The sequence below is a fragment of the Dendropsophus ebraccatus genome, chromosome 1, assembly GCF_027789765.1.
Source record: "Dendropsophus ebraccatus isolate aDenEbr1 chromosome 1, aDenEbr1.pat, whole genome shotgun sequence".
NCBI classification, from domain to species: Eukaryota; Metazoa; Chordata; class Amphibia; order Anura; family Hylidae; genus Dendropsophus; species Dendropsophus ebraccatus.
In genome coordinates this window covers 69239287-69311375 of record NC_091454.1, presented here as the reverse complement: position 1 = coordinate 69311375, position 72089 = coordinate 69239287, and the positions used below count along the sequence as shown (strand labels likewise).

The 72089-nt window shown below is 43.8% G+C and overlaps 1 protein-coding gene across 4 annotated transcripts; it reads left to right on the top strand.

Annotated features, from left to right (window-relative positions):
• The first annotated feature begins 26924 nt into the window (after positions 1 to 26924).
• On the top strand, positions 26925 to 67246 carry CSNK1A1 (casein kinase 1 alpha 1). 4 transcript variants are annotated; one of them, XM_069972361.1, is made up of 11 exons: positions 26929 to 27844; positions 32113 to 32219; positions 35195 to 35321; positions 36199 to 36297; positions 41682 to 41765; positions 44242 to 44381; positions 45735 to 45813; positions 46622 to 46696; positions 47472 to 47578; positions 47891 to 48039; positions 66148 to 67246. In XM_069972361.1, the coding sequence occupies exons 1-11, from the start codon at positions 27722 to 27724 to the stop codon at positions 66153 to 66155; spliced, it is 1098 nt and encodes a 365-aa protein (XP_069828462.1). In that variant the 5' UTR covers positions 26929 to 27721; the 3' UTR covers positions 66156 to 67246. The 4 variants fall into 4 exon arrangements, with proteins under 4 accessions (XP_069828469.1, XP_069828462.1, XP_069828475.1 ...); XM_069972374.1 differs by having other exon boundaries at positions 26936 to 27844; positions 47891 to 48003; XM_069972368.1 differs by lacking the exon at positions 66148 to 67246 and having other exon boundaries at positions 26925 to 27844; positions 47891 to 48044.
• The last annotated feature ends 4843 nt before the right edge of the window (positions 67247 to 72089 follow it).

Genomic DNA, 72089 nt, shown 5'->3' with positions numbered 1-72089 from the left:
ACTTGATCACATTCTGTCAGCAGAGGACAGGTAGTCGTACAGTTAAAAAAGGAAACTGCAAATTCACAACGAGAAATCCGCTGTGGATCCGGCCAGTGTGTTTGTACCCTAAAAAGAGAAATCTTGGAGTTTACTGGCATGAACAAATTCTTTTGCCTATGGAACTTTCAAGACTGTGGCAAGTGTTTTCTTATTGTTAGCTTCATCAGCCATGAGAGCCACAGGTTGGAATTCATTATTTAAAACTTAAACATTTCCATTCCATTTTTATTTTATTTAAGATGGACTGGATGGAGGCGTCCATACTTAAGGGACATAGGGTAGAAAAATGTTTTATTGTTTGGGAAATTTTATTGTAACAGTAGGACTCCCCCAAACACACACACACTCCGGGCCGCTTTAAAATCCCTTACCTATTCTGTAGTGTGAACATACCAAAGGGAACAAAAGGAATGCATAAAAAAACGCTTTTCAGCATTTATTCTTTAATTTGTTTATGGTATTTACAGCTAAAATGAATTGTGGTTATAACTTTATTGTATGGGAAAAGATGAGTTAGGGGACTTATCATGTGTGTTTAAAATAAGATTGACAAAAACAAACAAACAGACCCATGTTCTCTGGCTGTGAGGTCTCTGAATATCATGGCCTAGCCTTGATTTTATTACAGTATATAGAACCAGCACATTCTGTAGGTAACCTAAAGTAAATAAATCTGTGTAAAAACACTCCAGTGATGACATTATAGGATATGTAAAACTGTTAGTTTCTAGAAAATACTTCTAAGTAATCTTTTTGTGATCTTATATTTGCACTTCCTAAACTTCTAAAATCAATGAACAAAGGAATCTACAGTGTGGTGTTTTAACACTTTACCACAAGATGTCAGTGTTGCTTATAGTTTTATAAAGGAGACTGTAATGGTGAGTGTGTTGAAAGGCTCTGTGCCCATATATGGTCAGGTCAGGAGCTTTGTCCAGGCGTGGCCTGTCAGACCTTCCACAAAAGGACAAAAACACTGGAAAACAATAAGCAGCAACTCTGTCAAGTCTGTATAAATAATAATGATGCCCGCTACCGTCAGCTTATATACACCATTCTATCGCTGGTATCACATGCTAGCTAGCTTTATGCTCTCTAAGAACTGCACCAGATGTCTCCTGGAGATCTTACCTGGCGGCGGTTGTGGTGTTTTAAACGGGCGGGCGGCAGACATACTCACTCCATCCTGCTGCAAGTTTGTCTGCCCATAGAGTGTACAGGGCAGGGATCCGCAGCGGATCTTGCTGCAAATTTGCAGCGAGAAATCCGCTGCGGATCCGTTACGTGTGAACGCACCTTTACGGTGCATTTACATGTTTTGCAGTGTTTCTGTTATTTTTCTTTTTGTGGCACAGATATGTTTCTTGGACGTTTTACAAAAACATCCTTTGCTAATATATACCATATGTATGATAGATCCGCAACTAGAAAAAGGTTGTCAATAGAATGCAACAGTTCACCGCTAATGGCAAGACGCAGACCCAATACAGATATGAAAATCGCTAAAAGCAGCCCCCCAACTCCTAAAAAAGATCTTTTGGTTACCATTTGCAAATAGTCTAAACCATCCCACCACGATAAGGTGGCCTCATACAATTTTGTGCAATCCCTGCAACTGGTGCAGGGCTCAGTAGTGGATTATAACAGGTCCTTTTCGGGCGGTAGCCCGGGGTCCTGAGCCCATGGGGGGCCCATGGCCACCCATAAAGACTTCAGCTGTACTTTCAGCTGTTTTCTTACTCCTGGCTACAGTTCAGCCATGATTTGCAAAACATTGCTGCTTTTCTACCGCAATTTAGCACAAATCAGGGCATCATGACATTATCTATCCAGTACTATGAACACCCCGCTAGTGCTGCCATGGTTAGATTGGGGTGGGGGAGAGCTTGGTGAACAGCCCGGGGCCTATGGTAAAGTTAATCTGCCCCTGGCAGGGCTGGCCAGCTTCACTAAGAGGTGTGTGGTAAATGGGTGCAGGGCTTATCTAAGACTGGCGTACTTGCACTTGTTGATAAATGTCCCCCTCTGTGTGCATGCCCAGCATATGTAACATATAATGTTTCACTTTTTGACTGTCCTCATAGAAAACTTCTCTGGCATTTTGAGGGAAAAAAACTTTAAAGTCATAAGACATATGTGAACACCCACTACAAATACAGGGGTGGTCTTGGCATTTCTGGGGCCCCAAGCGAAGTTATGTCTGCCCCCCCCCCCCCCCCCTTCAACACGCACTCCACAACAATAGACCGCTGTGTGCTGCCCCCAGTAGTATATATCCCTTTTGCGCAGCCGCCAGTAGTATATACCCCTTGTGTGCTTCCCCTCAGTAGTATATACCCCTTGTGTGCTTCCCCCAGTAGTGTATAGACGCCTGTGTGTTCCCCTAGTTATATATAGCCCCCCTCGTGTGCTCCCCCAAAAGTATATAGACCCCCTGTGTGCTGTCCCAGTTGTATATAAACCCCCTGTGTGCTGCCCCCAGTCGTATATACCCTGTATGCTGCCCCCAGTTGCATATACCCCCTGTGTGCTCCCCCACTAGTATATAGACCCCCTGTTTGCTCCCCCACTTGTATATAGCTGCCCTGTGTGCTCCGTCAGTGGTATATAGCCCCCTTGTGTGCTCCCCCACTTGGATATAGACCTCCTGTGTGCTCCCCCACTTGGATATAAACCCCTTTATGCTCCTCCAGTAGTATATAAACCCCCTGTGTGGATCCCCTAGTAGTATATAGACCGCCTGTGTGCTCCACCAGTATTATATAGATCCCTGTGTGCTCCCCCAGTAGTATATCGACCACTATGTGCTCCTCCAGCAGTATAAAGACCCCTTGTGTGCTGCCCCCAGTTATATATAGACCCCCTGTGTGCTGCCCCCAGTAGTATATAGACCCCCTGTGTGCTCCCCATTATATATAGACCCCCTGTGTGCTGCCCCCAGTAGTATATAGACCCCCTGTGTGCCCCACCAGTAGTATATAGACTCTTGTGTGTTCCCCCAGTAGTATATAGACCCCCTGTGTGCCCCACCAGTAGTATATAGACCCCTGTGTGTTTTCCCAGCAGTATATAGACCCCCTGTTTCCCCCACCAGTAGTATATAGACCCATGTGTGCTACCCCAGTAGTATATAGACCCCCCTGTGTGCTACCCCAGTAGTATATAGACCCCCTGTGTGCTCCCCCAGTAGTATATAGCCCCCCTGGGTGCTCCCCCACTTGGATATAGACCTCCTGTGTGCTCCCCCAGTTGTATATAGACCTCATTCTGCTGCCCCCCTGTGTGGAATATAGACCCCCTGTGTGCTGACCCAAGTAGTATATAGACCCCTCTGTGAAGCCCCAGTAGTCTATAGCCCCCCCTGTGTGCTAGCCCCCCTGTGTCTTCCCCGTTATATAGCCCCACTGTGTGCTCCCCCCATTTATATAGACCCCCGCTGTGCGCTCCCCCAGTTACACAGGCCCCTGTGTGCTCCCCGTCCCATATAGTATGTAATACAATAAAACAAACACTTATACTCACCTGGATCCGGGCGTCTACTCTTCTCTCCACTCTTGTGGCCGCAAGGGTTTTCCCTGCGGTCACAAGAGGCCACGCTCCCCTTCTCCTGGCGCAGATGCTCCAGTGATGTCCCTGCAGCACCGACACCACAAGGACAGAGCGGCCACTTGTGACCGCAGGGAAAACACTTGTTACGGCCCCAAGAGTGACTGACAGGAAGGGAGCCAATGGCTCCCGCCCTGTCAGTGCTGCTGCTGCATGTAACTGTGAGCGTTCATTACAAGTGCTCATAGTTACAGTTCAGATCACAGCAGCGAGCGGGGCAGCAGCCCTGTCTTAGCGGTCTTGAGCTGGATGTTGGGGGCCCCAAGCGATTGCTTGGTATGCTTGGTGCCAAAGACCGCTACTGTACAAATATACCCTGCTAATCATACATCACCCTTATTCAGTGTAAAATTTAACCATGAAAAGTACTACAGATTTAAGCTGACTACAAGTTGTTCTGGTGCTAATGCCATGGCCTGGGGCGCTGGATGCAGGTGTTGTGGCAGCTGGTGGGCTGTAGTGTTTTGGGGTAGCTGTGTCACGGTGGCCAGGAGTGGCAATACCCAACCCGGACACACGGGCACTGCGCTTAAAGGGTTAGCACTAGGTGTGGGTGCAGGTGCGGCGCAAGTAAAGTGACAGAGTTTTGCACTTAATTAAACAAGAGTTGTAACTTTACAGTGGATAACTTCAGTGCAATACAAAAAATACTAAACAGGACTGCTCACTAGGTGCAGTGCAAAGTAAGGTAACACTTGAGGTAGACGTGAGGTAGAAGTAAAGTAGATAGAAGCTTGTGTTGAGAGGGAAGTGTAGGGGCCGTGTAGGGGTCCTTTTCTAATTAGTACAGTACTCTGCCGGGATTGCCTAGTTTACATACTTAAGACTTGAAAAAAGAAATCCTCGTACTCGTATAAATATATATATATATCCGTAGATGTAGAATATATGACTGTCTTCTGTCTGACCAGCTTGGAGACCGCCAGGGTAGGTAGCACAAGTCCCAGGTTTCTGTCTCTGGGCGTAGCTAACTCCTCAAGATTCCCCAAGGTAGTGGAGTGTTGTCAGTAGGATACTTCAGCAACTTTCTGGGGATCAGTCCCTTTTCCTCTGGGTGTTTGGAGTAGCCTGCAGTGTCACAGAAGGGCCATCTTGTAATTTTCCCTGAGCAACATCATTGCTGGGCCAGATTACAGAGGATTTTTCGCACAAGCCAAGACTACTCCGCTGAGGACCACCCCAATCTCTATATAAGGTTAATTTAAGACATTTTTTGAAAGTTTGTTTTCAGGGGCCATGAGGAAAGCTCATAGCCCTTAGTTATATGTCTGGAAAACATTCTGGCGGCTTTTTAATGCGTATAGGGGTATTCCACTTAAAATCATTTTTGTATTAACTAATGGCCCACCCGAAGCTTTCTTTCTTTGTAAAGTCAATTGTAACGCCTGGAGTAGTGGATCCACTGGACCGTCACCAGCGATGGCACTAACCTCACCAGGGAGCGGAGTCTAAGGAGCAGCTGGTTTTTACCAGAGCCCGCCGCAAGGTGGGATGGACTTGCTGCGGCAGGCGACCCCCAGGTCGCTACCCCTGGCTTGGTTGCTAGTGACGGCAGGCGAGGCGTGGCAGGAGCAGTAGGCAGGAGATGGTGCTGGCAGAGGCCTGTAGGCGTAACCGCAGGAGTCAGGCTGAACACAGGAGCAATGGTGTGACAGGGGAGCAGGAACCAGGATAAAAGGACTAGGGAACAGGTAGCGGATAGGAAACAGGAACAACAGGGAGCTGGGCCAAACGCTATGGGAAGCATGTAGAGGCTCCAACACCTGGAAGGGGGCAGGGCTGGAACTTATAGGGGAGTGATAGACAACCAGACCAATTAGGAGCGCACTGCCCCTTTAAATCTGAGACAGGCGGCGCGCGCGCGCCCTAGAAGGCGGGGACGCGCGCGCCGGCCGGCACAGCGACGGACAGGAGCGTGGTGAGGTGAGGCGCCCCCCGGGGCCGAAGCAACAGCAGCGCCGGGTCCCTGCCTGCGGACACCGGCTGCTGCAGATGTAGGAGAGAGGGTGCGCCGGCGGTCCGGAGCACGGGACGCTGCCGTGACCCTAACATCAATTTACTATGGCTTCTGCACCATTTTGCTGAGGACTCACCCTCTGTGGATGCATAAAATCATCTAAACTGAGTCCTCTCCAACTCCCTCCTTCCTCCTGGCCCCCTCCCTTCCGTGATGGGATCACGTTTTCGTTCTCTTCAATGGGCTGGGTTAGAGCTTCTAACCCTGCCCACTGAAGGGATGGAGGACATGTGATACTCTGATATCACCTTCTTCCTCCAGTAAGAGCTCTCTGCCAGAGCGCTGTGGCCCTAGCTCATGTATTGTACATATGATGATTCACTGTGTGGTGTGTCCAAACACTGCCACAGCAGAGCTGAGCAGGTGCACTATGAGTCAGGTAATAGGCATTGGTAGTGTCTGAGTGCATATAAAGCACCACTCACTACCAATGTTTATTAGAGTGGGCTTGGTCAATAGTAATTACAAGCTAACTCAAAAAAAATATTAATACATTTATTTATTGTCTACAAGTTTCTTGGGTGTTGCATGAGTATTGCCGGAGGTGTTGCAGGAGTAATGCCAGGAGGTTTTGAATGAGCAATACCAGGTGGTGTTGCAGGAGTAATGCCAGGAGGTTTTGCATTAGCAATTTCAGGTGGTGTTGCAGGAGTAATGCCAGGAGGTGTTGCAGGAGTAATGCCAGGTGGTGTTGCAGGAGTAATGCCAGGAGGTGTTGCAGGAGTAATGCCAGGTGGTGTTGCAGGAGTAATGCCAGGTGGTGTTGCATGAGCAATGCCAGGTGGTGTTGCAGGAGTATTGCTAGGAGGTGTTGCAGGAGTATGTGTTCACTAATAACTGTTGGCAGGTATTGGTCTGCTCTGTCAGGGCTGCTTTCTTTCAGTAACATTTCTTTTCATAACACACAGTCCTGTAGTTCCCCGGATGGAACTATCTTGGATATAGACCAGCTTTTACAAAAACTTGTAACTCAGGAACGGTGGCATCTAGGAAGATGGGAGATGGCTCAAAATACTCAAAGGGACTTGGTAAGACCAGCTAGGTTTAGGAGAATTAAATTTTTTAGCTCTTGGGCAATACCCCTTTATGTATAGCTGCATAATCACTTAATGGGAATCTGACACTAGAGTTTTGCGTCCTTTAATGAGAGTAGCATAAACTAGTGACGGAAATGCTGAACAGCACATTGTATTACTTACATCATTCTATTCAGTGTTCTCCTGATATGCAGGAGAATGGGCTTCCTGCTGTGCTACTCCCTTCACCCTTCGGCTGTTGATTGACAGCTGTCTGCCAATACACAGTGTGTAAATAAATATATATATATATATATATATATATATATATATATATATATATATATATACAGTGCCTACAAGTAGTATTCAACCCCCTGCAGATTTAGCAGGTTTACACATTCGGAATTAACTTCGGCATTGTGACATTTGGACTGTAGATCAGCCTGGAAGTGTGAAATGCACTGCAGCATAAAAGAATGTTATTTCTTTGTTTATTGTTTTTTAAAATTGAGAAAAGTTTATTCAGAGGGTCAATTATTATTCAACCCCTCAAACCACCAGAATTCTGCTTGGTTCCCCTTAAGTATTAAGAAGTAGTTCAGGCACAAAGAACAATGAGCTTCACATGTTTGGATTAATTATCTGTTTTTCCCGCCTTTTCTGACTATTTAAGACCCTCCCCAAACTTGTGAACAGCGCTCATACATGGTCAACATGGCAAAGACAAAGGAGCATTCCAAGGCCATCAGAGACAAGATCGAGGGCGGTCACAAGGCTGGCAAGGGGTACAAAACCCTTTCCAAGGAGTTGGGCCTACCTGTCTCCACTGTTGGGAGCATCTTCCGGAAGTGGAAGGCTTATGGAACTACTGTTAGCCTTCCACGGCCTGGACAGCCTTTAAAAGTTTCCTCCCGTGCAGAGGCCAGGCTTGTCCGAAGAGTCATGGCTGACCCAAGGACAACAAGGAAGGAGCTCCGGGAAGATCTCATGGCAGTGGGGACATTGGTTTCAGTCAATACCATAAGTAACGTACTCCACCGCAATGGTCTCCGTTCCAGACGAGCCCGTAAGGTACCTTTTACTTTCAAAGCGTCATGTCAAGGCTCGTCTACAGTTTGCTCATGATCACTTGGAGGACTTTGAGACAGACTGGTTCAAGGTTCTCTGGTCTGATGAGACCAAGATCGAGATCTTTGGTGCCAATCACACACGTGACGTTTGGCGACTGGATGGCACTGCATACGACCGCAAGAATACCATCCCTACAGTCAAGCATGGTGGTGGCAGCATCATGCTGTGGGGCTGCTTCTCAGCCAAAGGGCCTGGCCATCTGGTCTGCATCCATGGGAAGATGGATAGCAGGGCCTACCTGGAGATTTTGGCCAAGAATCTCTGCTCCTCTATCAAGGATCTTAAGATGGGTCGTCATTTCATCTTCCAACAAGACAACGACCCAAAGCACACAGCCAAGAAAACCAAGGCTTGGTTCAAGAGGGAAAAAATCAAGGTGTTGCAGTGGCCTAGTCAGTTTTCTGATCTTAACCCAATTGAAAACTTGTGGAAGGAGCTCAAAATTAAAGTCCACATGAGACACCCAAAGAACCTAGATAACTTGGAGAAGATCTGCATGGAGTAGTGGGCCAAGATAACTCCAGAGACATGTGCCGGCCTGATCAGGTCTTATAAAAGACGATTATTAACTGTAATTGCAAACAAGGGTTTTTCCACAAAATATTAAACCTAGGGGTTGAATAATAATTGACCCACACTTTTAGGTTTAAAATGTATTATAATTTAACTGAGCAACGTAAATTTTTGGTTTGTAATATTTATGCATCTGTTAATAAATCCTGCTCTTGTTTGAAGTTTGAAGGCTCTAACTTATTTGCAACTTATCAAATCTGCTAAATTTGCAGGGGGTTGAATACTACTTGTAGGCACTGTATATATATATATATATATATATATATATATATATATATATATATAGTACAAATACCAATCAGCTGCAGGAGGACTACTGAGTGCACGCACATAATGGATAGGACTAGCATGCAGTGCTTAGTTCTTCAGTCCTTTAGTCCTCGTTCTTCAGCAGGATATCTCCAAATCATCTGCACAGTACAATGTTATTGATACATCATTCTGTTCAGCCTCTCTGTCACTAGTTAGATAGGGCAGCATAAACCTACTGACATAGTCACGCCAGTCTTCCTGTATGCTTTTATCACTGTTGGACAGTGACACTAAGGCAAAGCTTAGCATTCGTTGAACCACTTCTCCCTGCCTGATCACATGAGGAACATGGCTAACAGCACTGGAATGAGACGGGGAGAAGGGGCTTTAACCCCTTCGTGCTGCAGCTAGTTTGGACCTTAATGACCAGGCTAATTTTTCAAAATCTGACCTGTCTCACTTTATGCGCTTATAGCTCAGTGATGCTTTAATGTATGCTAGCGATTCTGAGACTGTTTTTTCGTCACATATGGCACTTTATGTTAGTGGCAAAATTTGGTCACTACTTCGTGTGTTTTTTTGTGAAAAACATCAAAATATCATGAAAAATTAACAAAATAAGCATTTTAAGAATTTTAAAATTCTCTGCTTCTAAAAAAAGAAAGCCGTAGCACATAAATTAGTTACTAAGTCACAATACCAATATGTCTTCTTTATTCTGGCATAATTTGGTAAACATATTTTACTTTTTTAGGGTGTTATGGGGGTTAGAAATTTATCAGCAAATTATCACATTTTCGTGAAAGTTTCCAAAACTGAATTTTTTTAGGGTCAAGTTCTTTTTTTAAATGGATTTAGAAGTCTGGTATCCTGAAAACCCCCATAAGTGACCCCATTTTGGAAACTAAACACCTTAAAGAATTAATCTAGGGGTATAATGAACATTTTGACCCTACAGGGGCTTGAGGAAAGTATTCACAATTAGGCCGTAAAAAATGGAAAAATTAAATTTTCCAATAATATATATGTTTAGATTAAAGTTTCTCATTTTCAAAAGGAACATGAGAGAAAAAGCGCCCCAAAACGTGTAACGCAGGTTCTCTTGAGTAGAACGGTACCCCATATGCGGGCGTAAATGCAGTGTCCCAGAACACGCAAGGACTACTACTCCTATTATGGCCATTTCTATTGCTGTGTCCATGCCTGTTCTGGTGAGTGTTTGCACTGCAACTGCTGCTGGTTTTCCCCTAGTATTCTCTGGTAATGTGCATTCTCATGTGTATTCTCATGTATTCCTGTGTATTATTACATTGTACAGTGGTATGCAAGGCTGTTGATCACGTGACCGTGCCAGTGCCCTGTAACCATGGTTCCTCCAATGGCCGACTAGCTCTGGCCAGGAGCAACCATGCGACCTCCCACTTCCTCCTAACAAGTTAGTCTTCCCCCTGCTTCCAAGCAAGGAGGGTGTGTGTCGTCTCTCTCCTACCTCAGAGGAGTTGGACTTCTTCTTTGCAGCTCCCACTTCACCACTAGAAGTGTGGATCGAGTGCTCTGCTGTGTTCAAGTCTTCGGCTGTATATGCCTGCTCAAGTGTCCGGAGTCTTCTCTCTCATCTGGGTGTCATTCTGTTATCTCTCATCATCGCTACAAGGATTCACAGCAAGTATTATTCTCAAGCTAATCCACCCAGCAAAGCTATTTCTCTCATACTCCTACTCCCATCATCCGGCATGTATTCTCACAGCCTATGCAGCACCACTCCTGCTTTATTTGTCAAAGCCTGCTATATACCCGGTTGCATCCTGACAGAACTGTTGCTACTAGTTACCTCATCTATAATAAAACCGCTGTTACTGAACCCTGGCATTGGTGTCCACTAACTGGTGCCCTGACTAAGTGCAGCGAAGAATCGCATGCCCATCATCACCCGCAGATTCCACAGACCGGCCCTACAGCTGTGCCGCCCTCAGGCCTATACAGTGACAATTATAACCCCTGCAGCTGCCCCGGTCATTGCCCGCTCATAACATCAGCACTGCGGAAGTGGCTCCCAGGGGCCAGGGCATCCCATAAACCACTGTACGGGCACACAGTCGGGCTCAGAAGGAAGGGAGCGCCAATTAGCTTTTCCAATGCAGATTTTGCTGAAGAAGTTTCTGAGCGCCAGGTGCATTTGCAGTGTCTCTGTAGTGTCAGCAGAGAGAAAACCCCCCATAAGTCACCCCATTTTGAAAAGTACACCCCTCAAAGAATTCATCTTGGGGCGTGGTGACCATTTTGACCCCACAGGTGTTAGAGGAAAGTATTCAAAATTAGACAGTAAAAATGAAAAACTCAAATTCTTCCAATAATATGTTTGTTCTGAGTAGAACGGTACCCCATATGTGGGCGTAAACCACTGTATGGGCACACAGCGTGGTTTAGAATGGAAGGAGCGCCAATTAGCATTTTCAATGCAGATTTTGCTGAAGACGTTTCTGAGCGCCAGGTGCGTTTGCAGAGCCCCTGTAGTGCCAGTGGAGTAAAATCTGCCAAAAAGTCACCCCATTTTGGAAAGTGCACCCCTCAGAGAATTCATCTTGGGGTGTGGTGAGCATTTTGACCCCACAGGTATTAGAGGAAAGTATTCAAAAGTATACAGTAAAAATGAAAAACTCGAATTCTTCCAATAATATGTTTGTTTAGTTTGAAATTTCTCAATTTCACAAGGAACAAGAGAAAAAAAGTACCCCAAAATCTGTAACGCAGGTTCTCCTGAGTAGAACGGTACCCCATATGTGGGCGTAAACCACTGTATGGGCACACAGCGTGGCTCAGAATGGAAGGAGCGCCAATTAGCATTTTCAATGCAGATTTTGCTGAAGACGTTTCTGAGCGCCAGGTGCGTTTGCAGAGCCCCTGTAGTGCCAGTGGAGTAAAATCTCCCAATAAGTCACCCCATTTTGGAAAGTGCACCCCTCAGAGAATTCATCTTGGGGTGTGGTGAGCATTTTGACCCCACAGGTATTAGAGGAAAGTATTCAAAAGTATACAGTAAAAATGGAAAAACTCGAATTTTTCCAATAATATGTTGGTTTAGTTTGAAATTTCTCAATTTCACGTGGAGTCTGAGAGAAAACATACCCCAAAATCTGTAACACAGGTTCTCCTGAGTAAAACGGTACCCCATATGGGGGCATAAACCACTGTATGGGCACACAGCAGGGCTCAGAAGGGAAGGAGCGCCAATTTACTGGAGCAAAACCGCAGCTAGTAATAGTTATTAGAATAGCGCAGTTACTAAAATAAAATAAAAAAAATGAGATTACAGGTAATGTGGGGTGGTTACGGACAATCTGGGGTGGTTACGGACAGTCTGGAGGTGGTTACGGGCAACCTGAGGTGGTTACAGGTAATCTGGGGTGGATATGGACAACATGGGGTGGTCATGGGCAACGTGGGGTGGTTACGGGCAACGTGGGGTTGTTACGGGCAATCTGGGGTGGTTACGGACAATCTGGGGTGGTTACGAGCAATGTGGGGTGGTTACGGATACACTGAAGTGCTTATAGGTAATCTGGGGTGGGTACCTGTAATCTGGCGTGGTTACCGCAATCTGGAAGGGGTCATTGGCAATTTGGGGTGGTCAGAGGCAACGTGGCATGGCCAGAGGCAATGTGCGGTGGTCAGAGGCAACGTGCGGTGGTCAGATGCAAGGTGCGGTGGTCAGAGGCAAGGCGCGGTGGTCAGTGGCAACGTGCGGTGGTCAGAGGCGATGTGCGGTGGTCAGTGGCGACGTGCGGTGGTCAGAGGCGACGTGCGGTGGTCAGAGGCGACCTGCGGTGGTCAGAGGCAACGTGGCGTGGTCAGAGGCAACGTGCGGTGGTTACGGGCAACCTAGGGGGGATACAGACAATCTGAGATTGTTACGGATAAAGTGAAGTGCTTATAGGTAATCTGGGGTGGGTGCATGTAATTTGGGGTGGTTACGGGCAATCTGGGGTGATTATGGACAATCTGGAGGGGGTCACTGGCAATTTGGGGTGGTTACGTTCAACGTGCGGTGGTTACGGGCAATGTGCGGTTGTTATGGGCAACGTGCGGTTGTTATGGGCAACGTGCGGTGGTTACGGGCAACGTGCGGTGGTTACGGGCAACGTACGGTGGTTATGGGCAACATGCGGTGGTTATGGGCAACGTGCAGTTGTTGCGGGCAACGTGCGGTTGTTAAGGGCAACGTGCGGTTGTAAAGTGCTGCGGAATCTGTTGGCGCTATATAAATAAAAATTATTATTATTATAATTATTATTTGGGAGTAAACTGCAATCATTACTATAATAAAAAGTGTGTGTTTTTCACTTTTTGTACTTTTACACATTTTTTTCACTATATTACTATGATTACTGTGATATTTTCTATCACAGTAATCATAGTTTAGTGACAGAGACCAAATTGGTCTCTGTCACTTTAAATTTTCAGAGTTGGCTGGTTCTGGCGCGCATGCGCACTTCAGAACCAGCCTGGATGTAGAGGAGGAAGTAGCTCCAGGATCAGGTGAGTATATGGGGAAGGGGGAGTGACTGGGGGACAGGGTGTGACGGGGGGGTGGGGGGCAACTTGGGGGACAGATCACATCATTTATGGTGACAGGGGATAAAAAGTGCTGATCAGCACATGGCACAAGCGATCAGCGGTATATAGTATATACCGCTGATCGCTTGTACCGGGACCCCACAGGGGGGTCCCCGATCACTGCCCCATGCTCTCCGCTACCTCCGGTGGCGGAGAGCATGGGGCTTTTCATTTTTTATTTACAATCACTGTGAACAGACTATGTCTGTTCACAGTGATTGCGGCGGCTATCTTAGATCTGATGGCCGCCGGGAGGAGGGTTAGTTATCGGGGCACTAGGGGGGTCTGATCTGGGGTCTGATGGACACTTATTTCATCTCCACGGCGGGGGAGATGAAAGGCGGCGGTAATCCCCGTTACCGACAGCCACCGCTATAACATTAATAGCGGCGATCATCGGTAAGGGAGGGGGGGGGCGGGACCCCCCCCCCCCCCCGCTAGCTGGGGGGATGGGGTGGGGGCTGTCCCGGCAGCGCTATCTTATTCTCTGATGGCAGCAGAATAAGGACCCTTAGTGACCGCCGTAAAAAGCCGTATCGGCGGTCACTAAGGGGTTAACAAACGCTAAGCCACGCCTAGATTACACTGTCCAACAATGAAATAAAGAAATTTTAGAATATAAAGAAGACACAGACAAGTTTTATATATGTGTATATATGAATTGTGCAGTATGCGGATGGTGTGGAGAACTGCACAAGAGGGGTGAAATATCACATTAACTGTCTTATTAAGTGTATTACAGACAGGATTCTGCTGTTCATATGCAGGGCCATATTTACCATTAGGCACCCGTAGTCCGGAGCCTAGGGCAGCACCTTGCAGGGGGGCAGCACCAGGGAGAAGGGGGACAGAAAAAACAAATATTTTTTTGTTTTTATTTTTTTAGTTTCCCTCCTCCCGTTCAAACTTGCCAGTAAATCTGGTGTCTTTTCCAGGGGGGTGGGGGTATAGTGGTATTGGTCAGGTCTGGTATCGCCAATAGGTGCGTGAAGATGGGGCGTCTTCAGGTTTAGTGCCTAGGGCAGCAGCAGCTGTTAATACAGCCCTGTTCATATGGGACACGGTTAAAGATTTTCCACGATAAGCATGAGCTGTGCTCGGTCACAACTGTAAGAGGGTTAGACAGGGATAAATATTGCAAATGCAGTAGAGTATTTTTTTCAATTCTCATTTTTATTGTTTTAACAAACAATAGAACAGTAAAAAGCATACGTATATGCATGTAATCATATGAATATGTGGTCAGGTGCGCAGGCCTACATAAAGAGATTAAACTTTACAACATGTAAAGTAGGTCATAATTATTACTAGCACTAAAAGACAGGTTATATACTGGTCTCCAGCCAAACTATATACACACTGGGCACATACATAGTATGGAGTTAACCTAAAATACTACTAATTATAATGGTAATTACAAAGAATCATGAGCCACAACAGAAAAAATGCTGAAATGTGGAAGAGTGAGTTGGTAGCAAATGAATGGGTAGAATGGGCAGTGGATGTGGACATGATGTGCTACTGAACTTTGTGCCACAACACGGAGCATAGTCTAAGTGCCCTCTAGGTCGTCACCTTTTATCCTGCTCCAGGATGCGGAGGCTGGACTTCTGCGGCTAGAGGACACCAGGTCACTCCACAAACATAGTCCCAGTGTGGGTATCGGCTGGGTCCAAGAACCAGACAGTGTAAGTGGGAAGAAGCGGAGAATAGGCCAGATAAGTGTAGCCAGCAATCTGAATTGTTGATGAAAGAAACACTACAGTACCAGGGATGAGACAGCAACATAGACAATCAGGCCCATAATCAGCTCAGATGGGCAAACATTACCAAAAGGGTCAGGCAAGCACAATGCGAATGGGAATAGGCACAGGTCAGGATTTGTGGAATAGTAACGGAATAGAAATCACATGAACACACCTTCGCTAGGAACATGAGGAGTCAACAACACTCAAGGAGGGACAGATGGAGTGACTTCAAACAGGTACAGGAGTGGTGTAGACAGAAATAAGTGAAGATATGTTGCCCTTTAAATCTTTGGCAAGCAGGTGTGCATGCACCCTAGTGATCAGAGGTAGCATTGCAGCGGGTGCTACAAGGGACCACCTTCGGCCGCCCTCACTTCAAAAACTTTTCCCGAATCTGCCCTTTTCTCAACCTTGACTTTACAAAACTGCTGGTACATGCCTTTATTATCTCCTGCTTGGACTATGGCAACATCCTCCTCTCTGGTCTTTAATCTAAGGGCCCTATTACACGGGACGATTATTGTGCAAAAAATCGTTAAATCGCTCGAATTTAAATGATAATCGTTCTGTATAATTGCAGGCAATGATCGAAAAATCGTTCGAATGTCGTTGATCGTTGATATAGATCTGAACCTAAAATTATTGTTAATCGTTCGCTAATCGTTCGCTGTAATTCCACATTTGTTCGCTTAAGTTCCGCATTGACAACAGCAGATCCAGGACCAGTGATGAGTGAGGTAGAGGAGTGGAGCGAAAAGAGGCATTACAATACAGCATTATTGTATCAGCAAGTTTAGGAAATTAACTGAACATGTGAAATATTGAAGTTCTGAAGGTTTTCCTGAGGCCTCAGATCTTGCTAAATTTGCTATATGATATTAGTCCCCAGTTAACAAGCTATTCCATTCTGCAGAGCATGTCTATATTATCTACCCATGCTTGAAAGATTTGAGGGTCGCCATTGTTTCACATTGCGGGGACTGGTAACCTTGCTACAGTGTGTAACTAAACTGGCTACTTTAGGGAAGAAGTTCAATGTAGGTATCCACAAAGATATCACAGAGGGGTGCAGAGGCACTTAATGTTCTATGACTTTCTGTATAGTAGTCAAAACTGCTTTGAAGAAGTATGCCTGAGTGGGCAGTACATTAGGGTACCTGAAGCACCATTACATCTCTAGCAACGGTTCTTCTACACCCAGACAAATCTTAAGAAACTCAGAGTTCTTAAAAATAACCTTCTCTACCATGGAGAAAACAACCCCTATTTTTTTCTCCCAGACATAGGCCTCATTCCCAAGTATTCTTCCAGCGTCATGTATTATTGGGATACCAGCAGCAACGAAAAGTTTACATCTTTGGGGTACTGTACTGGCCGTGCGGCTGTGTCAGTACTTTGCCGCAAAAATTTTAACTGTTTCGAAGCTCCTGGTATCATATATCATTATGATGCCAGGAGATCCAAAAACAGTTTAACCTTTTGACGGTGTGTGTGCAGCCTTTGCTGCACAATAATTCAGCAATGTATGGGCTCAGTAAGCGAGTGCTGACCTAGCAGATCGGCACTCGTTTACAGTGAAATGTCAGGCCTTGTAATAAGGCCCTAAGTCTTATCAACTTACTAAAGTCTTAAAGTGTTACTGGCGTTTCTTTTTTTTTTTTTTTTTTTGCAGAAATCAATAGTCCAGGCGATTTTAAGAAACTTTGTAATTGGGTTTATTAAGCAAATATGCCATTATCTGCATTCAAAAAGCCTTTTCCCAGGTCCCCCCCCCCCCCCCTCCACTCTCTCATCCACTGATCATTATTAGGATATCTTGACTCTTTTACATCAGACATGCCCTGTCTGTTCTATGGAGAGGGGAGGGGGAGGAGTGAGATTAGTCGCCAGCAGAGAGCAGAGAACAAAGGATTACACAGTGGGAGCCGTGTGAAAGATGCTAATCAGAGGTCAGTGCTGACTTGAGAGGAGATAGCCCAGTGATGTAGCTGTAAATTAACTCTTTGTTGTCCTGTTTTGGTGCCTCATCTCCCTCCTCCCCTCTCCATAGAGAACAATGAAGACAGGGGGGAGAGCTTCAAACTGCTTTTTCATGATAAAAATGCATTTTTCAGCTAATAAACCCAATTACGAAGTTTCTTAAAATTGCCTGTATTATTGATTTCTGCAAAAAACATTTAAACAACAGTGACACTTTAAAGGTGTTTTGCCACTCAGGTCTACTGAAGTGAATGGAGCTTAATTGCAAACCACACCTGAACTGGAGACAAAAGTGGTGCTGTCTCTGGAAGGAAGTGGCCATGTTTTTATAATGCTGGATAACCCCTTTAAGTAAGAAGGTAAGCCTCCTAGAGAATCAAGTGGGTGATGAACTTGGGTGGGTATTGTGTCATCATGTAATATAATGGGTATTGTCTGTAGAATGTATAACAGTTGGGAGAGGAGATCGGCTTTGAGATAGTGTTTTCTTTCCAGACCATCACTGGCAGAGCAGGAGACACCCATAGCAGAACAGCCCATATGTGTAGGCCCGTTGGGCTTCAGCCTCAGTCCACAATTTGACCCTCAAGATAGAGAGATACTGACAACACTCATGCAATTACAGGGTATTGCTCCAGATGGACACACTCAGGATGAGATTTTTAGAGGCTCAGTACAGTCCACATTTAATCCTCCCTTGTCCCCCGGCTCACTTTTAGATCAATTTGAACGTAATGTACTGCGTGAGGTCAAGTCTTTGATCTATCCGCAGGCAGAGACAAATCTGTCGGAAGCCGAACTATCGGCGCTCAAGTGGTTAAAATCTAGGAAAGATATTATCGTGAAGCCGGCGGACAAGGGAGGAAATGTGGTTCTGTTAACTGAGAAATATTATGTGGAAGAAGCCATGCGGTTGCTAGGGGATGGGACCACTTATGAAAAATTGAATAATGACCCAACAATGGGATATCTTACCAAACTAAGGTCTCTACTCAGACAGGGGGTGGAGAGGGGGTTTATGCGTAAAAAGTTTGCTGAGAAACTTCTTGTGGAATTCCCCAGCAAGCCATATTGGTATTGGATCCCCAAGGTCCATAAATCGATGGAGCGCCCTCCGGGACGCAGGGGGTCGGTTACAGAACCGGTTTCAAAATACCTTGATTGGCTTTTACGTCCACTGCTAAAAGGGGTCCCTTCCTTTTTACGGGATACTAAGGATCTGTTAGCCATACTGGACCAGTTTGAGTGGTCGGAGGGTCTATCTTTGGCAAGCGTCGACGTCGAGAGCCTGTACACCCGCATCCCGCAGGATGCCGGTGTACAGGCTGTGCGACGTCGACTCCTGCATAGTGGGCAATGTGAACCTGAATTTGCGGGGTATGTTTGTGAACTACTGGGGTTTGTCCTCCGTCATAATGCGTTCCAGTTCGCTGGCCAATGGTTTGGCCAGCGGGCTGGTACGGCGATGGGGACGCCAGTGGCACCCACTTTCGCAAATTTATACCTAGCTGAACTGGAAGATGATGTCATTTTCAATGTACAGAACCCCTTTATATCTAAGATCGCTTTGTATCTTAGATATATTGACGACGTCCTGCTGGTGTGGGCGGGGTCAGAAAACGAGTTTAACCAATTTGTGCAATACATTAATGTTAACACATATAATATGTCATTCACAGCAATTTACGGTGATAAAAAACTTGATTTTTTAGATGTACACTTGGAACTGCAGCAGGGAGAACTAAAAGTAACTGGTTACCGTAAAAGCACAGCTACAAATATGTTGTTGAATTATAAGAGCTATCACCCCCATCATGTGAAACAGTCAGTACCATATGGTCAGTTTATACGTCTCCGTAGGATCAACAATTGCGATGAGCAGTATGAACAACAAGCAAATGACCTGAGCAAGAGACTTCTAGACCGTGGGTATCCCAAAGAAGTCATTGACAAGGCTAGATTAAGAGCAGGGACATTGGACCGTACTCAGCTGATCTACCGAAGGAAGGATAGAGGTAACAGAATGGATAGATTTGTCTTCTCTTTTAGACATAGTCCAATGGACAAAACAGTGAGATCTGTTATATATAGATACTGGAATTTACTGGAAGGAGAGGAAGCACTACAGGAATATGTTAAAAGTAAACCCCTACTAGCATTTAAAAGATGCAGAAATATACGTGATGAGGTAGTTCAAGGGCGTTTTAATAAATCATCGGAGGCGAGAAATACAAATACATGGTTGGGTCGCAAAAAGTTAGAAGGTAACCACAAATGTGGCCATTGTAATTATTGTGGGCATCTCAATGCGAGTTATACAGTGCGGCTAGGTGGTCTTACATGGCAAGTACGTGATTTTATCACCTGCCGCACTGCATTTGTGGTCTATGCACTTTTATGCAGTTGCGGTTTCTATTATATTGGTAAGACCACCCGCCCACTGTATCAACGATTTGCTGAACACGTACGCTCTCTGAAAACAGGTAGAGGTTGCCCGAGAGTAATCTCTCATATGTGCACAGTTCATGGGGGTAACCCGTCTGAACTGCGCTTTATGGGCTTACTGCAGGTTAAGAACTCCCCAGCAGGGGGTGGTAGGGATAATAGGTTGATTAAAAAGGAAACTGAGTTGATTTTAAAGACGGAAGCACTCGGACCACTAGGTCTGAATGATCGCTCCGATCTACATGGTTACTATTAAGGGGTATCATTGCTGTAAATTATGTAACGTTCTATGTTCTTTTAAATAAGTTGTGTATATTTTTTAGAGGTGTGTATTGTGTTGCAATTAGTACGTCTTTAAAAGGACTGTGTAACGTAGTGACGTCAGGGCCGAGAGGAAGCGTGCGAGTTAAGCACGTGAAACAGGCTGTCACCCGTTCACCTGTCTGCATCTATGTATCCGTGATATATGTGAATAAAGCAAGCGTATTGGAAAAAGAAGCTGTGGTGAGTGCCTTGACATTCATGTTTCTGCGGACTATATATTTGGATGATTGTTGGGTCAATTGAGCACCACCAGCTGAACCGGGTCTGAGTACGTGGCCACACAGTGCGGTTGTCCCCTCCAATTGGTAGTGCCGTATGCTTATCTTGCATTAATCTCATGTTTTTATAATGCTGGATAACCCCTTTAAGTAAGAAGGTAAGCCTCCTAGAGAATCAAGTGGGTGATGAACTTGGGTGGGTATTGTGTCATCATGTAATATAATGGGTATTGTCTGTAGAATGTATAACAGTTGGGAGAGGAGATCGGCTTTGAGATAGTGTTTTCTTTCCATCTATGAGTATAATGTTTGACACCATAGATGTCAGAAGTAGTACTGAATATGTAAGACAGCAATAAGATTGCATATGAGGAGAATGCCGTCAAAAACAACAGCAGTTTCACAGGGTGCCTGTCCTGCATTACATAGCCCATTGAATGGGAACTATGGTTATGGTGTTACTAGCATACAAAATGTGTGTACCTTATTGCTGCTAAGCTGTTCTTCTGGGCTCCTTCCTTCCCCAATAGAGTCCCTTCTTCCTCTGTATAAGGAATTACCTCAACTATACTGCTATGCTACTGGATATGCTATGCTGCTTCTCTCACAAGAAAGACAAAATGCTACTTATCTTGACTGTTCTGCAGAGGATTATAATGCAGAAATGTGGTTGTGATGAGGGTGACTGAGCATGAGAGTCCACCAGTACTCAGCTCAATAGGAGGACATGCATATTGCAATACATTTTGAATGCCAGGTGGTGTTCCTCCTCAATCATAACTTTTTATATGTTGCTGCCCATGGTGAGACTAACAATTAATTCCATACTTGTTATTATCTATTCAGTCTCCTTCTTCCTGTTCTGAGCTGCTGCTCTGCTGAAGACACAAAAATCTGTGTGTAAGCCTTTCTCTCTGTCTCCCCCCCTCACCACCACCACCCCCCTCTGAGACAGCTGATGTACAAAAGTCTCTGACTGGCTATATCTTCAACATTGTAGCTTCTTTGTAATGCTGGGAGGGTTCATCACATCGAGTTTATTAGCAACTTCAGAATAACTCTCCCAACATTACAAAGAAGTTACAAAGTTGCAGATAAAGCCAGTCAGGGACTTGTTTACATCAGCTGTGTCAAAAGGGAGAGGTGAGGGGGGGAGACAGAGGGAAAGGCTCACACATTTTTGTGTCTTCAGCAGAAAGCAGCAGCTGAGAACTGGGGGAAGGTAAATCAAAAGATAATAATATATGTGGAATAAATTGAGAGTCTCACTATAGGCAGTAACATATCAAAAGTTATGTTTGAGTGGAGTACCCCTTTGTAAATGTGCCATGCCATACAGTATGTAGGCATCAGGGCTGGCGGAAAATATTTTAGGTAATCATGCCTCCATGAGAGCGTCGGCACTCAGACATGTCCCCTCTGTGACGCTGATGGCTCTCATGCATGGGCGCTCCCAGGGACACGTGATTACTGAAGATGTTTTAAATTCCGCCTGTTTTTTTTCTCTGTTTTTCCCCCTGTGGCTGTGAGTATATGTTTATCTATTGAATACAAATGTACATGAGGATCTAACTGTAGGAAAGTACACTGTGTACTCTTGGTAATTTTCAGGGGTAAAGGAGCTCAAATTTGGCACATTCAATAGTGTCAACACAACACGAAATTTGAATCTCTTGTCCGAACTTTGCTCACATTTTGTGTGAGAACATAGCAGCAATATGGCTGCTCATTCCCAAGCTAATACCATGAGTATATCCATTTATTCCATTTCCATCCAAGAAACCCGACTCCTTCTATGACAAGTAAAGTGCGTGGCCACAAGCTTCCCCTGGCTATAACTCACAAATGCAGCAAGTCTCAGGACTGAGTGACCTTAAGGGTGCGTTCACACCTACAGGATCTGCAGCAGATCTGCCGCAGATTTGATGCTGTGTTCAGTTATTTAAATGAAATCTGCTGCAGGTCCTGTAGGTGTGAGCGCACCATAAAGGGGTTATCCAGCGCTACAAAAACATGGCCACTTTTCCCCCTACTGTTGTCTCCGGTTCAGGTGCAGTTTGCAATTAAAGGAGAAGTCCGGCCAAAATTATTTTTTTTATATGTTATTACTTATCTGCAGATAATGGGGGAGTAGTACCTTTTGCTATCCCTATCATCGCCCGCGCCGCCGCCACCGCCGCTCACACAGGGACTGCTTTTCATGCCCCCCGCCGCTCCCCCTCCCGGCTTTAAACTTACTATCGGGTCGCTGATTCCCCGCCGCCCACGCCGCTCCTCACTATCTGGCCGGCCGCTGACTCCTGCCCGCTCGTTCCTCACACTATCTGGCCGCCGCTCTCTGCTCTTGCATGCCGGCCGCGTCAGCCCGCCCCCACCCCGGCCGGGAGCACAGCGCTTCCTGGTGTCCCCGGCTGGGGTGGCGGCGGGCTGACGCGGCGGGCATGCAAGAGCAGAGAGCGGCGGCCAGATAGTGTGAGGAACGGGGCGTGCAAACGGGCGGGCGGGAGTCAGCGGCCGGCCGGGTAGTTAGGAGCAGCGCGGGCAGCGGGGAATCAGCGGCGCAATAGTAAGTTTGATGCCGGGAGGACGAGAGGGGGCAGCGGGGGGCATAAAAAGCAGCCCCTGTGTGAGCGGCGGTGGCGATAAGATAGCACAGGTACTACTCCCCCATTATCTGCAGATAATAGGGGAGTAGTACTTTGTATATGTTCCCAGCACCGAGCAGGGAGGGGGGAGGTAGATGGCACTTCTCTCCCTCCCTGCTCGGTGCCCAGCAAATGTATTCATTGAATACATTTATGGGATACTTTGGGGAGCAAGGACACTTGCTCCCCAAAGTATTCCATAAATGTATTCATGAAGTCAAAAAAGTACAGTGCATAACATTACATTACATACACTGTAACTCCTATGGAGTGTCCAGCAGGGGCGCATTATATATAGAAGTCAATGGTACTCATTGACTTCTATATAGAGAGCGCCCCCTGCTGGACACTCCATAGGAATTACACCTTTCATCGTGACGTCACTGCTTCAGAGATAATTCTAACACTTCCTGATACACTAAATTAAGGGAAATAGCAGTATATGAGCATTTCCCATAATTAATCTACATTAGAAAATTGTATAACTTTCCATAAGTAATAAAATATAAAAAAATAATTTTGGCCGGACTTCTCCTTTAAGCTCCATTTCAATGGAACTGAGTTTCAAAACCACACCTGAACTGGAGACAACAGTAGGGGGAAAGTGGCCATGTTTTTGTGGCGCTGGATAACCCCTTTAACCTTTTCTATGTTTGAGTGATATGTCAAAAGTTAATATTAATGACAGTGGTAGGTAGCCTTCCACCAGAGAGCTGTAGAATGCAAACATCACATGTAGGAGGAGTAAAAACCTATCTCGAGTTTCCTGAGAAGTTGTAGGTCTATAACTGCAGTTTACTTTCTTATATCTAGGATTTTGAGTAGAATGTCACTTCACTAAAATTCTCCTCCCTTGATAATTTGCCCAAAGTACCCATCAACTCTAAGGGACTAACTGTTTTATGTGGATCACCAACCCACAAACTCTCATCGCTCTAGCACATGGTCATGGACCTGGAAATAATATTCACCTAGTTGGACAATAAAAAAAAGCTTTATTATCACCCTATTCATATCCTTTTGTATGAATGCCTCTGTCATGAATGTAAGGATGTTCAGTATAGGCACTGTGCAATTACATACTGTGCTTCTGTGCATGAGCCATGTATTTAATGCAAAGGATGGAATTTTATTCCATCATGACAGCCTTCTTTAGGATAGACCTTTCTGATATGACAGGACAGGATACAATGCCATTTAGTTGTATCCTGTCTTTAGATTTAAAGGGGTTGTCCAGAAAAAAACTTTTTCTTTCAAATCAACTGGTTTACAAAAGTTATATAGATTTGTAATTTACTTCTATTTAAAAATCTCAAGTCTTCCCATACATATTAGCTGCTGTATGTCCTGCAGGAAATGTTTTCTTTTCAGTCTGACACAGTGCTCTCTGCTGCCACCTCTGTCCGAAACAGGAACTTTCCAGAGTAGGAAAGGTTTTCTATGGTATTTGCTCCTGCTCTGAAAGGTGTAGAGTGTAGTGGCAGGATCAACGACGATCTCCGATGACGGAATACAGCAATAAGCTTTTTTTATAGCTTTTCTAATGTTTTACTATTTTTAAGAACAGTAAAACTTTTTTCTTGCAAATGTGTGATTACAATGGCCCTTTTTAAACTCTTATAGCGTTTCTATATTTTCACATACGCGGCTGTATAGGGTGTCATTTTTTTGTGCCATGATCTCTAGTTTTTATTATTACCATATTTGTGTAGATGAGACATAATTGATCAATTTTTATTCACTTTATTTTAAACAAAATGTAATAAAAATAATCAATCATGGCGTTTTTAACCGCTTTTTCTTTACACCGTTCAACATGCAGGAACAATATTTATTTTATTAGAACAGACGATTACGCATGCTACGGTATATTATATATTTATTTATATGTGTTTTATTTATAAAATGGGAAAGGGGGTGATTCAAACTTTTATTGGGGGAGGGGTTATGTCATGTTTTTTTTAAAACATTTTTTTTTACATTTTTTACATTGGATTTCTTACACTGATCATTGCTATGCCATAGCATAGCATTGATCAGTGTAATCTGCGATCATTGCATAGAGCCTGACTGCCGGGAGGAAGGTAAGGGATCTCTGGCAGTCAGCTACAACGGTCATAACCTCCACAGTCACGCTGCAGGGGTCCACAGCTCCTGTCACAGATGTAAGTGCAGCGATCGCGGCACTGCAGTGGTCAATGGCCAGCGGCTGCGCGATTGCGGCAGCCCGTCATTAACAGTGAGGACCTGGCTGCATATGGCAGGCATTCCCCACATGCTTTGAAGTGAGCTTAACTCCTGAGCTAACTTCAAAGCACCACTGGGCTTCATGACGCACGGGTACGGCATGGGTCCTTAAGTGACAGGATTCCATGACATACCCGTACAGCATGGGTCCTTAAGGGGTTTAAAAAAATTATTTTAAATCAACTGGGCCCAGAGAGTGCCAGAGATTTGTAAATTGTAAATTAAAAAATCTCAAGACTTATGAGCTCATGTATGTCCTGCAGAAAGTGGTGTGTTCTTTCCAGTCTGAAAAGCAGGAGAGGTTTTCTATGGGGCAAAGGTGTCAGCAGACAGTGTCATGGACAGCAGTGGCAGCAGAGAACATTGTGTCAAACTGAAAAGAATTTCCACCACTTCCTACAGGGCATACAGCAGCTGATAAGGTCACCGTCTGGCACCACCAAATTTTGCGCCACTGAGGTCCCGTCACTTGTCTCGGCCGGAGTGGTGCTGCGTTCTTTTCCCATCCTAGCAGGCTGCAGCAAGCGCAGATTGAAAGGGGATGCGTTTCCGTGGCCCTCATTTTTAAACCACTTCCTGGTTCCCGCACACAGCACTGGTCAATTACCGAGCACCGGACGGTTATGAAGCACTGGAAGGGGCCGGCCAGCCCCCAGTGTGACTATCCCCCCTCTGTGACAAAGGCTGCCCTGCTGTAGAGCATGCTGAAAGACAAAGAACCGTGACTAAATGAGTGTTTTCTCAGATATACCCCCTAGAAGGATGGCACACCAAGTATGGTATGACAATGCTTTAGGCGCTAACTGCACTACATGCATTATAATTAGCGATGAGTGAATCTACAGTAGGAGCGAGGCAAATTGCTTTGTTTCTATCTGTATGCCGCTCATCAGTCTGCGGGGCTTTGAAATCTGCTCCACTTCCTGCCGGGGTGCTGGAAAAAAGATCGATCCAGTACTGGGGAACTGGGAGAAGTTTCCCAGGACTGGATCCATCTTTTCCCAGCACATGGGAAGGAGCGCCAGGAAGAGGAGCAGACTGATGAGCAGAATGCCAGTAGGAACAAATCGCTTTGCTTCATCCTACTGTAAATTTGCTCATCACTAATTATAATAGTGATTGGTTCCCTTTAAAGGGAATCTGTTACCCGGCATTCCGGCGCAGGGCCCGCCCGACCCCCCTGATACTTACCATTTGCTGGAAGTCCCGCTCCTGGATCCGGTCCCGGGACAGAGATATCACCGTTGGCAGCCGTGCGAGTGGACACCAGAGATGAGTCCAACGCCCATAGAAAATGACGGCTCCAGTCATTCTCTATGGGCATCGGACTCATCTCTGGTAATAAGCATACAGCACGGGCTCACCTTCGGGAGCCAATATCTCCGCCTGGGGACCGGATCCAGGAGCGGGACTTCCAGCAAAGAGTAAGTATCCGGGGCTCCACCGGACTTTGCGCCGGAATCCCGGATGACAGGTCCTCATTGAATGTCATGAGTGCCCAACCTGTCAGATAGTCAATCAAAACCCCCTAAAGCCAGCCTTTATTTACCCCTCCATAGCCCCCCCCACCTGATAGAATTGCATGGATCGGTCTCAGCAAGCTAATGACTGCTTATTAAAGTTCTGTAGGGGGATTCAAAAAGCATACAAAAAAATTGAAATAACTTTTAAATATTTTATTTAAAAAACCCCAAAGTTCAAATCATACAAAAAAAATAAACATATTTGGTACTGCCGATAATGGAATTGTCTGATCCATTAAAATGTTACTGATGCTCAGCTGACTTTCCCCAGGGAAGCCTTCTATCTCCCCACCATGAACCCTAGCTTCATCAGCTAATGACATCACACACCCTGATTTCCCTTTAAAAACATGACATCACATTCTTGCTTCCCATGAAGCTGTTAATCTCCCCGGCTGATGACGTCACCCGCCCTGACCCCCCTCTGCGGCCATTAGTAGCGCCTCTGTTGTGAGGAGGCGTCACTTGCCCCTGGCTGCCTGGGCTGTCACCATAGGGATAGGGTGCGGTCGCCTGAGGTAGCCTTTCTTCCGTGGCTTCCCCTGGTTACCTAACTGCGGCCATTTTTGCCTCGGGTCACTGCGGGCCTCTTGGCGGGCCGGGCGGAGCGAGCCGCCATTTTGTCAGCTGGTCACCGCAGCCCCGCCATTTAGCCGATACACACACTGCCAAATACGCGAATCCTCCGTATCTTAGGATACATTAAAACAAATATCTAATAGTGGGCAGCTAGTGATAACGTGAGTAACTGTTTAACCCCTCACACTACACACTATAGAGGCTGGCGGAAGGGCGTGCTCATTTACAACGCACACACAGCCCAAAAGAAAAATGGCGGAGCGGTTGTCTGGGTGTGTCGTGACGGTAGGCGCCTAGTCCAGAAGGGCGGGGCCAGCAGGCACGGGCTGTGGGGACGCGTAGAGCGACAACCTGTGGCGCCCTTCCTCATTACCCAACGTGCACAGCGGCGCGGAGGAGGGCATTTTGTGGTGAGGCAGAGAAAGCTGGGGGAGCAGGAAGAAGAGAACACAAGATGGCGGTCTAAGGAGAGAGCGGAGGGCTGCGGCTGTGACGGAGGGAAGAGCACTGAAACCCGGCGCCAAAGGGTCCGGGAGGCTCGGTACGAGCCAAGCAACGCTCGGGAAAAGGGGCAGAGAGAGAGACAGGGGAGCGGGAATAGGCGGCGCCCCCGTTATATTCAAACAAAGGAAGAACCGAAAATCCCGAGCCCTCCGGGACCCTGAGGCTTTCCCCCCTCCCCCCGGACATCTACGTGATCCCGGCACGGACTGCTGCGTCTTATCTGTGGAGTTACCGGTATCTCTCGTCCCCGGATCATGGCGAGCAGCAGCGGCTCCAAAGCGGAGTTTATAGTCGGAGGGAAATACAAGCTGGTCCGGAAGATCGGCTCCGGCTCCTTCGGAGACATCTACCTGGCGATCAACATCACGAACGGCGAGGTAACGAGGCCCTGCACCGCCCTGACTGCCCTCTAGGGGCCGCTGTGGGCCCCTCAGTCCAGTGTAATGTGGATTAGGGCCACTATGGTGGAGGTGACATTCCGCAGTGCATCATGTACGGGGAGGCGGAGGGCTCATACCTACTAGCTGCCACCTAGGTGCTATACACACTGGCTTAGTGCTCTGCCCTACATGGCTATACATGTTGTGGCTGCTGCTGTCGGATCGGTAGCTTCTGTATATATGTATATATATTTTATTTTTTTTTGTCTTGTGTTCATATAGTCTTATATCTAACCCACATATGTGCAGCTGACTACATAATCCTGTATTGGGTCTCCCCTATGAATACTAGGGCTGCTGTGTTTTATGATGGACATTGATATAGTACTTGTGTCCTGTCCAGAGGACTTTGTATATGTTGTCTATAGATTACCCAGAGGATACTTACGAGAGCCTTGCCTATTTCCCCCATAGGTTCTTTGCCCCCATTAGCTGCTGGCATTTCTTCTTAAGCCATTTTATGTTTGTGAGTTCTTATTACTTGGACCTAAGCCATCCCGATGAAGTGTATTTCTGGTGGGTGCAGGGCAGTGTTCCAGTAACACCCATGGGAGGCCTAGTTTAGCAACAGCTGGAAAGCTAAGGTTGGGGGATAGTGCTGTGTGAAATGGCTGCTTCACTTCCTGGTATGCCAACCCCTCTGAATAGTCCTTAGAGGTGAGCAACTTACCAAGAATTTAAGCCTAACAAGTTGGCCGTCGCCTAAATAAATCTTGAAAGTTTTTTTTTTTTTCTCAATATTAAGCTGGTTGTTGAAAAAAAAGGCTGTCTTTTTGGCCACTGGTGGTGGAATGTGTCAGAATGCTGTGCTTTCCTATGCAGAGGAAACATGAGACCGGGCTTATTTTATTGTTTTTTACCCGATTCCTAGTCAATAGCTTGTGCTGCACAGTGGTATGCATTACAGGTATTATATGCTCCTGCATAGAGTTGTTAGACTGGGATTTACCCATGTAAGAGTGTATCTGATTCCCTGGAGCAATGGCTCCGCACTGCCTTGTTCCTTTCTGGAGGATCAGGGTAACTATACCAGACTAAATGAGGGGATGGCTGGTTTGGGTTAGATGGCTCTTATTGTAGATTGGCTTTATTCCTGATGTGTACCTCAGGGGTGAGGCTGAGATGTGAACAGAGCCTTATTAGATACTAGATATCAGCATTTCTCTTAAATGCACCAGTAGATAACCTTATGGGATTGTTGGCGGGATATCAAGTGAATTGTGTTATGGTAGGACCCTCTATCTGTATTGGGTTTCTTCTGTGACTAAGCACAGCCAAGGATTTACAGGGAGACCCATCTTTCTTTCTCTTCCCCCCCCCCCCCCCCCCCCTCTGTGGGGGTGGGATTAGCTTGTGAGGGCACTGGGGGCTCCTGGGTGCATGGTGGCACAGGCTATGGTTCCATTAGGAAAGCCAATAAGACTTGTCATCTGGGAGAGGGGAATCTGATTGGGTGTGACTCCCCTGTCACAGCTGTCATGGCCGTTGTTGGTGCCACAAGCCAGGATAACAGGAATAGAAAGCTATGGTGCTGGATTTAGTGGCGCTTTATTTCTTGAAAGTAACCAGAGTAAAAGTGTAAACCACAAGAGTCTTGTATCTTTTGGCTTTCCTTATGGTTTCTACTTCCTAATCAGTTTCTCTTGTCGGGAGGTGACTTGTCTGACCGCTTAGGCTAGGTTCACACTGCGTTTTCAGCATCCGTTTAACGCATCCGTTTTTTGCAAAAAAACGCATGAAAAACGGATTGCAAAAAACGGATTCATTTGTGTGCATCCGTTTTTCCATTGACTTCCATTATAAAAAAAAACGGATCCGTTTTTTTGGCGCACCAAAACGGACCAAAAAAACGTTGCTGACCCTATTTTTCTGGACGTTAAAAAAAACGGATCCGTTAAACGGATGCTGAAAACGCAGTGTGAACCTAGCCTTAGCAGTCTCCTAATCTGGTCGGCTCTGTCATGTATTTATCCCCATGGATTATTCACTCAGTATATAGACAGGCTCCAGTGTAGCTATAGCCACCTGCTTGGATACAGGTACCCTCCTCCCCCCAGGGCTTTTTGGGCATATTGATTTGGTGCTTTGTTTAGTAAATCAATTGTGTGTGAGGGCACAGCTAACCTTCTCAATGTGTTACCCTTCTTGGGATACTAGAAAGCAGAAAAAACTGCATTGTGTAAATGGGGCCTTGCTGACTGGAATGTAGTCTTTCCTAACCTTAGGGTGCTGCTACATAGCCTTGTGTGAGTCACTTCCTTCTCTCCTGGCTCTTTATACAACTTGTCTATATCCTGATTGCCCACATTGCAGACATTACATATGGTTTATTACCATTGCCTCTCCTACAGCCATTCCAGTAGGCCTCTGAGAAAGCATTCCCTTATTTATGTGCCTGATTATTACACACTCTATGGCTATAGAGAATCATGGAAGGCAAATGTTAAAGCAGAGGCTCCCATACATCAGACGGATGGGTGATGTGTAGTTGAATGGGCAGCTGGGTACTGACACATTGGAGCCGCAGTGTCTTCTAGGTGTAGCATTAGGGAGTAGCTGAAGCACCAGGCCCTTATTGCAGTGTGTCCTCTCCTCTATAGTCCCTTCCTTCATCCTCGCATTGTTTCTTGATATGGGTTTGTGTACAATAACATGGCTGACAGCAGAAATCTGATCTGTTTCCATTACAAAAAAGTCACTATTGACCTTGGCGTTTAGTAGGTAGCAGTGCCCCTACGTTACTATGGAAACTCAGATGACAATATTGCTGTTTTTTTGTCATAGAGCACAGGCAAACATGGACCCTACTGAGATCCTGAACACTTAGCAGTAGTCAGCTGGGCGCCCTCTTTGTAGTATCCAGTTTGAATGCCAGTCCGTAAGAACTATAGAGACACATCACCTTGGCATTTTATTCCATTGTGCACACTAATGGTCTTGGAAGGGGAGGGAAAGGCAATAGAGACAAGAGGTGTTGCCAGATTCCGCCAGCCTTTTTAGGACAGTACTTGTGATTGTGTATGACATATCGTATATTTAGGATTTATTTAAAGTGTACATGTCACTACGTCCACTGCGGTGAATTCCACTTGGCGGATGGAAGTTCAAGTATCCATGGCTATTAACACACAGTGACTGAAATTTGACCCCAATTGGATCAGAATTGGGGACTCGTGCATTTGTCACAATGAGTTTGTAGCCATGGTTACCCAAACTTCCATCCGCCAAGGGGAATTCAGTTGGCTCTGTAGACGTGATGACGGGTACACTTTAGGATCCTACCAGTAAAAACCTACAGAGGTAACTAAAGGTCCTTTTACACTGGCTGAATATCAGCAAGGAGTGTTTTTAGAAATCAGCCCCTGTAAGGGCCTGTTCACACTAACAGGCAAAAATTCAGAGTGGAACCCCTGCCCTGGACTCTGCACGGAATCCCGCCTGCCTCAGTGTCTCAATATAATGTGTTGCGTGCCTCCGCTCAAATAACTGACATGTCAATTCTGTGAGCAGAAAGCGGAGGTGCGCAACACGTTACATTGAGGCACTGAGGCAGGCGGGATTCCGAGCAGAGTCCAGGGCGGGGGTTCAGTTTGGAATTTCCGCCTCTTTTACTCAGTGTGAACAGGTCCTAAAAGTGTCAGCGATCAACAAGTGTCAGCGAGTGGGAAAATGTCCAATCCTCAGCTGATGTTTTCTTCTGTGCAGGCTTTAAAATCTATCATTATTGGCCCCACATCTTCCTGTATGAACAAGGGCTATGAGGCTGATAGCAATATATTTAAATGACTGCACGTACGATTCAGGCATAGTTCATTCAGCCCGGCCGCTCAATTAGTTGAGCCATCTAGAGGGCCCTTGTACACTACGGAAATCACATGGATAACTTCCGTCGCTTGCTCCCGCTTGAAGTACCGCCGGTGCCATAGGCTCCTTTCTGTGGTCAGGCGGATTCCGCCAACCGCCCAAAGAATTGACATGTCAATTCTTTAAGTGGGATGGCTGAATCCACCTGAGCCTAGAATGAAGCCTATGGGACGGCCGGATGTTCGAGCAGGAGCATGCACAGAATCCATTGGATTTCAACGGTGTGATTTCTGCAGTGTGTAAGGGCCCATAAAGTATGGGATCTCCATTTATAAGGAGGTGGGTGTATATATAGACTTGGGGTCCCTCTGGAGTCTGACCTCTTCATTTGTATTTTTCAGGAGGTCGCTGTAAAGTTAGAGTCACAGAAAGCTCGCCATCCTCAGCTGTTGTATGAAAGCAAATTATATAAGATCTTGCAAGGTGGCGTTGGCATACCACACATCAGGTAAGACTTTTCTTTCTAGGTCACTCCTAGAAACAGATAGTGGGTGATATTACAATACTGTTTACCACACTGTATTCTCTCATTTCCTTATTTTCCTTGTTATCTAGCGGCAGGGGTTTAAGCAGCGCTACATTGTCTTGTACAGTCTGAAGCTGAGGTTGCTTTAATAGTCAGAGCCAATACTCTTGTGTTTTCTTTTGGGGGGTGCTTTATTTTATTTTATTTTTTTTTAGCCGTTCAATGAATGTATGCCTATTTGTAAACAAATTTAAAGGCTGAAGCAAACTGTTAAAGGGGTTGTCCGGCGATAAAAAATTATTCACAGAATAACACACATTACAAAGTTATACAACTTTGTAATGTATGTTATGTCTGTGAATGGCCCCCTTCCCCGTGTCCCACCACCCCCACCCGTGTACCCGGAAGTGTGGTGCGCTATACATTACCTGTCACGTGCCGACCACGGTCTCCGATCGTCAGCAGTGACGTCTTCTTCGGGAGGCCAGCGGATCTTCCCGAGTGCCGGCCGCCCTCTGCAGCGTCATCCGAAGCTCAGCCGCGATTGGCTGAGCATAACTGTGCTCAGCCAATCGCGGCTGAGCAGCTGATGACGTGGCCGCGTCATCAGCCGCTCAGCCGCGATTGGCTGAGCACAGTTATGCTCAGCCAATCGCGGCTGAGCTTCGGATGACGCTGCAGAGGGTTGCCGGCACTCGGGAAGATCCGCTGGCCTCCCGAAGAAGACGTCACTGCTGACGATCGGAGACCGTGGACGACACGAGATGCGGTGAGTATAATGCACCACACTTCCGGGTCTAGCGTGGGTGGGGGGAAACACGGGGAAGGGGGCCATTCACAGACATAACATACATTACAAAGTTGTATAACTTTGTAATGTGTGTTATTCTGTGAATATTTTTTTATCGCCGGACAACCCCTTTAAGGTTGAACACCTCCTTGGGAGAGCTTTAGGTACTTGGCACAGATGTAGGCTTGGTGCCAGCGCTACAATGCTAAAATTGTAGTTTTCTAGCTGTATACACCTGTGACACTTTTAGGCTGCTCACTGCCTTGCTTAAGACTGTAGTGAACAGCTGAAACGTTGCAGTGGTGAATAGAGCTACAAAACTACAATTCTATCATGCTAAAGGTTGGAGTGTCAGTGACCACTTGGCAGTGTGTGACAGCTTTCAGTGGATATAAGGATTGCCAAGGGTGGGGAACTAAAAAGAAAACCTTTGTGAGCCGCCTTATTGATAGACATAGCAAATGAAGCTCAGGAGGAGCAAAGTCTACACTGTACCAAGAGAATAATCAAGCATGTTGCCAGATATGTTTTCACTTGCAGATACTCTTAGAGGAGAATGGATGAACTTTAAATTTAGTTGAGGGGGGAAGTAAGTCACTTGTTAATACTAATAGCTTTTGCTTTTGTTAGTCTTTTGGAGGGAGCTTAGGCTAGGTTCACACTGCGTTTTCAGCATCCGTTTAACGGATCCGTTTTTTTTTTTTTTAACGGTCAAAAAAGTAGTGTCAACATAACTTTATTGTGCGTAAAAAAAAACAACGCATCCGTTTTGATACTTTTTTTTTTTTTTTTTTATAATGGAAGTCAATGGAAAAACGGATGCACACAAATGCATCCGTTTTTTGCAAAAAAAGGATCCGTTAAACTGATGCTGAAAAAGCAGTGTGAACCTAGCCTTAGCAGTTGTCGTAGCACATATACAAATTGTATTTGGTAACTTACAGGAAAGAAGCGTAAATGCTTATGAATTTGCAGCTGTACCATAGAAAATGTAGTCTGGTATTGACAGAGCATCAGTGAATAATTTAGTGCAACTTTGTGCTGTAGATATATAGCTTATGCCATCTTAGTATGTTGCAGGCTTCACCCTATATAAGATCCCATGAGGACGTGTCCTTAATTTGTTCTTGGCACTCTGGTAGTCCGCAGTGTAACAGGAAATGCGGAGAGGGCTCCGATCTGTGTGTTAATTTTTTAATGAAGTGAATGTTAGGACTGCTGAAATGTTGCTACTTTGTTTCGGGGCATACTCAGGCCCAGTTGCCAGGTTCTAGATCTAGGTAACAGTTGTCACTGTGGTGTTTTTGTATGGATTCCATACTGATTTGGCGATGAAATTAGTGCTGTACACTTGCACTCTGGGAAGCAAAGCTATAACTGGGTTTTACACTACAGTCTTTTGGCCTAGATCATGTAACATGAACAACAGACACTGAAGCTGAATTTTTTTGCAATACAGTAAATGAAGTTACACAGTTGTCGCCCTTTTCTTTACTACTAAGTGGAGTGCAACAAGCAGTGAAGAGATGGGGCTTGAATTTCAAGACTCCACTACCATGCCAAATCTCACCGCAAACTTCTGCATACTGCCTAAGTAGTCAAGGCTGTCCTTCCTTCTGTATCTTGGCCAGGGAGTTCACACAATGGCCTGCACTTACATTCTATCATGTTTCTGTTGGTAATGACTAGAGATGAGCGAACCGGGTTCGAGTCCATCCGAACCCGAACGTTCGGCATTTGATTAGCTGGGGCTGCTGAACTTTGATAAAGCTCTAAGGTTGTCTGGAAAACATGGATACAGCCAATGACTATATCCATGTTTTCCACATAGCCTTAGGGCTTTATCCAACTTCAGCAGCCACCGCTAATCAAATGCTGAACGTTGGGGGTCGGATGGACTCGAGCATGCTCGAGGTTCACTCATCTCTAGTAATGACCTAAGAAGAATAAACATTGGCTTTGGGCTTACCAGAGAGATTACTGAAAGGAAAACCTATTAGAAAATTTTATATTGAAATTGCTTCATATATATATATATATATATATATATATATATATATATATATATATATATATATATATTACACTTTTGTCTGTTCAAGCATGGTAGGTTGCTGCGTAATGTTTCCTTCTGCAAAGCCAATGGCGTTATCTCTTCATCTTTTAGGTGGTATGGACAAGAAAAGGACTACAATGTTCTAGTCATGGACTTGCTGGGGCCAAGTCTCGAGGATCTCTTCAATTTTTGTTCACGCAGGTTCACTATGAAAACTGTGCTTATGTTAGCAGACCAGGTAATCCATTGATCTCCAGCCGTTCTTGTGGTTGAACCCATTGAGGCCCTCTTCACACTGGGTTTGAGGAAATCCTAAACACGTTTGTTAGTGGAGCATGCATACCATTTCTGCAGGTTAGGCACAGGACAGCTGAGGGTTAGCCATGCACAGGCTATTTCTATTCAATACACCTAATCCCAATGCCTTTCTGTTTTCAGGTCCATTTCATATATGGTGTTGGCTTTAACCCATTTAATGATTGCCTACCTCAGGGCTCCCCCTATTGGGTTGGATTTATACATTGTGTAGTGGCAGCTCCAATTTACTGTAGCACAGCTTCTATTGAAGTGAATGGAAGCGGAGTTGCAGTAACCTGGTGTCACCAGTACGCATTGAATGGAGCAGACTGTTCCTGGCCCGTTCATTGTGTGTATGCCAGAGCAGTGGCTCTGCCAGACACTTGGGATAGGCCATCACTTTAAAATGCCTGGAAAAATTTAAAAAGTTAAGATTTTTATTTCACTGGACAACTGCTTTAATGTACTGAAAACAGTTATGGTAGAAAGTACCAATCTTGTTTTAATACCCTGCTCCTGATTTCCTTTTCCTAGCATCAAGACTGCTTCCTGTCGTCATGTGACACCTCTTATACTAATATTGCAATGATTAGCAGTCACATGACAGGAAGCATAAATATAGGGGAGTGTATGTGAGAGATTGCAGGAAACAAAGCATGGTGCGTGTATATAGGAAATATCCAGTTTAATTGCCCTCAACGTTTTAGCTTTTTTTTTTTTTTTTTTTTTTTTGCTTTGCAGTTTGTACATGCGTTGAATCTCTGTGTTCTTCTCATTGTACATACTGGAAATGTTTTTTCTTTTTTGTTTGTTTTTAGATGATCAGTAGAATTGAATATGTACACACAAAGAATTTTATACACAGAGACATCAAACCAGACAACTTCCTAATGGGAATCGGACGTCATTGTAATAAGGTTAGTATTGTGTGCCAGACTGAGTAACCTTTTGCCTGCTATGTGTCAATCAGCTGTAATAGCTTTCAGTTGCTTTGTCCTGTTGTCTTTTCATCAGATTTGCTATATACATAATCCTACATCATTGTCACATCCTGTCTTGCTCTGAAATTAAACAAGGTAGCAATCACCTTAATCAGTATTCATGTCTTGCCATATTGTAGGTTTTACTAAACACAATGTGTCAGCTGAGTTGTAATTAAAAGGAGTTATGCATACACATAGAATCTGCTTTGGGAACATAAGAGGTTGACTGCCTAAAAGACACCCAGTTTAGCTAAATGTCCCAACTCCTCTATTTCTTCAGTTCTGGTTGGTTAACTAGTTCTACGTTTGTATTTAGCACTGGGCACTTCTCTTCCATTTGTGTAAGCCATCATAAGCTCTCGGGCCCCCATCATTGGTAAAAAGACAGAGACAGGGCTGGTTTAGTGTTGCATCAGTCTTGTCCCTGCACAGTGCTCCCGGCCATCTAGCTGTGCAGAAAACTGCAGCCCATCCCCGCTCATTCAGACAGTTTGGTGGCCAGTAGATGCTGTGAAGGAGATACAGCAACCAACTTTACATCCTGTTGACACAATTGGTGGGTGTTCCAGAAACCAAGAAAGTTGCACGATATCCTAGTTATCAGGTGTCCTATTCTAAGACAGGGGGGCCCCATTTTCGATTAGTTTTGCACCCTGATCTATAGAAGCATACTGCATACCTCACTTTAATTGCAGCTCTCCCGTTGATTGCAGCTACAGGTTCTGACTTACTTTTTTTTTTTTTTTGCATGGTTTTTAAATCTATATATTCTCTCTAGTATTTTCCTGAGCTAACATAACATGCTTCATTGAAGGTACCAAAATGTTAAAAGCGGGCAGACAGGCAGCAATTGGCAAATCAATAAGCATGCTGTGCATAACATTCAACTGGGGACAGTTTGTTACTATAAACGTGAAGCAAGATTGCCAATTGTTCTATCTGTTATCTGGTTGTGGGTAATGTTTACCTTTGTTTGCCTGTATGAATGCCAACTCAAGGCCAGAAAATGTAAAGTGAACTGGGTTCCAACAGAGGTGCTATAGCCTCCCTAAACACGTAACTTTTTATTTTAATTTTATATCAAAGGAACATGGCTAAAATGGTCAACTATCTTGACTAAAATAAACTGCGCTACTGCACTACTTTCATATTTCCAGAGGCATTTTATCAAGTTCAGGTTTTGCACCAGATTTCCCCCGCCAACATTAATGCTAATGGTGCCCATTATGTTCTAGAATTTAATTTTTCACTGTGCCTTGCACAACCATTTTTTTGCTGCTCTCTAGGTAGTTGTGAGGAGTGGCATGGTTGTTGTATGTGCGTAGCAAAAATTAAAAGGTTTGTACTAATGTACTGGGCACCATTGCCTCTAGATTGTACACCACTTGGGATGCAAAGAGGAAATCTTTAATCTTTATTCCCTATATCCTTAGCCTTTGCAGTGGTGCAGCCCAAGCTGGACTCATGCTATGATTCTGTGAGAACAGCTGCTTTATATGCAACCGTTGTCTATCTGGTCCTGTAAATGACTGCACAGTACACTTCCTATTTGTATGCTTGGTCACAAAATATAAGTGTACAATCTAGTTGAAGTTTTAACTCAGATGGTGTTTCGTGACACTGTTTATTTTTCATGATAGTTGCCATTTACTTTTGGGCTAACAGGTGTGCCACCTTTTTTTTTTTTTTTTTTTTTTTTTTTTTTTTTTTTTTCCCCCCTCCCTTCCTCTTTTTTTATACTTGGTAAAGTTTGGGTGGGATGAGTATTGTGTTTATGTCAAACAATATGCCTTTCCCATTCTTTACTCCAGTTTAAACACACTTCTGATTTTCTAAACTACTAAAGTGTACCTCATGGCATATACTCATCCCATCTTACATTGGGAATGAAGAGATGCATGCTGGGCAGTACATTTGCCTAGGGAACCATTATGATGCCTTACGAACATTATTCTAGGGTCTTTTTAATTTCAGTATAACCCATTCTCCCAATATGACGCATTATTTCCCAGTGAACAGGTCTGTCATACCATGAGGTATGCTTTAAGCCTGTACAGAGGTCTGGAAAGATAGGAAGTATAACATTACTCCCACTAAGTGTTGGCTGACTACATGATAGAAGTCTAACCAATATTAAAGGGGATTTCTGGGAAAAATTCACTTTTTCCCCTATCCACAGGATAGGGGAAAAGTAGGAGATAGCGGGGGTCCGACCCTTGAACCCCCAGCGATCTCCTTATCACACTCGGCCGACTTTATAAATAAAGCCCCACCTAAGCATGTGACCCATGGCTCTATTCATTCCTATGGAGCGACAGAGCAGAGTACAGTGCTCTTCCGCCATACTCTGCTCTTACCATCACTCCATAGGAATGAATAGAGCCACGGGTCATGTGCCGACCCGGGGCTTTGTTCATAACAGAGCCGACAGAGTCCAATGCGAAGATTGCTGGGGAGTTCAGGGGTCGGAACCTGTGATTTCCCCACCCCCACGGAATACCCCTTTAACACTGATGCTGTATGCCTTCCTATTAGTAGATAGATGAACTTCAATTTGAGAGTGAAGAGTCGCTGTGCTTTGGTTTAAGCTCTGCTCTTCACATACAGTCACTTGTTTTTCTACACTACAACAGTTTTCATGTCCATCCACACAGCTTTCTAGTTATTTTGGTAGTAAGTAGATGGATGAATACAACAGTTGCAGAAATATCTGCACAAAGTCTACCACATGCATACATATCTTGGGGTTTTACCCCAAATGTTATGGGTTATCACATTGATAATGAACTTACGGCTTTACAGGTAAACTCAGCCATAAAAACTGTGAAAAAGAAACCTTTCTGGTAAATCTGCATAGTAGAGCAGCTTTGGTTAAAGGATTTAAAGAAGCACTACTATTTTTTTTTTTTTTAAGAATTCATCTCTCCAGCCAGTATATAATAAAGTTAGTATTGCTTTAGATGTCCTTTCCTACCTAAAATCCTTTCCTTCAGTTGGATCATGTGATCCCTTGAAAATTACATTTTTTTGTGCCCTCAATGGGGTCGCAATCTCAGCCAACAGAACCTAAAAACTGCATGGACTGTTCTCCACAAACTTTCATTAGTTTTTCTAGTGATTATACAGCTCCTGTTACTCGGTTAGGATGCAATCACCTGTACAGGATCTGCAACTTCAAATCTGCACCATCAAATCTGCTACAGATCCTGTACGTGTGAACGCACACTTATAATGGATTTGGTGACAGTTCATAAAGTCATATATCTTAAATATGTTTAGAGAATAGTATTATTACAGTATCCTTCCAGCAGGTAGATGTTACTGGCTTCACTGCAAGTGTGACCCAGTGCTGATGCATCATAGGATAACACATTTTAAGGAAAAGTATGGTGTTTAAAAGTCAAGATGGTGGCTGAACAGTGGTTATCTGACCCCAAAACAGTATTTAAATGTGTGTATGTAACAAAGCTGGGATGAAACAGTTGACCCTACAGGACATAAGTGCAGTTTATGGGCAAAAAATTTAGAGTGCTTCTTTAAGACCTTGACTAGAGATGAGCCAATTTACAGTAAGAATGAAACAAAGCACTTTGTTAGCTTAGTAGTTGGCTTATAAGCCTGCTGCCTTTTGACTCAGTGCCACTCTGCTCTGGGTGCCAGGAAAAGCTGGATCCAGTCCTGGGAAACTGGCAGAAGTTTCCCAGTGCTTGACCCAGCTTTTCCAGGTACCCCGGGAGGATAAGCCGACTGTCTAGCTAACAAAACTATTTGCCTCATTACTACTTTAAATTCGCTCATCTCTATCCTTGATGTTTTTCTTTAAATAGGAAAGTTAGAGCTACCTGTCAAAATAGTACCCTGCAAGCATACACTAAACTGGTGTCTTTATGAATTTGGGCACCTGATGTGTATGTGGATACATAATACAATTGCTTTATGAGAAGTCAACTGTTCCTACCAGTAAACCTGCTCTTTTTTATGGTGCTGTACACTGGTTGATAGAGGAAGGTATACTCTGTGAGCGTACCACCCCTCATATTAGGCTGCGTTTCTTGGCACATTTTTCAGAATTAAAGCATTACTGTCACTTGCTGAAAAAAACGTATCATGTTACAAAGAAATGTCATGTTTATATCTGCGCTGAAATGTGCGTGTATATTTATATATATATATATATATATTATATATGATTTTAAGTCCAGTCTCCTATGGATATAGCACTTAGGTGCAAAATTATTATTTTTTTATGTGTGTGACAGTAACACTTTAAAACAAAGTCCTTTAAATTACATGGTAAAATGTCAATCGGTTTACATGCAGTTCAGTTTTTCAGCTGTAACCATTAGACCTTTAATATAGTTCCAAGGGCATCTGACTCTGGGTTTGTCAGCAGAGTTCTTTACTTAAATTGCTTAGATGATCAGAAGTGTGTGAACAATGTATAGCTGGTTTTCTGTTAATTTATAGGGAAGCCTCTTTCCTGTAAATAAGTTGCCATCCTTACTGGATTTAACTACCCAAAATGCATTTTTATTTTTCCCTGTTACCCAAGAATGCCTATGTTCGTTTTTATTTTTAATCCCTTCCTCCCCTTTTTCTGGCATTTCTTTTCCTTTCCTGCAAATATCATGTACCCCCCCCCCCCCAGCATGCATCTTGTGTGCATTTTTTTATGAAGATATATATATATATAGTCCAGATCACAGAAGCAAAAAATAACTTCAGACATGCATGGTTTACTATGGATGGGAGGGTGTATTGTTCAGTCTAGCGTCTTGTGCCATAGAGGCAGGACTTCCTGGTAATCTTGTTCCAGCATCACTGAACCTTACAGGAAGGTTTTTGTAAATGTCAGACATTCTGCTCCTGTAGGAACAAGGCCTGCATGCTTATCACTATTATTCAGGTGACAAAATGCCTTACACCTCTTCCTTACTGAAGATTTTCTGTAGATTTATGATGTTTGAGGAAGGGCATTTTGGGAAATGAAGAAGCAGCTTTATGGCCACCTCCCCTAACAGAGGAGCTCTTAGCTCTTGTGCTATGGAAGGGGTCCATGAATGGTTTGTATTGAGAATATTGGCAGTTGCCAAGTGAGCAGTGTCATTACCTTAAATGGCCTTTTCTGAAATGCGGGGGTAATTGGTAGAAATTCAATTTTGGAGGGGTAAAAACCAAAGTGATCCTTAGCTACTTGGTGGAAGGAGGATGGCATTTGACTCCCCTGTTACCGCCTCGGTGTTGCCTGTCTGCGCCGGCCATTGTTGCAATGTAAGCAATACTGTTTGATGCACTGCCACCCTCTATTGTCTGTTCAGTGTTTCGAATCTCCAGTGGGGAAGAGGAAAAGAAGCATGACTGTTAGTACTTCTCAGGACCCATCTTTCTCAGGATTAAACCAGGTCTGAAAACTGTCTCCTTTTCCACCTTCCACCCCAAATTCATGTGCTTTTTATCCTTGGTTTTCCCTTCTACTTATTTTAACCAAACAATCCAGGCCTTGCACAAGCACCTCTTATGTTGGCATTATTCAGACATACTTGGCAAACATGCAACATTACTAAGAATGTATACGCTTTATTTATTGCTGAATGTTTTTTATAATTTATTTTTTTCCCCACTTTTTTGTGCAACCTGTGTAAGAGCATGTTTAGAAAAGACAAGTGTAAACCAGTTTTTACGTCTTTATCAGGAACTGAACCACTGCATGCTTTGGACTTCTGTGCCAGAATGATGCATTGGCAAAGTTGCACGTTTTTATGTTTTAATTCATGAAGACTTGACCAGGTTTGGTGGAGGTGGTGTCTTTTTTTTTTTTTTTTTTTTTTTTTTTTGTTCTTTTCTTTTTGCCACTTAACTTGGAATGTGGCTGGTTTAAACTAGCCATTTTTTTCCCCTCCATTTTTTTTTGTTTAGTATGTTTCCTGTAATGTGTGTCATCTGTTGCGGATGCTGCCTCGTCTACTTATTGTCGTTGATTGGGGTAGCTCTTAGAAAAAAAAAAGGAAAATGTGTTAAATGGAACAATTAGTAGTGTGATAACCTGGGCTCCCGCACGGTGGATCACCTGGGCTCCACACAGGCTACTTGTCTCCATTAGCATCTTGCCAGGCTCTCTTTCACACGGTTAGCATTTTTTGAGGACCATAAGTACCCTGTATTCGGAGTATGTATCCACAGACCCCATTACCCTACGTAGACCAGGAGGTCTCTGTTTGGGTAGTGTACTTTGCAGCTTGTGTTCATCTGCTGTGCCTTTCTATAAAGGATTGTAGCAACAAAAGAATTTTAATGTGCAGTCTATAATTGATACCACTATATGGAATATACACCTGGAGCTTTTCCAGATGAATAAGTTTTAATGTGAAAGTAGCTATAGTATAGGTTGTGTGAAAGTAGCCTAAGGGTGCCTTTACACCTACCGGATCAGCAGCGGATTTTCATGCTGCGAGTTTGCAGCGAAATCCGCTGCGGATCCTGTACTGTGAAGCTCAATAGGTCCCATACACGCTGCCTGCATGGGACCCGGCCCTCTTAAACGCCTGCACGGTGATCACCGCCCCGCACGCCCGATCGCAGCCCCGAGCATAAATCCCCTGCTCGGGCTGTGGCTGTGTGATGCTCCCGTCTCCCCTGCACGGGTGGCGATCGGTTGGGGGGGGGGGGGTTTAAGGGGGCCGGGTCCCATGCAGGCAGCTGGGCTGCGTGTATGGGACCCATTGAGCTTCACAGTACAGGATCCGCAGCGGATTTTGCTGAAAACTCGCAGCATGAAAATCCGCTGCGGATCCTGTAGGTGTGAACGCACCCTAAAGGTCCCCGTACATCTTCAATACTGACAGCCGAACCAGACGTCTGTTCTCTTCCATCCAGCCCCCATCTTTCCATACACAGGAACGTTCCTCACTGCTGAGCGTTCCTGTGTTCTTTATCAGGTGGAGTAGGCCGCAGTAAGGGCACTCCCTGCTGTTTACCTGTCCAAAAACAAAGGGGCAGCTAGTGATTTTTTTTTTCCCCCCCAAATCATGCCTGACCCCATCATCGACATCATCTGTCATGCGGGAGAACCCTAAACACCTTAAATTGAGTCCAGCCGTGGGTGCAAATAACTAAAGTCTGCCCTCCCTGCCTGTTCTAGGTTTAGTTTTCCTGTTTCTCGACTCAATGCGTCAGTAGATTGTTGGAAATGTTTGTGGTTAGACGACCCTGCTCTGATGTGTTGAAAGAATGAGAACATCAGTACTACTTGTCCATTTGCATGCCTGTGCATGTCCTCTTTGTTAGGTTTTCAGATACTGTAATGAGAGCGTCATGGTGTGGTGCATTGTATAAGGAATACTATAGAGTACAGTGCCACACTATAGACAGTAATGTCAGTGTCTGGACTGCTGTATGTCTCTTGTATGGTAACTTTATTAATATGCTGCTTGGAAGCAGAAATGATTTGGTTTTGAGACAATGTCATGTTAATTAAACCTATTGAAAGGGAACAACTACTAGAATTAGATGTCTTGTATGTGTTAATATTTTTATGTTTAATTGACTAGACTGGGAGGGGATTGAAGGACTAGCTTGGTTGGACATTTTAGGCGAATTATAACTTCCAGACTGACATTTGGAACATTTTTCTATAGTGACATCTGGTATAGGAAGCGGCCACGGCACTGGTTCAACACTGCATCCACGTCCATAGTTTGCGGTGGCGCAGTATATATTCAATTTAACTTATCAAAATGCTGGATGTCTTTCCTATGTTAATCACTTCTATGGGTGATCAAAGCATGTCTATGCTACCAAGTATATGGTTAAGCTTTTCAATTATTTATTTATTTATTTTTTATATATATTATATTAATACTTTCTTTTCCCCCCCACAAGTTATTCCTTATAGACTTTGGTCTGGCCAAAAAGTACAGAGACAACAGAACAAGGCAGCACATACCTTACAGAGAAGACAAAAACTTGACTGGCACAGCCCGCTACGCCAGTATCAATGCCCACTTAGGAATTGAGCAGAGGTAATGAGACTTGATTAACTGATCTGTTTGTCATGAATTTGCATGATGTGTGTGACACACACACACACACACACACACACACACACACACACACACACACACACACACACACACACACACATATATAATATATTTACTAATGCTAAGGGAGCACGCACATGAAACTACCACCCACTTGCCATGCTTTGTTAGGCTTGATCTGTGCATATTCTGTTACCAATCCTCCTCCTCACTCTTTAGTGGTGCTTGGCAGATCACATCTGCTTGGGCTCCAGAAAACAATGATTGTCTAAGTCACCACTGCTTGAACTTTTTTCTACTGGAGCCCCACCCAACAGAGCAAAGGGATGCCGGGCCTCACCGTCTGTGGTGGAAGTCCATACAAATATAAACACTATTGCTTTATTAGTCTACCCAATATTTGTCTCCTAGATTTTTTTATAACATCAAGTAAGTTCAAAATGAATCAGACATGTTCCTAAACCAGAGGCTTTGGCAGTCAGGGGAAGGACTGTGCAGCTTATAGTCAATTATGTGAAAACTGCCTCCCCAGCAACTATGGGGTGCCTCACTAGGGGCACACTTCAGTTTGGGAAGCACTGGTCTAAGTGACTGTGATAAGGAGAGTGAAGTGCTTTTGGCCACCTGGTGTAACTGTCCTTTCCATCCTGTTAACAGAAAAAAAGTATTTTCAATGAAAAGTGGGCTTTTGCCACCCAGAGGAAGTTCAAACGTTCAGCTCCTTCTTTCCTAAGTAAAACCCTTATGGCATGCATGCAAGTAAATGTCCACTGTTTAGCTTAATGGGCCGAATGTTACTAGGCTTTTGCAACCCAGGAAAAAGCTCCTTGGGTTTTATCGTATTTGCATACCCAACACCCCCCCCCCCCCTTTAAATCTTAAATCCTGGCACTGGAGTGCTGAATTTAAAGTTCTTTCTTAATTCAGGTAAGAAGCCCTTTTTTTTCATGGCATTTACCTTAGTCAACAATAAGCTGCTGAGAAATCCTGCTTTCAGTAAATTTCCAACTGCACACAGTCTGCTTAGGAAGTTTAGGCTCCTTTCATGTGTGGCAGTTCTGTTGCGGAAATATAAATTGTGACTGTCCTGTCCTTTGACACACACAGAAAGCAAAGTATATACTGCAGGTGCAACTCCGCAGAGAATGGAACTTCTCTTCAGTCACCAATCTCTGCTGTTTGAATTTACTCTCATGCAGAAAGGCCCTCTTTCAGTACACCTATAAGCCATTGAGTATGCTGTTTTTAAGTATAGTATGTTATCGCCAAGTTGAACCAGACTCTCTTGGTTTTACTTATTTGTACATTTTACATTTCTTTCCTTTCCCATAGTCGTCGTGATGACATGGAATCTCTAGGTTATGTGCTAATGTATTTCAACAGAACCAGCCTTCCTTGGCAGGGATTGAAGGTAGGCCATGTTCTGAACATCCTTTTTGAGTTGGGTAGACTTATCATATAGGTTGACTTAAGTGTTAACACCTTTGCTCCAGTGTCTGTTTACAGACACTCTAAATGCACTGTTCATCTACATTGCATAGCAATGTCCACTACTCAAAGCACTACATGGCAGAGTTCTGTACATAAGATGTTTAATTAAAAGATGGGCTATAACTTTTCATTCTGTACCTATTGATATGGCAGGAGGCCACGTTGGGGCTGGGTCACAAAAATTGCTAGAAATTACTCCGAGCAAATCTGTATACTAACTGATGGCGAGGAAAACCAAGTAAATGAACAATGTTAGTTTTTGGGTAATACAGCGATAATAACGCTAAGCGCTGTCCTGTGCTCTCCTATTTAAAGGGGTAGTGCGGCGTTTAACATTTATTCACTAAAAAACACACATTACAAAGTTATACAACTTTGGAATGTGTGTTTAAGTGTATGGCCCCCTTCCCCGTGTTTCCCCACCCCACCCCACCCCGGAAGTGTGGTGCATTATACTCACTGACCCCGACGGCTGGGAGCGCTGGGTCGACAGCAATTAAGTATACTGCACCACACTTCCGGGGTGGGGGGAAAACGGGGAACGGGGGCCATTCACTTACATAACAAACATTACAAAGTTGTATAACTTTGTAATGTGTGTTATTTAGTGAATAAAAGTTAAACACTGCACTACCCCTTTTTAAAAACATTGTCGAGTATGCTTGTGTCCATCCTGTTTAATATTGTGTTGCACAACGTTTTTATATTGTGAACCACATGTTCCACAGGCAGCAACTAAGAAACAAAAATACGAAAAGATCAGTGAAAAGAAGATGTCTACTCCTGTTGAGGTTTTGTGTAAGGTAAGCAGTTGCAATGAAATAAGCTGCAAGAGGTACATATACATGTCTGTAATAGAGACTGGAAATTACTAAAGTGTTACAGCTCTAAAGAGATGCAAATGACTGTTGTAGTACAAAAGACTGGCACTAAGCACATTTAACCTGGGTTCCCATTACACACACGCCAGGCAGACCAGCTTTTGCTATTCTGGTTTACAGTCCAATAATGCATGCCTACAGTACATGTGTTACAGTCAGGACTAGGTCGGTATAAGGTTTCAGCCTCTTAACTATTTTAGAAAGTTGTATAACTTTCATTATACAATGATTCAGCTACATAGGCCTGGGTAATCCCATAAATTAACGTTCGTATCGTTTTTATAACTTCCGGCCATTTATATGGGGCTGACACATTCTAGTTTTGGATCATCTGTCCCTTTTACAGTAGTACTCCTTTTTGAAGGGTTATTTTGCACAGTCCTATGTCTTTACCTAAGGCCTTTGCTCCATTGCCACTGCTGCCATCTCAATGTCGGTCGCTTGCAGCGCTGCATTTTCCTGTGTGTTGTACTAGGACCATCCTGCTCATCCAGTCTGTGACCACAGCAGTGTCTTGCCTGATTGGCCGAGCGAGAATATCCTTGTGCCATGCAAATACAAGGAGGTGAAGCGTGGCGGGGGACCCACAGAGAGTTGGCAGTGATGGTGGAGTTAAATAGAAACGCGCTATTTTAGTTTTTTTTTTTTTTTTTTATATACTCCAATTGAGTTTTGAATATTTTATTTATTTCAATAGGGTTTTCCTGCAGAATTCGCTATGTATCTCAATTACTGTCGTGGATTGCGTTTTGAGGAAGCACCAGACTACATGTATCTGAGGCAGCTCTTTCGAATTCTGTTCAGGTTTGTACATAGATGTTGTACTACAAATCTTATTGTGGCTGTTTAGTATATGGCCCCTTTTTACATGGTGTAATCATAGCTTTCTCGTGCGTCTTTATTGGGGGACACAGATATATGGTATTGTAAGGAGGAGTAACAATCATTGCCTCTCCCATCTATGTTTACTCCTTAACACCCAGGTTTATAGATTTGGCTTTAGTGTATACATTGTATATAATTACTATTTATAGATTATCCTATACACACTGCATCTTATATATTGTATTGTATTTGTGCTTTATTTCTGATTCCATGTTCTCTGTTCTTCTCCAGAACTTTGAATCACCAATATGACTACACATTTGACTGGACAATGTTAAAGCAGAAGGCAGCTCAGCAAGCAGCCTCCTCCAGTGGGCAGGGCCAGCAAGCCCAAACCCCCACAGGCAAGCAAACTGACAAATCCAAGAGTAACATGAAAGGTTAGTAGCCAAGAACCAAGTGACGTTTCAGGGAAATCAAATTTTTATTAGGGAAGAAAAGAATTTAAATTTTCACAATTCAGAGTGTTAGATCGAGGAGGTGGTTTAGAACCAATTTGGCCTATAAAACAAAGAAAAATGAAGAAAAAAAAAAGACGTCCTTGGAAAATTTGACTACTAACTTTAAATTCAAATTTCCTTATTTGTGTATCAATATATAGAAATCTCTCATCTTCTGGGATTTGGGGTCATCTTATAACTGCATCTCTCTCATGCATTAACTCCCTTTTCCAAATGTGGGACCAGTTTTTGGTGGTGTGAATGCGGAGCCGTCTCTTGGTTCACATTCCTGGACCTAACACTTTCATGGATTATTTGGAGCTTAGATCTCTTCCTTGCTGCTGTAATCTCCGTGGTATTTTCTTTCAGCCTTTCTGTTGCAAAAGGGTCTTGTGGGATGCTTCAGGTCCCTGCTTGATATCGGCCTTGTAAATTTTGGTGTTGGACTCTTTCTCTAAATTGCTGGGAAACTGTGACTGTTTTAAGGTGCTGAGTCATGTGTGCTTTAAGCATAATGTGCACAGAGAATATAGCCCTGAGCAACCATTTGCATATTTCTGATGAAATGGTAAACTGTGTGTGGCTGAGACGTCATTTGACTTGTGTGTTGGAGGGATGGGGAAGGTAGGGCTGCTGGAAACCTGCTAAAATTGACTTGTCTGTCTACTATTCTTGTCTGGGTTTGCTTACCTGTTGCTCCACTTACATCCTCTGCGTGTCTCGGAGTTATGTCTTTCAAGACAATCCTCGATCATCTCATAGCTGCACAATGTCACCACAATGTTGGCAACTTTTACTGACTATTGGACATCCCGGGCACCCCTTGAAACCCCTTTAAAACTACTTTCAAACTACGTGGGTTGTTAGTGTAACCTACCCAAGATGCGTTTTGGTGGTTATTCAGTAGTTTCTGGGCGTGGGAAAACAGTGAATGTAACACTATATAGCATGCACTGGGACAAGCTCAAAGTAAGGCATGCTGGTGTGAAGTACATTTCATACAAACTATAATTACTGTTAAAGTAAATACTTAAAGGACACCTTTCTTCTGTGCCCCCCCCCCCCCCCCCCCCCCCCCCCCCCCCCCCCCCCCCCCCCCCCCCCTCCCTGTGCCAGGGTGACAGGCTTTCGACCCCCTGTTAGATCCCCCTATACTCACGTGATCCCGCCGGGTCCCGCTTCCTGAGCCAGTAGGGTCACGGAGATTTCAGCGCGCGAAGCCCGCGCTGACAGCTGAGTCAGATGCCCATAGAGAATGAATGGGGAGTCAGATGCTCCGTCATTCTCTATGGGCATCGGACTCGTCTCTCAGCGCGCGCCGGGCTTCGGGCGCTAAAATCTCTGTGACCCGACCGGCTCAGGAAGCGGGACCCGGCGAGATCATATGAGTATAGGGGGATCTAACGGGGTCGGGAGCCTGTCACCCCGGCACGGGGGGTGACAGGTCCTCTTTAAGGCTTCAGCCAGGATTATTTTGTCTACCTATCCACAGGATAAATGGTGATTGCTATATTGGTCTAGTTCTGACCTCTGGGACGCCCAACATGTGCCAGAATGGGGCACTTCGGTCACTTGTTCCCTCTCTGGCCACAAGATCATGGCTAGACGTCCAAATGGGGCATTAGTCAGTCATGTGCTCTGTTTCATTTAGGGACTTAACACTGACTGAGACACCTGAGCAGACTGCAGTCAGACAGCAACCATGTTATCGTTTATCACCTATGTAGTGGAAATGGAAAGGTAACTAGTCTTCTTATATCCTCCCTTTTTGGCGCCATATTACACAGCCCCATCAGTAATGTAAATGAACACCAATCTGCTAGATCTGCGCTCATTTACTTAGCTGCTTAGCAGGAAATACAGTAGGTGATAAGTAATGGAAGATTAGTTTTTTTTTTTTTGTTTTTTGTTTTTAATAGAAGTACATTACAAATCTGTGGCACCAGTTGATGTGAAAGAAACATTTTTAGTGAACTACCCCTTAAAAAAAAAAAAAAAAAAGTGATCCTTATTAAATGTGGAACACTAGTATTTTATGGGTTTTCATTTGGTTGGATGAATGTTTTCATTGTTTAATACTGTAAACAGTCACAGTTTTCCATGCAAACCATTTAACTGTTGTCTTAACCACTCTTTTGTCTGTTTTGTAAAATTTGAAAATTGTAATTTATGGTGTATTTCCTGAGCAAGACCAGTTTTTGTTAATGCCATGTCTATACATACAGTGTGGATTTGATTTAAATCACTAAGTAAGGCTTGATTTCAATCAGTTTCTACCTAAACTAGTTCTTGCTATTTTAACATGCAAGTAGATGAAGATTTTTAGAATCACTTTTTATATTACTTTTTTCTCCCCAGTTTAATGGGTTAATCATTCATATTTGGACACCACTGTTCTGTTGTACTTAGGAAGGAGAAAAATAATCCTGACCTTAATAACAATTAAAATTTATTAAACTGAAACAACAACATTACAGCATAAGTTATGTGCTTAAACAAACATCATGTTTGTTAACTAATTTGGCTAAATAAAATATATACATTTTAAGAACACATGAAAAACTTAAATACTACTGTCCCTGCTGTCCTCTGTAGCTCACTTGTAGTCATCTTCATCATCATCTTCTTTGTTCCTATTTGTAATCTGGCAAAGAAAAACAAGCTTTCCTGCTTTATTGGGTCCCAACCAATTTCTCAATTTAGAATGAATGAGTCCAAAGGAAGAGAATATTCTTTCAACGCCTGCAGAAGAAGCTACTGCTGTTAAAAGTGGAATCATAACTTGAACAGTCTCTAAATCCAAGCGCTTAAGTGACTTCCACCAGTTTACTGGTGTGACCTTCCTTAAAATATCTTCAGCAAACATATTTTTCTTGAATGGTTCCCCCTTAGCTCTGAAGTTTATTATAGTTGGCATTAAAGATGGATGATTGCTGGATACCCATGTCATAGCTAACTCCTCTTCCTCAGCACTTAGGTTTTGACCCTGATATTGGATATTGACAATATTTGCCAAAAAAATCAGCTGGAGTCAGTGCTTGTCCCAGTTGTTTGTTTACTGCTTGTAATTTAATTCTGTCCATGTGTAGTTCTGTTTTTAAGTGTTCACTTAGTTCCTTCGAAATTTCAACAGCATCCGCAATAAAACAGCTATTTTTCTGTATTTTGTTTAAAGCTTGAGAGATTGGTTTTAGGAAGCTCAGCATATGTTCAACATTTCTCTTAAGCCCAATGTTGAGGATTTTGGCCGTGACTGTGCCATCTATTTTATCTCGATTTTCTTCACAAAGTGTCATCAGAATAGGCCAGTTTTTGATATACTGCTGAAAACAGTCCACCACAGAGTTCCATCTAAGATCTTGTGGGAGCGTTAGCTTGGTTCCACCCATCCTTTTCAGAGCTGCTGCAGAAAAATGATTATTACGGAAGTATTTAGCAATTTCAACAACATTAGCCTTTATTTCTGGAACACTTAAGTCTTTGGCTAAGAGGTGCAGCAAATGAGCACTGCAACCATATGTTATTAGCAGCTTTGTATTCCCTCCCTGCTCTTCTAAATCTCTTCTCATCTTGGATACATTTGCAGCATTGTCAGTGACCAAACTGCGTACTAGACATTTGAATTTTTGTTCACATGTTGTTATAGCTTTTACTGCCACTTCTTGTAAGTATTCTGCTGTGTGTGCATTTCCTGACATATCAGTTGTTTGTGCAAGGAAGACTTTACCTTCTGTTATACAAGCACATACAATAGGATCATTGTAGACATTACTCCACCCATCAATACTCCACCCATCAATACTTAGGTTAACAATTTTACCCTCCAGAGCTGTTGCACATTGCTCCATTTCTCTGTCACACACTTGATCCAGCAGTTTCCCTGCAACATCAGCTGGGTGGACTGTATCCTGGTCTCAGTGACTGAACCATATTAATGAAATGTGGGTTCTCAGTCAGACAGAACGAAGAGTTTATTGCATAAATAAACTGGGCAATTTTTTCATCAATCAACTCTTTCTAATATGCTAGTTCTTATCACAAACCTATCTATGGTGGTTCCAGGAGGTAAAGGTTTTTTCTTCCTTTTGGGTGATGGTGATATGTGGCTGTGGGTGTCTGATGATGATGCTGCTGCTAATAAAGCACTATCCTGGATGGATACCTCTGAAACTGTAGAACAGGATGATGGTGATCTTGGAGGTGGATAGTTTCCAGAATCCATGAATTCCCCTAAACAAAAAGTCAATGCTGTTATTTTATTGTTTATACAATTTCTGCTTATTGTACACAACACATCACTGCCCCAAAAGGAATATTTGTTTTTCATCATAATTGTACCAAATGACAGTAACATGCAGTAATAAGAAATATAATTTTTCTCACACATGACAGTTCAGTCTTTAGAAATAGGATTCAATAAAAATGTTTACCAACCTGAAGATCCTGCCTGTTCAGAAGTGCTTCATTGGTCATCTTCATCACCGCACTTCTCATGATGTTGCCTCATTCGCGCCACTAGGCCTTGCATCTTTGTTGCATCGTTTGCATTTTGCACGCATGCCTGCCTTACCGATAGGCGAAGGAGCGTCATTAAAATATTCCCAAACTGGGTCTCTTTTACGGGCTGCTGCCATTATAAGGAAAGAATGTAATAAACCTCAGATCGTACACACAAACATATCCAGACTTGTCCGTCTGTGGCTATGCTGCAGTATTGTGCTCAAAGTTTCACTTTCATTTTCTTGTCTGCTTGCCCTTCCTCCTCCTTATACTTAGATTCACATTCTTCTTGTGTTGTGCAGATCTATTCCACTCCAAACAATCAGAAACCTATTGTCTAACTTCTTGGACTTGGCACTGAAGGGGTTGATTCTGTATTCATAGGTTTGTAGAACAATAGGATTAAGGTCTTTTTCTCGACTCTGTTTATGTTGTAACATTTTTGCTGTGAAGAAGCTGGGACCTCTGCGGAGTCAAATTCAGTTTTGAGAACTGCGTAAGTAAAGCGAGCGTCTGTGATGATATAGGAGAGAAACTGCCCACTAATCCTACAGAAACCTCTGGAAGAGCATGGCATTGTGAATGTTACACATATACAGCCTTTATTCTACAGAGTTAAACAACTCAGCTTTATCTCATGATGGAAGAACCTTTGGATGGTAAAATATTGTCCTCACAAAGCAGTTTATTGTAAAAAATCTGATTTAAATAAAAAAAATCCTATTTTTTTTTATTTAAAAAAAAAAAAACATTGATTTTTATCCACCCTGATCTACATAGTGGTGTTTAGTAGACTGGTTGGGATCCTTTAGCCCTGAGTGCACCATCTGCCAACCCACCAGCTCCTACAGGACACCTACTGATGAATATTTGGCCCAAAGTAAGAGTAGATCACAGTAGAAAGCCGGCTCAATGTTCATTAGCAGGAGTCTGAGGGCTAGAGGAATGGCCATAGTATATTAATACTGTTAAAATTACTCAATAACACTGCAGCACACTGTTAGATTTCCTTAAACTTCAAGGTTTTGCACCAGTGGATTGAGTCGAAGAAAACTGTCTCTTGGCCTATACTAATATTCTCATTAGATATAGATTTTATATATATATGAGAGACACACACACACACTCACTCACTTCTGGAACGTCTTTTCTCATAGCTCTGTGCTTTGCCTTTGTTATTCTTACTAGAAATGTATGACACGATAGTGGGAATTACCAGGTAGGGATGTGTCCTACAAAGTCTAGCACTGTCACCTCTGGTTGCATAGCGTCAATCAGTGTACGGACGTGCCACAATTGGTAATACCCACTTGATTTCTTTAAGAACAGGAACGGCAGATCCCAGAGCCATAAAAATTTTTTTTTATGGGCACTGCATTTCCTAAACTACAGGGCAGGAGTGGTGACAGGTCAAGCCCAACCTTAATCCTATACAGCCCCAACTCCCTCTTTATACAGTAAAATTCTGCATGAGAGAAAAGGAAATATTGCAATAGAACTGCATAAAAAGGCACTGCAGAAAGTGGAAATTTACTTCTCTAGATGCCTTGAGACTAAAAACGGAACGTTTTGCTGATATCAGGAAACTAAGCGCCAGTTTGCAGGCAATTGTTCCACTGAGCTGGATGATCCATCATTATCTTTGCATCAATAATACATGACATTCATTGTCAGCACCATGGACACAAGTGCCAACAAAACACTGTAGCTAGGAAACCCTGACCGGCAATGGAAGACAAATTCCATATGGTGCAACAAAAGGTGGAGCCTAAGCAAATACATCCTAGGACGCTTGACATTCACTTCTACAATAAAGTTTTAGTTCACTCTTCATTTAAAAACTAGCTGGGCTACTTTATCTTGGATAAAAATAAAACACTTTGGGGGAAGATGACCAGATGCCTTGTGTGAGATCAGAAAGCTGACTAGAAGTATGCACAGGTTACCAGCCCAAGGTGACCAGACCAAGAATAAACTTTGTTTTAGAAAAGGTGCCCTTGTTACGGTTGATCTCTCTTAGCTTGCCCATGCAGGGAGTGGATTGAATGTTTATGCCACCAATAAAAATGTACATCTTGTGTAGAACAAATAGAACTAGAAGAGTTACAAAGAAAGATGCAACTGCTTAAAGGAAGGGTAATACATGTCTGCTTTTCCAATGAAATCCAATTATCTGGGCTTAGTGTCACTGTCGTGAATTTTTTTTTTTTTTTTGCAGAAATCAATAGTCCAGGCGATTTTAAGAAACTTTGTAATTGGGTTTATTATCCGAAAAATGCATTTTTATCATGAAAAAGCAGTTTGAAGCTCTCCCCCCTGTCTTCATTGTTCTCCTATGGAGAGCGCTAAAGAAAAGACCAAAACAGGACAACTCGGATTACAGCTGTCACCCAGCTCCGTGCCTGTAATCCTCTGTTATCTGCTTTCTGCTGCCGGCTAACTCCCTCCTTCCCCCTCCCCCCTCCCCTCTCCCTAGAGCAGACAGGGGACGTCTCCTGCAACAAGTCACAATTTTCAGATTTTTCAGAGTGGATGAAAAAGAGGAAGGAGGGGGGGACCTGGGAAAAGGTTTTTTACATGCAGATAATGGCAGATTTGGCTAATAAACCCAATTACAAAGTTTCTTAAAATCGCATGGACTATTGATTTCTGCAAAAAAAAAAATACGACAGTGACTCTTTAAGCTCTGTCTACACAAAAAATTCTGACCAATACATGGAACCACACCAAGTCAACTTAAGGGTGCAGAAGAAATCTGTATGACTTGGTCATAGTCAGGATACTCTCAGGATTTAGAATCTTTCTGAAGGCCATTACAGAAATAAAGCTGAATAATACTAATCTTGTATAAGACTATAGGACACAATCTATAATCCCTAGCAACAGCACCAGGAGCAGAAGTTGTGCAAAAAATGGTGCCACAACAAGTCGTTTCCTGCACAAACTAGCCTTTATAGGCTTTGCTTCGAGGTCAATGTAAGGATTCAGAGCGGCATCATTTGTGAGCGGTTTAGCTCAGCCTCCTTCTGAACACTTATTCTGCATTATACCCAGCCCTGGTCAGATTTCCATTCTCTTTCCGCTGAAAGCTTCACTGAAGTTTGCTGGTAGTGCAGCAGACCTGTGGACAGCAACATGTTTAATGTCTGCTACAGGCATAGATGACCACTGACTCGAGAACAGGGTGTATGTCAGGGTGGATAAAAATCAATGTTTTTAAAAAAAATTAAAGAAAAATCTTTTTTTTTTTTTATTTAAATCGGATTTTTTTTTTTACAATAAACTGCTTTTTGAGGACAATATTTTACCATCCAAAGGTTCTTCCATCATGAGATAAAGCTGAGTTGTTTAACTCTGTAGAATAAAGGCTGTATATGTGTAACATTCACAATGCCATGCTCTTCCAGAGGTTTCTGTAGGATTAGTGGGCAGTTTCTCTCCTATATCATCAGACGCTCGCTTTACTTACGCAGTTCTCAAAACTGAATTTGACTCCGCAGAGGTCCCAGCCTCTTCTTCACAGCAAAAATGTTACAACATGAACAGAGTCGAGAAAAAGACCTTAATCCTATTGTTCTACAAACCTATGAATACAGAATCAACCCCTTCAGTGTCAAGTCCAAGAAGTTAGACAATAGGTTTCTGATTGTTTGGAGTGGAATAGATCTGCACAACACAAGAAGAACGTGAATTTAAGTATAAGGAGGAGGAAGGGCAAGCAGACAAGAAAATGAAAAGTGAAACTTTGAGCACAATACTGCAGCATAGTCTGGATATGTTTGTGTGTACGATCTGAGGTTTATTACATTCTTTCCTTATAATGGCAGCAGCCCGTAAAAGAGACCCAGTTGGGAATATTTTAATGACGCTCCTTCGCCTATCGGTAAGGCAGGCATGCGTGCAAAATGCAAACGATGCAACAAAGAGATGCAAGGCCTAGTGGCGCGAATGAGGCAACATCATGAGAAGTGCGGTGATGAAGATGACCAAAGAAGCACTTCTGAACAGGCAGGATCTTCAGGTTGGTAAACATTTTTATTGAATTCTATTTCTAAAGACTGAACTGTCATGTGTGAGAAATTATATTTCTTATTACTGCATGCTACTGTCATTTGGTACAGTTAGGATGAAGAAAAACAAATATTCCTTTTAGGGCAGTGATGTGTTGTGTACAATAAGCAGAAATTGTATAAACAATAAAATAACAGCATTGACACTTTTTGTTTAGGGGAATTCATGGATTCTGGAAACTATCCACCTCCAAGATCACCATCATCCTGTTCTACAGTTTCAGAGGTATCCATCCAGGATAGTGCTTTATTAGCAGCAGCATCATCAGACACCCACAGCCACATATCACCATCACCCAAAAGGAAGAAAAAACCTTTACCTCCTGGAACCACCATAGATAGGTTTGTGATAAGAACTAGCAGATTAGAAAGAGTTGATTGATGAAAAAATTGCCCAGTTTATTTATGCAATAAACTCTTCGTTCTGTCTGACTGAGAACCCACATTTCATTAATATGGTTCAGTCACTGAGACCAGGATACAGTCCACCCAGCTGATGTTGCAGGGAAACTGCTGGATCAAGTGTGTGACAGAGAAATGGAGCAATGTGCAACAGCTCTGGAGGGTAAAATTGTTAACCTAAGTATTGATGGGTGGAGTAATGTCCACAATGATCCTATTGTATGTGCTTGTATAACAGAAGAAGGTAAAGTCTTCCTTGCACAAACAACTGATACGTCAGGAAATGCACACACAGCAGAATACTTACAAGAAGTGGCAGTAAAAGCTATAACGACATGTGAACAAAAATTCAAATGTCTAGTACGCAGTTTGATCACTGACAATGCTGCAAAAGTATCCAAGATGAGAAGAGATTTAGAAGAGCAGGGAGGGAATACAAAGCTGCTAATAACATATGGTTGCAGTGCTCATTTGCTGCACCTCTTAGCCAAAGACTTAAAGGGGTATTCCAGGGAAAATCAATAATTTAGCAAAGGAAAGGGTTAACCAAGGTTAACCCTTTCCTAATATACTTGTTGTTTTTTGGCCCCCCAAGGAGATCTCTGGTCCGGTCACCAGTTACATGGGCCGGCACTGCACTACAGCAGGTGAATGCGGGGTCTGGCGTCAATCATCACTCCGCAGAACCCCCCCCCCCCCCACACACACACACACACACACACCTTGTTAGCGATGCCGACCGAGTCCCGGGAGGGGATGCGGCGGGCGGCATTACTTCATTCATAGCTACCAGACACCCGGCTGCCCGCCGCATCCCTTCCCCCCAGGGACTCAGGGTCGGCATCGGTGGGGAAGTAATGTTTATCGGCTGCTGATCCCCGCTCACCCCCACCCCCGGAGCGTGCTGCTTGCCCCGATCTCGGCACTGGTCTGAAGCACCTGTACTCAGCTGACAGGCGCTGTGTGAGTGAGTCAGGAGAGATTTCTGTCTTCTCCGTACACAGAGCCTGTCAGCTGAGTACAGGTGCTTCAGACCAGTGCAGAGATCGGGGCCAGCAGCACGCTCCGGGGGTGGGGGTGAGCGATCTCTGACAGGGACACAGGGAGGGGGGGCCGGGGGGGATCAGCAGCCGATACACATTACTTCCCCACCGATGCCGACCCTGAGTCCCTGGGGGGAAGGGATGCGGCGGGCAGCCAGGTGTCTGGTAGCTATGAATGAAGTAATGCCGCCCGCCGCATCCCCTCCCGGGACTCGGTCGGCATCGCTGACAAGGTGTGTGTGGGGGGGGGGGGGGTTCTGCGGAGTGATGATTGACGCCAGACCCCGCATTCACCTGCTGTAGTGCAGTGCCGGCCCATGTAACTGGTGACCGGCACTGAGCCCGACGACCCCTGATAATTTACTGCAGCCTCAGGGGACCCCCACTCTGAAGCGTGTGGGGATGCAGAGCACTGATCCCTGATTGGCTGCACGCTACCAAGCCAGTCAGGGTTCAGTGCTCTGCTGCTAATGAGACGGAGAGCGACGCCGGCTGGGTGACGTCACCGAACCGGAAGGGGAAGAGGATCCGAGCCACAAGCTGCAAGATCACGTGGCCGGACCGGAGATCTCCTTGGGGGGCCAAAAAACAACAGGTAAGTATATTAGGAAAGTGTTAACCTTGGTTAACCCTTTCCTTTGCTAAATTATTGATTTTCCCTGGAATACCCCTTTAAGTGTTCCAGAAGTAAAGGCTAATGTTGTTGAAATTGCTAAATACTTCCGTAATAATCATTTTTCTGCAGCAGCTCTGAAAAGGATGGGTGGAACTAAGCTAACGCTCCCACAAGATGTTAGATGGAACTCTGTGGTGGACTGTTTTCAGCAGTATATCAAAAACTGGCCTATTCTGATGACACTTTGTGAAGAAAATCGAGATAAAATAGATGGCACAGTCACGGCCAAAATCCTCAACATTGGGCTTAAGAGAAATGTTGAACATATGCTGAGCTTCCTGAAACCAATCTCTCAAGCTTTAAACAAAATACAGAAAAATAGCTGTTTTATTGCGGATGCTGTTGAAATTTGGAAGGAACTGAGTGAACACTTAACAGAACTACACATGGACAGAATTAAATTACAAGCAGTAAACAAACGAATGGGACAAGCACTGACTCCAGCTGATTTTTTGGCAAATATTGTCAAATCCAATATCAGGGTCAAAACCTAAGTGCTGAGGAAGAGGAGTTAGCTATGACATGGGTATCCAGCAATCATCCATCTTTAATGCCAACTATAATAAACTTCAGAGCTAAGGGGGAACCATTCCTTAAAATATCTTCAGCAAACATATTTTTCTTGAAGGTCACATCAGTAAACTGGTGGAAGTCACTTAAGCGCTTGGATTTAGAGACTGTTCAAGTAATGATTTCACTTTTAACAGCAGTAGCTTCTTCTGCAGGCGTTGAAAGAATATTCTCTTCCTTTGGACTCATTCATTCTAAATTGAGAGATCGGTTGGGACCCAATGAGGGAGGAAAGCTTGTTTTTCTTTGCCAAATTATAAATAGGAACAAAGAAGATGATGATGAAGATGACGACAAGTGAGCTACAGAGGACAGCAGGGACAGTATTATTTAAGTTTGTCATGTGTTCTTAATATATATATTTTGTTTAGCCAAATTCGTTAACAAACATGGATGTTTAAGCACATAACTTATGCTGTAATGTTATTGTTTCAGTTGAATAAATCTATTTAAGTTGTTATTAACCCCTTAACGACATAGGGCGTATATTTACGCCCTGATGCCGTTAGGGACGTTCAGAGCGGGGCCGCGCTCTGAACTGCTGCGGTCCCGGGTGCCGCTTGTAGCCCGGGACCGCAGGTATTAGCGGGCACGGTCCAATCGCCGTGCCCGCTAATACAGTAATCAGATGCAGCTGTCAAAGTTGACAGCTGCATCCGATTACCGGAAGCAGCGTCATCCCTGGTGTCTAGTGGGGAGATAACATCCCGGAGGAGCGATCTCCGTAACTGAAGCCAGCCGGGGGACCGCTCCAAGATGGCGCCGTCCCCGGCTCGGCACTCGTTTACTTCCGGCTGCAGCAGCCGGAAGTAAACGAGTGCCTATCTCATGGATCTCTGCAGCATATCTATGCTGCAGAGATCTCAATGAGAGATCAAAGCACTTATACTAGAAGCCCCCCTAGGGGCTTCTAGTATAAGTGTAAAAGTTAAAAAAAAAGTGTTGGTAATAGTAAAAAGCCCCCTCCCCTAATAAAAGTCTGAATCACCCCCCTTTTTCCAGGTTATCCAGGTATCGCCGCGTGCGTAATCGCCTAAACTATTAATTAATCACATTCCTGATCTCGCACGGTAAACGCCATCAGCGCAAAAAAATCCCAAAGTGCAAAATTGTGCTTTTTTGGTCGCATCAAATCCAGAAAAATTGTAATAAAAAGCGATCAAAAAGTCGTATATGCGCAATCAAGATACCGATAGAAAGATTACATCATGGCGCAAAAAATGACACCCCACACAGCCCCATAGACCAAAGGATAAAAGTGCTATAAGCCTGGGAATGGAGCGATTTTAAGTGACGTATATTTGTTGACAAAGGTTTGAATTTTTTACAGGCCATCAGATACAATATAAGTTATACATGTTACATATCGTTTTAATCGTAACGACTTGAGGAACATCCATAACAAGTCAGTTACGGGCGAATGGCGTAAAAACACATTTCCCCCAAATAAAATGCGTTGGTTTTTTTTTTCAATTTCACCACACTTTGAATTTTTTTCGCAGTGTACTTTATGCAAAAATTCAGCCTGTCATTGCAAAGTACAATTAGTGACGCAAAAAATAAGAGCTCATGCGGGTTTCTAGGTGGAAAAATGCAAGTGCTATGGCCTTTTAAGCACAAGGAGGAAAAAACGAAAACGCAAAAATCGAAATTGGCTCTGTCCTTAAGGGGTTAAAGCGTAACTGTCATGTTTTTTTTTTTTTTGCAGAAATCAGTAGTATAAGCGATTTTAAGAAACTCTGTAATAGGTTTCATCAGCCAAAAAAGACTCCTTCTGTACTCAAGAAGCAATCTCCCAGCCCCCCCCCCCCCCCCCCCCCCCCCCCCCGACTTCTTATCTGTGCATTATCAGGCAAACACGTCTTCATTACAGAGAAGCCAGTGAAGACTGGTTCTGCTCTCTCCATTGTAAGCCTATGAAGGGGGGAGGGGCTGAGGGAGATGAGGGAGCAGGAAGAGGTGACATGAAGGTCAGCTGTTTGTAGACTCTCTGGGCAGCTAAAACGCAGGATTCTGGGGTCAGAAAGGTCAGTGCTTATCTATGAACTTACTGAGAGAAGTTTGCAGGGTGTTGTGCTTTGCAGAAATCCTCTGTGCTCAGTCACTCCTAACAGCCCCTCCCCTCTCCATAGCCACATAATGGAGACAGAAATCCTGCTTCTTCTGCAGTGAGGGGGGAGGCTGAGAGATTGCTTTTTCAGTACAGAAGGAAACTCTTTTAGTACATAAAACCTATTACAGAGTTTCTTAAAATTGCTTGTACTGTTGATATTTAATGTTTTCAGAAAAATGACCCTGAAATGACAGTTACGCTTTAAGGTCAGGATTATTTTTCTCCTTCCTAAGTACAACAGAACAGTGGTGTTTAAATATGAATGATTAACCCATTAAACTGGGGAGAAAAAAGTAATATAAAAAGTGATTCTAAAAATCTTCATCTACTTGCATGTTAAAATAGCAAGAACTAGTTTAGGTAGAAACTTTGATTTAAATCAAGCCTTACTGACTAGTGATTTTAAAATTGTGATTTAAATCAGTTAGATTTAAATCAAATCCACCCTGATGTAGCTAGGGCTGGGTGATATTGGCCTAAATCATTACCGCGATTAATTGTACATGTAGCCGGGGTAACTATAACGGACGATGATTATGACATGCCCCTTAGGTAAGCCACACCCTTTTTCAAGCCACACCCACTTGACCGTGCCAACCTGGGGATATTTTGTTTTAAAGTAAATATATATATATATATATATATATATATTATATAATTTTTTTTTTTTTTAAGTAACTCACTGAGCATGAACACAAGGCTGGGCTGTTTAGTCTATTGTCATTATATTATTTATTATTATTTGGGGATCTTGGCAGAGACCTGGACCTGTATATACAGGTATACAGCCACTACAGGATGTGTATACACAGTTATACAACTATGTACACACTGCATGATGTGTATATACAGGTATACAGCTATGTACTACATAGCTGTATATCTATGTATACACGTCCTGTAATGTGTAGATAGCTGTATACCAGTATATACACGTCCTCTAGTGTGTACATAGCTGTATACCCATATATACATGTCCTGTAGTGGCAGTATTATGTATGTACACACTACAAGACATGTGTATATACACAGGTATACAGCTATGCAGATTCTCCATTAAAAACACATGCACACTCAGCTAAGCTGATCATTCATGTGTATTAGAGGATCATAACAGATAGCTGGGGGTGGAGCATGGTGCCCCATGAATTCTGTTGGGGGGGGGGGGGGGACAGGGGCTGATCTGGGCAGAAGGGGGGGGCAGTATCTCCTCCGGCCCTGTCACCCCGCTAAGTACAGGCACATACCCGGCCCTCCCTGCCACACACACACGCAGGTCCCTGGTCTCTGGAGGAGGAGGCGGCCACAGGGACCGCGTGATATACGGCGTCACTGCAGGTGGTGGAGCTGTATAGTGGGATCGGGGGTCTGCACTGCGACCCCACACCTCACTATACAGCTCCAGCGCAGCGATGCCGTCAATCACGTGGTCCCTGCGGATATGTGGAGCGGGTCAGCGGCTGTACGGGGTTGTGGGAGGTGGCTGCCGGGAGGATCGGTATGGGGAGTGGGTCAGCGGCTGTCCGGGGTAGGGGGAGGTGGCTGCCAGGAGATCGGATATGGGGAGCGGGTCAGCAGCTGTGCGGGGGGGGGGGGGGGGGGGGGATGCGCTGCTGCGAGCTGTCAGACTTCTGCAGGGCAGGGGATGGGGGAACCCCTGCCTTAATAGTATATGTGCACCCTTGAACCCAAGCAGGTTAGGAGCGGGGACGCAAGGGAGCTGAGCGGGCGTAGAATGCGGCAGGGTGAGGGAGGGGTAATACCGCAGATACCGTCCTGGAAAAGTTGGTCGGTTAACAGACACCAGGGATTTTCGCGGTATACCGCCCAGCCCTATGTGCAGCCTCCTTGTCTGAGCACTATTAGAATCTATAACCGACTGCTAGGTTACCTTTAAAAGCCACACTAGACATTAGATTGTTAGAGATGCAGATGGTAGGAAACATTAGTTCTTCCCCCCCCCCCCCCCCCCCCCCCCCGAGCTTAGTATTCCCAGTCCTATTCGTTTAGGTAGGGTAGCACAGATAACCTGGTAGACCTGGCATGCCTACTAAGCTACACACAGTACTGTGCGATATTTGGTTCAGGGATGGATGGTTTTCTGTGTTTAAACAGCTTTTTGCATGAGTCTTACTATGCCCTCCCACACACTGCTGAATCATGGCTCTCCCTGTAGACTAACTACACACGAGCCTGTGTTTTTTTTGTTTTTTGTCCCTTAACCCCTTCGGGACCAGGCTAATTTTCATTTTTGCTTTTTCGTTTTTTCCTCCTTGTGCTTAAAAGGCCATAGCACTTGCATTTTTTACACCTACAGACCCACATGAGCCCTTATTTTTTGCGTCACTAATTTTACTTTGCAATGACAGGCTGAATTTTTGCATAAAGTATAGTACGAAACCAGAAAAAAATTCGGTGTGGGGAAATTGAAGGGGAAAAAAAAAAATTGCATTTTTTTTTTTTTATTTGGGGGAATGTGTTTTTATGCCATTCGCCCTGGGGTAAAATTGACTTGTTATATATGTTCCTCAAGTCGTTACAATATAAGTTATACATGTTATATATTGTTTTAATCGTATCTGATGGCCTGTAAAAAATTCAAACCATTGTTAACAAATATACGTTCCTTAAAATCGCTCTATTCCAATATTTATAGCGCTTTTATCCTTTGGTCTATGGGGCTGTATGAGGTGTCATTTTTTGCGCCATGATATTTACTTTCTATTGATACCTTGATTGCGCATATACGACTTTTTGATTGCTTTTTATTACATTTTTTCTGGATTTGATGCAACCAAAAATGCGCAATTTTGCACTTTGGGATTTTTTTGCGCTGACGCCGTTTACCGTGCGAGATCAGGAATGTGATTAATAGTTCGGGCGATTACACACGCAGCGATAGCAAACATGTTTGTTTATTTATTTACTTTTTATTTAAAACCTGGGAAAAGGGGGGGGGGATTCAGACTTTTATTGGGGGAGGGGACTTTTTACTAATGACAACACTTTTTTTTTTTTTATTATTATTTTTACACATACTAGAAGCCCCCCTGGGGGACTTCTAGTATATACACTTTGATCTCTCATTGAGATCTTTGCTGTATAGTTATACAGCAAAGATCAATGAGATCGGCACTTGTTTGCTTTTGGCTGCTGCAGCCGAAAACAAACGAGTGCCGAGCCGGGGACGGCGCCATCTTGGAGCGGTCCCCGGCCGGCAGCAGTAACTGAGATCACCCGGAGGAGCGATCTCCGCCACTAGACACCAGGGAAATGCTGTATTCGGTAATCGGATGCAGCTGTCATGTTTGACAGCTGCATCTGATTACTGTTTTAGCGGGCACGGCGATCGGACCGTGCCCGCTAATACCGGGGGTCCCGGGCTACAAGCGGCACCCGGGACAGCCGCGGTTCAGAGCGGGTTCGCCGCGCGGCCCCGCTCTGAACGCCCGCACCCGTGCGAGGACATACAGTTACGTCCTCATGCAGGAAAGGGTAAAGGGGTACTCCGGGCCGGGGGGTGTTACGGTGAATCGCCGTGGAGGGGGTGGAAATTGAAGCCGGAGGACACTTACCTCTCCCGTTCCAGTGCTGGTGCCTGGATCGCGTCGCCCGGTACTCCCATCCCTCGGCCGCTTCCTGGTCAGAGCTGCCGCATGAGACATGACATCTCAAGGCAGCTCTGCTATTCAGCGGCCGAGGCGGGACTCCAATACCCACCGCCTCCCTGGCGATCCACCAAACTACTTCCCGGCCCAGAGTACCCCTTTAACAGAACTACACAGCCACAATGTGGTTTCAGAGTGAGATTCCATTTTCACAGATGAGGTATTCCTCTGCCTGCAGTCCTGCTATTAGGGTAGACAGGCTTGTCACCATAGTTTAGAAAGATATCTCTCAGAGGACTGCTACTTCCTTTTCATGCAGTAAGCAGGATGCTGCTATTTTCCTTTCCCTGCATTTCATGGATATCAGTGCAGCTTTTGAATGATACAGGTGAGTGCACCCTGGTGTAAAAGTACAGAATCTAGTGGGATTCTAGGGGAGAGCTCAGTCAGGTATGTAGCATCAATAAAACATCAAGTAAAAAAACTACAGGTGCAAGTAGATGGCACTCTAGCTAGTTATCTGCATCTCGAGCTTTAGAAAGGGTCCTTGTTTAATGAAGGTTAGTTAGTGCTTAGTAAAGTGATGGGGTTCCTGGACACTGCTTCATCTTCATATAGTGCCAGCACAGTGTGCCTGTTGAGGTCACCAGACTGCCCCAAGACCCTTTACAGGTAGTGTTTGTAGACAACTATTGCTATCCTGTATAAGGCTATTGCAGTGCTTTAGGAATGGCCTATGTAATGGGCTCCCGTTTCAGGGGGGAAAAAAACATGATGGCAATAAGAAACCCTGCTGTTCACATCTCTCGGGCCTCCCCCTTCTCCATTCCTCATTGTCCTACTTTACTTTCTGAACAAAATGTGTGAGACCAGTCTGGAGAAATATAAGCAGGTATTATGTGAAAGCCATCATCTTGTGAAGGTGCGTATTTAGTGTATAAGTGTAAAGATTAGTCTTCCCCTTCACTTCATCGCTGGTCTTGCTTGTGGTCATCCACTGTGTGACATTTTGCAGTTCACTCAATGTAAGTTGGTAAATCTTGTCTTTTTCCCCTCTCTCTAACAGGATTTTGAACACGCAAGGAGCGGACATTGCAGTTCCTGGCACGAGCTGGACCCATCACTCCCTTAAAGCCTAGAGATTTTTAGTTCATATGTACACTTGCCAGTTGTTGTGGGAGACCATTTACTTGGTGTAAAAGGAACTTAATTTCAGTCTAAACTGGCTACCTGCGGCGTCGATGTGCCGACTTGTAGCTGCTGTTAATAATTGTGAATATCACTAAGATTAGTGAAACATGGTGTCCAGTTTTTTTATTGCAATTTTCCCCCCTGAAAGCGTGGGACGGGTGGTTCAGTTATCTGGCATTCAACAGAGTGGTGGAAGAAATTGTGCATATGCCAATTTATTTTTGTTCCTATGGTTAACCTCTTGAACCTTACACTGCTTATGACTTCTACTTCAGAAGAGCAACTTGAAGTGGCTTCCTAGAGCCAGTTGTGACAACCCAAGTCTAAAGAGAAAACTCAGTCGTTTCTTCCGATCTACTTTTTTCTTCACTTCTGTGTTTTTTAAGTTGTACACTTAAAACATTCTTAGCTGTTGCATTGAAGGCTCACTTGCTGTACAAGTAGGTGTCCCTGCAGTGAATGAGCAACGAGAACTTTATTTTTGATTTCTTGTCTGTCACCTTGTATGGTTATTATGGTGACCACATGGCTCCAGGTTATTAGGATCTACTGGCGTAGCAGCTTCTCTTCCTAGTAAGACAAAAACAACTGGATGTACATCCTCAGCAGTCTGCCATTTCTTGATAATCTGAAACCAATAAATGTCCCTGGTGTAACCAAAGATTACAATTTTAAGCAGATAATATAACCGAGCTTTCTGTGTTTTTTTTTTTTGTTTGTTGTTTTTTTTAAAAAAGGACATCTTCTACAGTGCAGACCTTTAAAACACAACTTGGCAGTTCTAGTCTTTAGAAGATGGGAAATAACTTGTACAAAGCAAACTGCAGCGTTTTTGTCACAATCTAGTTAACAACTTTAAAGCTTGTTTAAGTGGCTTAGGAAATGTAATCACTGTAAACATGATCTGGGATATCTTTGTTTTTATTTTGAACATTTTTGTTTGTTTACAAGTTCATTAAAAACTGAAAAATCGATACAGTTTAAGTAGATTAGAAGTTTCTTTAAGTTTCATGTGGGGGGATTAGCGATAACACTTATTTCTTAGTTTATAATATGGTTGACTGTTAATTTATATGGGTCTCTGAAGAGGTGGTTGGGTGGGCTCTACCCAACCTCCTACTAATGTTAAAGTGTTTTCTATGACACTTGGTTATAATGTCCCTAGTATAAAGAGCCATTCCGAAACTATCCTTTTTATTGGAAATAGCCTGTATTTACACTTCACTGCATGAGTACCATTACCAAAATCTGCTTCCCACATTAACATCCATGACTTAATGACATACCTATGGTGAAAAGTACTATTTTATGGTGGAGGCACTGTTAGTGGGCGCGACCACTGGAAGCACTTTTAACAAGGGTTGGATAGACTGATGCTTTGTAATGGGGTGGATGGCTAAGCTGTAAACTCTTCAAGGGGTATTCAGGCTTAAACATGGCTTCTTGCTTTCAGAATCTGCACCAACCTGGCAGTCAGTTCGGGTGTAAGTTTTGCAGCTCCATTGAAGTGAATGGAACTGAATTGTAGTACACCCCATCTAAGGGCCGAGATGGTGCAGTTTGTGCACGAGAGTAACTTTTTTTTTTTTTTTTTTTTTCTCTCCTTCCCTCCTGGATAACCCCTTAAGAGCTGGCCTTATTTCTTGATGCCAGGTAGCTTCACTAAAAATTTATCAGTAATTCTGATTTGCAAATGGCATCTTACCCTGTGTCCTCATTTGGATGCCAGGTGCTCTATTCAGCTTTCCAGACTGATTCTAGATGTTGCATAGTGCTCTTTGCAGTAAGTAGTCTAGTCCATCTTGGCCATCTTGTAGGTATCCTTATTGAAAGTGCTCCTCCTTCAGTGGTGCTTAAATGTAACTTGTAGTTACATATATTTTACTGGATTCACTCTGTGGTCACTGCTTTATTAAGTGGTTTTTAATACAGCACATTAGGAAGGATATATAGTACTAGCGTTAATGACTGGTCCCTAAGCCTCTGTAATCCCTTCCATAAATGTTACTGTGCCCACTGAATACCCCCCACCCCCTCCTCTAAAGGTCATTCTCCAAAAGCTAAGAAGCAGTTTTGTGCCTAACCTTCTTGGCTGATGGGCTGCCATGGGGAGGGGGTTTGGTTAGGTGCCAAGGCTACAAGACACTCTCAAAAGAACTATGGAGCCTGTTGAAGGATTTCCACTTGGACAATAGGCTAAGAGACACACCACTTTCCACCCACTGCATGCTTCCTTTCAACCCTAGTTTGAACTCTTTATGTGGGAGCAGACGCTTAGTAGGTATTACAACCACTTGTACATCAGTTCATGGTTCTGTTTATGCAGCCTGCAAGAAGTTTTGAGGGGAGTTTATGGTTCCACATGCAGACAGACTTCTTACTATTACAGCGTATAAGTGCTAAGTACTATCTGAACTTATGAGCTATTATTTTCACTTGTGTTCTCAGAATGTTTTTATTACAGCAGAGATAATAATAATGGTTCACAAGGATAATGTGCAGAATTGTTAGGAATGGGAACCACATTGTGCATGCATGCAGCTAGTTCTCAATCGTGATTTGCAACAACTGCCTAACACTTGGAACTACAGTGGCCCACTTACAGCATATATATATATATATAGAAAAGCAGTATGGTGGTACTGCCTATCACTTGTTCCTATGCCCAACTAAAAATAAAGATCAAAATACTGGTTATTCCTCAACAGTGTAATCTATTTTTTTTTTTTTGTCATTCACAAAGTATACAAAGGTTGATGTGGTTCCAGCTCCGATGCTTGAACTTGGGAGTAAATTACAGTAATTTCAATGTTTGACAAGTAACATTTTCCCATGTTTCCCCCAATAACAGGGCTTTATGTTCTCTGGTAACACCCTTTTGAGAATGTGTGTTGGACATTGAAGTACGCCTACTGCTATTGTGTTATAAGAATGCCACACCAAGCTATTGTAGTAGGATTTATTTTACATAGACCATGCAGTTGCCTTATAAAATATTATAAATGCTGGTGAGGCTACTGTAAAGAATGGAGAGTTGTAAATGCTTTGGTAGTATTACAACCAAATGCATGCTGAGAAATGGAATGTGGCTTAGTTTCATTTATGCCACCCAAAGTACATTTTAAGGTTCATGATTAAACAGTTGCTTGGTTAATGACCTGTGATTCATGTTGGTCAAATACTTTAAAATGATCTGTGTAGCTTCCTGTAAGGTTTAAAATGTTAGATTAGTCTACACCCAAAAGGCTCAACTTTTCTGCCTGCCTGTTTTTAAGTTTGGATAAAGTACAAGGTTAAACCAGATTAAGCATGTTACATTTATCCTAGTGTAGACAACAAAAGTATGTATGTAGACGGCACTGTGTGGCAACAGCTCAGGTGGGTGCACAGCCTCCACGAAGTCAGACCCAGACTCCACTTAGATCCAGAAAATGATGAAAACAAGGCGGCACTCCAAAAATATAGTGAATAAGATAGTGAGTTTATTCACCCATCATGTGCATTACAATGTTTCAGTTTCTTGATGAAACCTTTTTCAAGCAACAAGGGATTTTTTCATCCCTTCCCAGCTATGCTGGGCTGATAATTTAGGGCCCTTGCACACTGAGAATATCACACAGCAGATTCTTTGTGCGCTTCTGCTTGACTGTACGCCTGTTCCATAGACTCCGTTCTCTGCTCGGGCGGATTCAGCTGTCCACCCAAAAAAATTGACATGTCACTTCTTTGGGCAGACGGTGGAATCCGCCTGACCATAGAATGCGGCCTATGAGACTGGTGAAGTGGGGGGGAAGAGACGGAATCCACAGCAAATTATCCTTGTGATTTCCTCAGTGTGCAAGAGCCCTTGCACAGTAACCTACTGTAGATGTCATATGGATGGAGAAGAGGCATCACGACTTCTGAGGTGGTGTGAGCAGAAAGGAAAGAAATGGCATAGTCAGGACAGGGTTACATTAAAGGGGAACTCCCAGGTAGAGGTTAAAAAAAAAACTTCTGCAGAAGCATATAGCATTGCCTACCTGTCTATCTCAGTTTTGAAACTACCAAAAATCCAATTGTTGGGGGAGTGTTTGTTCTGTATTGTGTTTCTGTCCTTCCTGGTTGAGCAGTTCCAGAATGCAATGCTTTCCCTCAGCTGATCATCAGTTCCCCACTAATCACAATCAATAATAGTGCTGCACCTGCTTCTGGCTGATCAGAGATGGTGAATCACTCAGGGGATTGGGGGATCCAGCCAAGCCTCCTTTGACATCACGCCCTGCCCCCTGTCTGCATCATTAGTCTGTGCTCAGCAAACACACACAATGTGAGACAGAGGCATGGAAGATTTGTCTCCTAAGGTGGGAGAGCAGTGCAAGCAGGAGACAATGTGAATTGGCACAGGGGCGAATTTTTTTTTTTCACACTTCCTGGATTTCTATCAGCTACTAGTGTGGCAGAACCGCACAGATATGGTAATACATTGTATAGACACATCTATGTAACTTTTAGGGTGCATTCACACATACAGGATCTGCAGCAAATCCGTAGCAGATTTGATGGCCCAGAGTTATTTTACATTGAATCTGCAACTTCAAATCTGCGGCATCAAATCTACTGCAGATCCTGTACGTGTGAACGCGCCCATAATGTACTTTTAATAGAAAACAAGTTTTTCTTTTCCCCTTTTAAGCACTGAGATTCTACTGACGGGAACATGGCTGTATGCAGGTACACTGTGCATAGCCAAGTAATCTACAAAACAATGTTAGGGTTTACATTGGCTATTAAATTGAGGGAAGTTTAGAAACAAAAGTGCCCATTTTAAAATTATTGCGTGCTCAACAGTCTATATGCCCCTATAGTCACTTTTCTGCTCTTGTTGTTTTAAAGTAACCTGTAATTCTATGCCAAGGAGGGTATGGATGACTGGAATAACTAAAGTGGCTTGCCCATAACAATTGCTTCAACAATTTGACTCTTAATACATTTCCATCACATCCTCCAACCGAGGAACAGGAACCATGGCTGCTTGTTACAAGCAGTAGCACTGTGTACTCCCAGAGATGGTATATGCTTAAAGGAGTTATCCAGAATTAGGAAAAGCACAGCTATTTAATGGATCTTGACTCTCAACCACCCACAAATTGGGGACAGGAAAGGTGCTGTTCTAGGGAGTAAGTGGCCATGTTTTTCTAAGCCTGGACAACATTTCTGACCTGTCTGTTTTAGTATATACTTGTTTTTCTATTAAGAATTATGGGGCATCTATTCCTGTACTCTGTGCTGTTCCATTCCTCTAATTACTTGAAATTAAAGATGAGCAAATCTACAGTATGAAGGAAGTGAACCACTTTGCTCCTATCTGCATTCTCATCATACAGCTGCAGGCTTTGAAGTCTGTTCTGCTCTGTGTCGCTACTCCCCCATTGCTGGGAAATAGGGAGAAGTTTCCCAGGACTGAATCCATCTTTTCCCAGCACCTGGGGAGGAGTGGCTCAGAGCAGACTCCAAAGCCTGCAGCCTGATAAGCACAATGCATATAGAAAGGAAGCGGTTTGCTCTTCTCTCCTAGAAATGTATGACTCAATAACCAAGTGGGACATAGAAACATAGAAGATTGCCGGCAGAATATCTCAGAATAGATATGTTTTTCCCAAGCATGGTTAAATTATTGTAGATTTACCAACATAATCTGCTGGAAGTTTGTTTCAAGTATCTACTACTCTTTCCGTAAAGTAATATTTTTATCACGTTCGTTCTGATCTTTTCCCCAACTAACCTTTCACTGTGTCCTTGTTCTTCAGTTCAGTTTTTACTAAAAACACTTCCCTC

Excerpts from the sequence above, each read along its gene's own strand:
- CSNK1A1 (XM_069972361.1), top strand. The coding sequence starts at position 27,722 with ATGGCGAGCAGCAGCGGCTCCAAAGCGGAGTTTATAGTCGGAGGGAAA. Across the intron at positions 27,845-32,112 it reads TCAACATCACGAACGGCGAG|GAGGTCGCTGTAAAGTTAGA; the intron begins GTAACGAGGCCC and ends TGTATTTTTCAG. Across the intron at positions 32,220-35,194 it reads GTTGGCATACCACACATCAG|GTGGTATGGACAAGAAAAGG; the intron begins GTAAGACTTTTC and ends TTCATCTTTTAG.